The sequence below is a fragment of the Canis lupus genome, chromosome 25 (genome assembly GCF_011100685.1).
Source record: "Canis lupus familiaris isolate Mischka breed German Shepherd chromosome 25, alternate assembly UU_Cfam_GSD_1.0, whole genome shotgun sequence".
In the NCBI taxonomy this organism is placed as follows: Eukaryota; Metazoa; Chordata; class Mammalia; order Carnivora; family Canidae; genus Canis; species Canis lupus.
In genome coordinates, this window is record NC_049246.1 from 45,948,411 (window position 1) to 46,009,257 (window position 60,847).

The 60,847-nt window shown below is 48.9% G+C and overlaps 2 protein-coding genes and 1 long non-coding RNA gene across 6 annotated transcripts; 2 read left to right on the forward strand and 1 right to left on the reverse strand.

Moving 5' to 3' along the window:
* Window positions 1–23,952: 23,952 nt before the first annotated feature.
* Window positions 23,953–27,609, reverse strand: ARL4C (ADP ribosylation factor like GTPase 4C). The gene has a single exon (XM_038573093.1). It carries the CDS (start codon window positions 27,522–27,524, stop codon window positions 26,946–26,948), a length of 579 nt encoding a protein of 192 aa, XP_038429021.1. The 5' UTR covers window positions 27,525–27,609; the 3' UTR covers window positions 23,953–26,945.
* Window positions 27,523–28,657, forward strand: LOC119877514 (basic proline-rich protein-like). The gene is made up of 2 exons (XM_038573032.1): window positions 27,523–28,094; window positions 28,582–28,657. Exons 1-2 carry the CDS (start codon window positions 27,523–27,525, stop codon window positions 28,655–28,657), a joined length of 648 nt encoding a protein of 215 aa, XP_038428960.1.
* Window positions 28,658–40,445: 11,788 nt separating this feature from the next.
* On the forward strand, window positions 40,446–55,014 carry LOC100685261. 4 transcript variants are annotated; one of them, XR_005378851.1, is made up of 6 exons: window positions 40,446–40,583; window positions 41,159–41,378; window positions 49,228–49,394; window positions 50,114–51,477; window positions 52,188–52,363; window positions 54,891–55,014. It is a non-coding gene; the product is annotated as an uncharacterized LOC100685261 (long non-coding RNA). The 4 variants fall into 4 exon arrangements; XR_005378853.1 differs by having other exon boundaries at window positions 41,253–41,378; XR_005378852.1 differs by lacking the exon at window positions 49,228–49,394.
* The last annotated feature ends 5,833 nt before the right edge of the window (window positions 55,015–60,847 follow it).

Genomic DNA, 60,847 nt, shown 5'->3' on the forward strand with positions numbered 1-60,847 from the left:
AGCAGACCGTTCCTTGGTGTTGCTTTTATGCTGTTTTTCATCTGCCTGCGGACAAAGGGGTCTGTTCCAAAGGGACAGAATGGGAAACTTAATTAATGTGTCTAAAATTCAAACCCCAGATACAAGGATGTGTCAGCCTTAAGAAAACCAGCTCTTCAAATCCATTTCCACAAGAAAATTATTTGTATCAGGATGAGGATGAATTTATCTGTTGTGTTTGATGGAATTTGCCTGAGGAAAGATCTTACCCTACGAGATGTCAGTCCAACGCTGAATTGCAGGTTGAAGCCTGTTGGGTGATTACAGAATCGAGGCGTTATGGTCCTCACCCTACATAACAGGCATTTTAATTCTCTGTAATGGATCAATTGCCTTTATTCTCCTTCAGGGAGTTTTTACACCTACAACCTGGTCTGTTCCATTACCTGAAATCAGAATGTTTCTGCCCTTTGGCAAAGCTGGTTGCAAAGACTTACTACTTTTTCTTTCCTTCAGATTCAATGTCAACTGTTGCTTATTTCAATTTCTAAGTCAGCCAATATGTGTGTGTGTACATTTGCCTAGCTTTATTGATATATAATTTACGTATCATAAAATATTTAATATTTTGCATATACATGAGTACACAATTTAATAATACTTAGATTTATGGAACTGTGCAGCCATCAGCACAATTCTGTTTTAGAACATTTTCATCCCTCAGAAAATTTCCTCTTACCCCCTCCCAGTCAATTTCTACAATTTCCATGTTCACCCCTCCCTCCTGGTGAACTGCTCATCTGCCTCCCTCCCTGGAGATTTGTCTTTCCTAGACATTTTATAGAAGTGGGGAAAATGTACCCTGCAGTGTTGTTTTCTGCCTTTTTATTTCATTTAGCATGATGTTCTTGAGGCTGGTCAAGTTGTCACATGCGTCATTCTTTTTTATTGCTGAATGTACTGCATAGTGTGGACATATTACATTTGGTTGAGGAAAGCATATTTTAAATAGAAACTGGCACCAGGATAGATAGGTTGGAAGTCCAGAGAAAATCCAAGAAGCGTCACCTGCTCTGGAGGTCCTTATATTCCATTAGAGAAGGAAAACGAAGACATACGGAGCAATAAAAGAAAATTTGTAGCTATGAGGGGTGATGATGTTAACTAGACTTGTGGCAATCATTTCAAGATATATACAAATATCGAATCACAATATACACGAATATCAAATAGTATTCCTGGATTAGCCAGGCGCAACATAGACAATGTTACATGTCAGTTACACCTCACTAAAGAAAGAAAAAGACCTGGAAGAGAAAAGTCACATGAAAATGTAGTGTTTAAGAGAAAGACTGGCAGAGCAATGGAGGTGGGGTACAGCGGAGCAAGTTTGAGTCAGAGACATGAGTTGGAGGAGTCTAGAGCAGATTCCGATGAAGGACTAAGGAGAGGAATGGAGAGGGCCTGTCTGGCTCAGACTCACCATGGCCACTCTCCCCCAGGCTCTTTCTTGGCCCCCACACACATTGGGGGTTGCTCACAGGCCTGAAGATGTACCCGCCTCTCTCTCTCTTCGAGTCCCCACTGGTACTGAAGCCCTGGCACTGCTCTCAACACTCCTCCCCACTCCTCAAAGCAGCCGCCCTGCCGTTCACTACGTCATCGGCCTACTCGTGTCCTTACAGAGCACTTACCATTTAGCAGGAGCCAGAATGGTCTCCCTTTCCTGCTTCTTTTCTACCCCAAGCCTCAGGCTTCTGCCTTCTTTATTCTTTATTTAATCTCTGTGTCCAGTACAGTGGCTGACTTAACCCAAAAGCTGTTTGTTGAATGCATGCAACTTGCATATGAGACGTTGCACAAGAAATGCAACTAGAATTTGGACAATGATGAGGTTGGATCAATTGACGTTCTCAGGAAGCACAGTGCTATCATCGAAGGCAGGTCAGTATGGGGGGCTGGAGGGGGCTTTGGCAGCAATGTGAGGAACTCTGTGTAGACACACATCATCTCTGTGAATGTAGTGCATGGCCACTGGAAAGAGCCCGGTAGGAGACAGAGCCAGAAGAGAGAGAAGACAGGATGGAGAAAAAGGAAAAGCTGGTATATTTCCTATGACAGAAAAAATAGAAACCACCAAGAGGGTAGATGGACCCCAAGAGAGCTGCAAAGGAAGGAGGCAAGGGCCAAGAAGGAGAGAGGGAGCTAGTATGTCCACCCCGGTGTGAGGAACAGGAATAAGCCTGGTGCTCCCCCCTCCTTGGCAGCTTAAGCCCATCAGAGCCTCTGCATAGCTTCCAAGCTGCATGTACCTCTACCCTCAACTTACCGGCTCCAAACCTCCACAAATTACTTAAGAGCTAGCAGGAGCTTATAAGGCATTTTGTCCAATGTCTTTATTTTGCAGATGAGAAACTTTGGAGAGAGAGAAAGAGAAATGTGTATCCAGTTGGCAGCAGAGGTGGGTCTGCTACCTGACTCCATGACTTCTCAATACAGTCTCCATTTCTCCATATTTCTTAGACTTTGAATGAAAGCAAGCATATTCTGGATCTCCCAAACATCTGTCTAATGTGTGTAAGATTCATTCCTCTCAGGTTTCCTGGAAATCCCTGGGGAGAGAAAGCAGTGGACACAGAGTGACATGCAATTATTTCAATATTGGAACTTTGTTTTGAGGAATCAAGTAAGCTGAATGAAGAACCTAAGCTGGTCCGTAAACTATGATTAAACAGGACCTTTTCTGCATGATTGATACTGAATCCAACTTTGACAGCGAGCTAACATCCAGGAGAGCTAGTTATCTTGATTTTAATAAACCCCAGAGACGGGACTTCTGGTATGGACTACTTGACAGAGTCAACTAATGTGAAATGCCTCCAGCTGCAAATACCTAAAAAATGTTAGATAAAATATGACAAAGTTTATTTAAAATACATAACTGAATTAACAAACCAGGTGCAGAGACCCTCAGATGCTAGAAGCCAAGAGGGAACGAAAGATCAATACAGTGTGATTTGCAGCCACAGTTACGAGGGGTGGGAGTAGGAAGTTAATCCACCCAGAAACACACCCTCCTGCCCCGACCCTTTGTTCACACCTGGTGAAGACAGGAGAGGAGGTTTGGGGTAGAAGTTAGAATTCAGACCTTGCATAAAGCTGAGATTTTGAAACTTAGCCCCCTTAATGAAGAAGATGCAAAAAAAAAACTCTACCAACCAACGTGTCTCGGTCTGGGGCCCTGAAAAGGAAAAAAGTGGGTCTGAGTTGATATTGTCTCTGTAGTGCAGCAATCCCTAAGATGCACCTGTAGCATGTAAATTGATCCTGCATGGATAATGCCCCCAGAAAAGATTCAAGACCTGGATATAATGGAATTATCTGAAAACAACAACAACAACAAAAACCCACAAAAATTAGTATGTTCAAAGCTATGAAGGCACTTTTACAGAAGGAATGGGAAATTAGGAAGGATAATGCATGGTGAAAACAGAATGAGCTGACTGGTAAAAGAAACGCTAGAAACAGGAAGGGTATTCTAAATGGAGGGTAGAACAAAGAATAATTCAGTGAAGCTTCTGCTCCTAATCAGTGACTAAATGTTCCTTTTGTCTTTTAGTTTCATTAAAACTTTCGTTTAAAAACTTATCCAGGGGGCGCCTGGCTGGCTTGGTCAGTAGAGCATGAGACTCTTGATCTTGGGGTCATGAGTTCAAGCCCCCTATTGGGTAGAGAGCTTAGTTACAAAAAAAAAAAAGAAAGAGAAAGAAAGAAAGAAAGAAAGAAAGAAAGAAAGAAAGAAAGAAGAGAGAGAGAGAGAGAGAGAGAGAGAGAGAAAGAAAGAAAGAAAGAAAGAAAGAAAGAAAGAAAGAAAGAAAGAAAGAAAGAAAGAAAGAAAAACAGATAAATTAGTAATCATAGTAAGCATGAACAAAGAGAAACAAAGATTAAAAGCCATATTAGCTCAGATTAGAGAAAATAAATTCTAGAGCAGGTTGTTTGCTCCTTTCTCTCATTCAGAAGAACCCATAAAATACAGTCTGTTGGTGAACTGCACTCTTTTGAAGAAAGAACGCCCCGGCAAGAATCAGATCTGACACAGCTGAGTTTCCAACAGCCGCTCCGAAGCTCAGAGTAGTGGGCAATGAACTGTACGTGAAGTCAGGAACTGGCTCCGGTGTTTTTTAATTTTGTAACCATGGGCATGAGAGCACCTGAGTTTCTCATTTGTAAAACTAAGGGGAATACTTCCCTTCACCTCATCACATGATGCTGTGACCCCCGTAAAAGGACTAATGTGGGAAGACCATAATAAAGTTCTGCCCAAAAATCCAAGTTACGAGGTCTAGACTACAACCTAGCTGTTCAATGCTAGAAGGCAACAAGTCACTCTGGATATTTTTCAGTCTTACTTTTATTAACCTTAAAAACTATCCTGGCCCAATCAGGACACCTTAGAGCTAGTCTTGTTGTTTTGTTTTTGTTTTTAGAGAAGGAGAAAGAGAGCAGGGGCAGAGGGAGACGGAGAGAGAATCTCAAGCAGACTCCCTGCTGCATGCAGAGGCCCTAGGGCTTGATCCCATGTCCCTGAGATCATGACCTGAGCCAAAATCAAGAGTCGGAAGCCCAACCGACTGAGCCACCCAGGTGCCCTAAGGACACCTTAGGACCAGTTTGAAGTCAAGCCACTTTCCTCTCTTTGCATTGCAAATCCACACTAATTTGCAAGACAAGACTCTAGTTTGCTAGTTTTGGGTCATTCATTCATTCATCATTTACTAATCCACCTACAGAACATGCTGTTGAATCCACGAGGCAGGACGAGGAGGTTAAGTATTAAGTATGACAAGGCCCCGATCTTGGCACACATAGACCACTTCACTGCCGAACCATCGTGCCCCCGAGGGGCTGAGATGGGATGCGGGGACCGTCTCTCTCCCAAACCCCTGTTCCTCCCGCCACATCTAAGTGTTCCAGGCTCTGCAAAAGATCATCAAAGACTCAGGAAACTTGATTAGCTTGTTTATCCACAAGTGTGAGCCTTAGTACATCCTAAATTCCCTTAGACTTTCTTCTTTCCTTTAATTGGCTAAGTTCCTCTGGGAGTTCATCACGACAAGCCAGTTCTGCAAGCTTCTGCACACAGCCTGAAGCAGCCTGCACCTCCGCACCGACACTCCAAGTTTTATGAGAAATAAATCAATCCTGCCTTCAGGACTATATTGATGAGTACCGTCTGCCAGTGCCTGTCCATGCATAGGACCCCTCCTATTGCTGGGTTGGTCATTCTAGAAGGAATTGGGTGAGGGTGAGCCAATCTCATAGAGTGCAGATATGGGGTTAAGGCAGCTACCTCAAAACTCAGATCCTATCTCATTCCTACTCAAGTCTTCTCAGTCTGCAGAATTTGCTGGAACCACCACCAAACACCTCACGTAGGGACTGATGGTCCAGGAACCCTCTAGTTATGAAAGATGAAGGGAAAAAAAAACCTTAGCAATTTCAACTTCAAGAAAGGTCACTCTTATTGCCTAGAACCACTGTGTATATGAACATCCCTCCCTCCCCACCACACACAAACTTTTTTTTTCATTGCTTTTAGTTAGGTTTGCAGCTTGTTTAGAAATCCCCAATTCGGGTACCTGGTTGGCTCACTTTTTTAAGTGTTGGCCTTCAGCTCAGGTCATGATCCTGGAGTCCTGGGATTGAATCCCACATTGGGCTCCCTGTTCAGTGGGGAGTCTGCGCCTCCCTCTCCCTCTGCCCCTTCCCATGACTTATGCTCTCTCATCTCTCCCTCTCTCCATCAAAGAAATAAAATCTCTTTGAAAAAAATCCCAAATTCTGATCAGATTTTGAAGGAAAATGCACCTTTTAGAAAACTTAAGACTTCAGCTTTTTAAAAACTTTTAAAAAAATAAACAGACTTAAAGCTATTCATTACAGGCCATAAATTTTAATGGTGATTTTAAATTTATGATGGAAATAGCAGGAATGTAAGCTCCTCTACTTCGTATACAAGTGTGTGTGTGCGAGCCGAGCCAAGGCTGGAGTAGAATTGTCCTTGCTGGGCTCCACTAGAAATTGGAAATGAAGGTTTCCCATTTTAGAATTAAATTTTAAAATCAATACTGAGAGATCAGAGCAGACACAGAATCACGGAGAGGGACCAGGCAGGAGGAAGTCGCTGCCTTCCCAGGGGGTCTCATATTTCTGAGGGGCATATATTTGGGGGAGCACCTTGCTTCGATCTCTCACTCTGTGAACAGCACACGAGGGAATTCACTGGTCAGGCTGAGGGGAGTTTCCAATTCACTTGACAGCTGTGCTTCTTCTTACAAACAAGTTCATTGGCATCAAGGTTTCGATCGGTTCTGGGTCCCTGAAGAGATGGAGTTACGGAGCCCGTAGGGCTAAGGATCGGCCCCTCGACTTCAGTTCATGCACCGCAAGGGGCCCAATGCAAGCTCCCCTCTGGCTTCCCCAGGCTGCATGTGTGCATCCCAGAGCTTGGAAGCCATGCAGACAACCCCTGAGCTTCTACGAGTCATCTCCATTGGGTGGGCCATTGGCAGAGAAGCCTAGGATCCCATCTCTTCTCCAGAGTCAGTGATTAGGACATGTGTGATTTCAGCCATTTGCCTCCACCACTTTGCAGGGTGACCTGGCCTGAATGGGGCCCCCCAAGTTCATATGTGGAAGCCCTAACCCCCATGGGATGCTAATCGGGGATGGGACCTTTGGGAGGTAATTAGGTTCAGATGGGCTCACAAGGTTAAAGCCTTCATGATGGGTTTAGAACCCTGGTAAGTAGACACCAGACACCAGAAAGCTCACAATCTCTCTCTCTCCCTCCACCATGTGGGGACACATCTGCAAGCCAGGAAGAGGACTCCCCCCTCCCCACTCTCTCCAACCTTGTGGGCACCCTGATCAAGGACTTCCAGCCTCCAGAACTATGAGGAATACATTTCTTTGGCTTAACCCCACCCTAGTTTGTGGTGTTTTGTTCTGGTAGCCCAGCTGACCGGGACAGACTGATGACATCAGGGCCGCAGTATGCAGGAACTTTGGTCAGATGGGTATGACCTCACAGCAAGACCCTTGTCCACGGGCCTGTGGCTGAGTCCTTTTTTACACCTGTGTCTTTCACATAGACCGTGAAGCAGCCTTCAGTTAGCCCCTTCCCCCATGGTTGGGCTTCCAGGCCAGGCTTTCACCACAGCCCCCTGTTCTGGTTTATATCTCTGCATAGCTGCCATTCCGATGGGTCCTTCTGGTAAAACCCTGAGACCCAAGCCTGGTTCTACCCAATAGGCGTCACCACCCTGGATGCCCAAGGCGGATGCAGAACTCTGTTGACAGATCACCTGATAACCCCACACTTGCCATTGACCCAGACAGAGTGGAAGGGAGGCAGGTTGCCCCAGTGAAAGGAGAAAGGGACAGAGTTTGTATCATCATGGAGAGAACTGAAGCCTAAAAAGAGATGGGGAGGTCAGCCAGGTGCAGCAATGGACTGACTGGGGGTTTCTTCTGGCCAGCGGCTCCCACAGCTCCTCTTGCAGGGAGTCTTCCAGGATACCCGAATCTAACAGTGCCAGCCTTTGAGCTCCACCAGCCCCTCTGTCCACTTCCAGAAGCTTCTCATAGGATACTGTCTTGTAATGTCTTTGTTTTTCTGTCTGTAGCCTCCTCCAGGCCGTCGGGCATTGGTGTCTGTGCCTGATTCATCCTTCTATCTCAAATACCAAGTACAAGGTCGGGCAGACAGTGGATGCTCATTACAGTTCTGTTTAATTGAATGGAATCTGTTTCTAGGCATCCCAGCCCGGTGAGAACCTTCCCTTCCTTCCTGAAGAGTTTCTCCCACCCCATTCCCCACATGACACTTTCTTCTAACAGGTTCCTACTCCCCTCCCCCTGGGAGGATCTCAGAGAGAGGCATTCAGTTCATCATTCTTTTGACTGATGGTACCAGTTGTTTGCCTGGGAAGATGCTCCTGGGCTCACCTCTATGCTCCACTTTTTAGCTTCTTTAAGTTTCCCTGTGTAAGTGAGGTGTTCTCCATTTGGATCGACTCTCTAAAGTTTATTGTTCAAAAGCGTCGCTTTTCGGGTCCCCAGATGATTAGCCAAGCACAAACTCACATTAGCCACTATCCTCTAGCAAGGATCCTTCTAACGTATTATTAAAAATCTGTTCCTTGATGAGTGGCATCTTGCTTTGTCTTTCCCCTTCTCATAATTGTTGGCTGCACCCCGAACACTTGCCAAAGGCACAGGTGGGAGCCTTCCTGCCCACGGGAGGTGTATTATTTACGTGCTTCCTCACCGTGCCATTGAGAGCTGATGGTATCAGGGCAACGATATCTCTGCGGTTTCTATGAGAGTGTACACAGAAGGCAGACGTGAGGCATCGAACTCGTCAAACCAGATTCAGGTGGATTCAGCCCTCAGGTAATCCCGTACAGCTCCCCTCTGCCACTGTCTGCAAAGCATTCCACGAGTCTGGCTTAAAAAATGCCTGAAAGTGCAAAGCCCATGCTTTCAGAACAAAATCAGGGCACCCAGTGCCACAGACATTTTTAAGCTCTTTTGCGGTAGAATTGATGCATAAGTCATGACAATAAAAATAAATGCAAGCCTTGTCCGTAGAGCACAGTTGGGCATGGGGTGCTAACTACTTTAAGTGGTTGTATTCGTTTCCCACCGCTGCTGTAGCTATAACACTCTAACAACTAGAGTGGCTTCAACAACACAAGTCTATTAGTTTACTTTCTGTAGGTCAGACATCCTCACTCAGCTGGAATCAAGGAGTTGACAGGGCAGCCTTCCTTCCTGAAGGCTCCAGGAGGGGACCTATTTTCTTGCCTTTTCCAGCTCTCAGAGGTCACCTGCATTCTTTGGTTCATGGCCCCTTCCTCGATCTTCAGGCCAGGAACACTGCCCCCCTCTCTATCTGTCTTCTGGGGTCATATTTTCCTAATGTCCCCATTCTGCCTCCCTCTTCCACTTGCAAGCCCCCTTCTGAGTTTGTTGGATCGCTTGGATAATCCAAGATGACTTCCAAGATTAGTAACTTTAATTCTACCCTTTTCCATATAACATAACATAGTCACAGGCTCTGGGAACTAGGGAGGCGGCATCTTCAGGGGTGACTACTCGCCGACCAGCAGTGATCTGGAGCCAGGAGGTGGGTGCTGGTGCAGCATGATGGTAAAGAAGGTGCTTGGATCTACATTCTGACCTCACCACTTGCTTGTACGATCTTGAGCAAGTGACTGCCCCCCTCTCTCTGTATTAGTTTGGGCTTCCGGGGTTGTAGGTGTAAGTAGATTTGGAAGTGATCCCAGAAGAACCATGAGGGAGTGGGATCATTGGTGGGGGAGAAAGTTGGGGAAGGATGTGCCATGAGCAGATTGTCACTCTGAGAAGAAAGGTTGGGTGATAAACACTCCTCAGACCATCCCACTAACAGGCAAGGAAGCCCGTCATTTCTCAACACTGACCCTCCAAGAGCAGACCCTAGTGCCCTATCCCGCTGGCATGCAGGCTGAGCCTGCTCTCATGGCCAGAGGACACCTTGAAGAGGGAGAAACAGGGAGCTGTTCCCTACCAGCAGGTGGTTCCTGTTGGGCTAGGAGGACCAGGAAGCAAGGGGGCATTGGCACCAATTGTCACATTCCTTGAGTCTCAGCGTCTTTGGCTGCAAATGGAGGATGATTACAGTTGTACCTTCATCCGGGTTGAAGGGGTAAATTGGATGATATGTAGAAATTTATAGAGGGCCTAATACCCAAGAATGTAAGTCATGCTTATTCCTCTGCCTCTTTGGCTGTGTGGCCCAAGAGAAGTCACTATATCTTGTGCTCTGACTCAGTTTCCTCACCTGTGAGCTGGAAGCGTTTGCTCATCTGTACCAGTGAGTGTTAGCCACAGTCAGGAGACTAAAGGAATAAAGCAGACCCTGTCCTTGTGCATGTGGCCTTTCCAAGCCTGCTCAGAGAGAGTCTGAGCCCACAAGGAACAGGAAGCTGCAGCTGAGGTGAGTGCTGAGCCCTACAGCATGAGGGCACTTGAGGCTGGGTCAAGAGGGTCGGGAGGGTCCGGAGGGTCAGAAGGGTCAAGATCAGAGGGAAAGCTAAAGAAAAAGAGCTGTCTGGGCAGTAGCAACAATATGCATGCATTTCCTGAGCCCCACCAGGGAGTGAAGGGGCCTGGCTGGAGGGCCAGCAGGGCCTCCTCCCATAGATCCCATTACTTTGGCTATCTGCATCCCAGGAGTTTAGGGAACCCCAACTCTGCCTGTGCCCCCTTTCATCCCTCCATCCCGCCCTCCCAATGGGAAGTTTGCTTCTGCTCCTCCCCACCCCCACCCCCATGCCTCCTCCTGGTGGCTTTGCTCCACCAAAACACTGTGCAGTAGCAATAGAAGATAAAAGCATGTTATGGGTGCTGAGCACACCAGAGAAATGAGGGCCAACCCCTGACCTCTAGCAGCTCCAGGGGAGACGGGCACAGAAGCAACTATGTCTCCATGATGGTCCGTGTTGTTGGTGGAATGAGGTGGGCCAAGTGCACACAAGAGCTTTTGATGATGCTGGGAAGGGCAAGGACCAGGAAGACCCAGGAGTCGACACCTAGCCACTGATGCCCTTCCATGATTCTGAACTTCCTCTGAGTGCAAGGAAACAGAGTGAGAGCCTACTCTTTGCCCAGCCATGAGCTAAGTATGGAGGTCACAAGGACAAGAGAGATTCTGTTCATGAGGAACCACAGGCTGGAGGGGGAGGCAGACAGAAGAAACCTCTGAGAGATGTGGCTCAGGCTCTGATGGAGCTTGAGCAGTGCTCTGGGCACCTGTGGGGGCTGTGCTGACGATCTGTCTACATCCTCCCCTAGAAGGGGTTCCTTCAGGGAAGAACACTGCCCATCCATCATCACTGCAGCCGATTCCTCGGCCCAAGGTAGATGTCAAAGAAATTTGTATTAAAATGGCATTTGCCCAAGACAGTTAAAAATGAACAATTGGTAAAGAATATGTATCTTTTCATGTGAATTTTGATTCCCAGATTCTAAGTACCTTCAGACTTATTGGAATATGGATTCTGCAAGTTGTACTCAAAACAAATCAGCTTTAGATTTGAGCCATCGATGGTTGGCTGTAGTAAAGTAATGATAGAGAGTAGTTAAAACAGGTTTGTCAGGTCATAAATATTTTACTTGCTAGGCTCAGCAAGCTGCGGGTAGACACTTGCCCTAATAAGTAAGTATTGATTATATTCTAGCCTGGAATCAGGACACATAATTGATGGCTTAAAGATTTGAAGAATCCCGTGCTACACACAAAAACAGAAATCATTCAGGTAACCAGATTAGGGGGTACAACTCATTTTATTTCAAAACTTGAGTATAAGCAGGGTTACCCTGTAAGTTAAAATCAAAGGCAGTGTCCTGGCCAATTTGCCCAAGTTGGAGAACTGACATAATGGAGCAGTAGAGAGGTGGTGAATTATAGATTGGGAAGGATCCTTGAACTAATCCACTCTAGTTTCACCCTAACATATGCATCATTCTCTAATACCCAACTTACGATCATCCATTTGCGAACACTTCCACTCTTGGGGTGTTCATTTCTGTTTGGAGCAGCAGAAAGCAAACCCTGAGCATGCACATAACAGGATTGCACAGTTCAGTCTCGTGACCTTGGCACATCTCCCTCTCCCTCCCTACAACCATCCCACGAGGGAAGTCCTTGCTGGGAGCACCATAGTGACCTAGCCTATGGACATCCTTCTGCTGGTCCCGCATGGGGTATCAGTCCAGGAGCTCCATGACCAACAGTTACATTGTGGGGCAAGATGACAATATTGGTGTGGATTTCACAAGAATGTAGTTTTGAGGAGGAACCCTGGTGCAGAGTCTATACAGCACCATGATTGTCTGAGCTTTACCAAGCTGCCAGACTCATAGGTTGAGAGGAATCTCTTGTTGTACATGCCTTGACACACACAGGGAATTGCACAGACCAAAGGAGATGGCCCTGAGTTCGGCCAGGTACCAACTACCTGTGGTCTCCTAGGTAATTGAAAACTGTGCTTCTGCCTGGTACTTAAAGCATTTTTGTTCTCTTTAGGTTGGTGGGACCAGAGGCCTTAAGAAGCTTTCTTTTAAGGATACTTGACTTCTCTGAAGGGCAGTGTAGCTTCATCTCAGTGACCACAGGTGACTGAGATGGGGAGAGGTAGGGATGCTGATTTTATGGTAACAGAGGCCACTGGTCATGGTGATTTTCTAGACAGAACTCAGGAAAAGCTGCCATATTCAGGGGCCAAGTTCAAAGGAACAGATCAATCATTTTGAGATGAGACCATCTTGATTGGGATAGATCCTGAATTCAGTGACAGATGTCCTTACAAGGGAAAAGACAGGTTGAAAGACACATAGACGAGAAGGCCAGGCAACAGCAGAGGAAGAGACTCGAGTGATGGAAGGAATGCACGGCTTGTTGGAAGCCACCAGAAGCTCAGAGAGAGGAGTGGGACAGTTTCTCCCACAGACCTTCCAGAAGGAACCAACTTTAAGAACACCTTGATTTCAGAGTTCTGATCTCTTTTGCTGTGGGAGAATAAACACCTGTGGTTTTAAGCTCCCCAGCTTGTGGTAATTTGTTACGGTAGCCGAAGGAAGCTGATCCACCTCCCAGGACACGCGTTTACTGCCCACTAACATCCAGCACTCTCTTTAATCTTAAGGTCATTTTGCAGCTGGGGTATAATTATATAGACCTGCCAGGGAAATCTGGTATTCACCTGGTGCTGACTTTTTGAGAGGCATTTCCCTTGACGCCAAAAGGCTAAGAGCACCTGGGAGGATCCTGGGTGCCAACAGGCAGGTGCGCTCTGTTACGGAAAGTACGAAATCAAAGTGATTGAACAAGACCCCTGAGAATAAACTAAAAACCAGAGGGCATTTTCCGTGTGTACCTTCATTGCCACCAACTCTCCCAATAACCAGCTGCTTGCTGTATGCTGTGGGTTCTTGTGGCAGTGGGGGCGGGGGTATATTATCAAGCTTGGCTATTCAGTAAGTGAACTCTGAAATCTTAGTGGTGTAAGACAGGTTCATGTCTGGCTCATGTCACGGGTGCTACTGGAGGGGGCAGCTAGATTCTTCTGGAAGAGTTGACTTAGCTTTCTGGGCTAGTCCCATCAGCACCTCAGGTATCTTGGACTCATTGTCGTCGGCCTTGTAGGGACACAGACAGCCTCATTTTCCCTCAGGTCACATTGGCAGCATCAGTGCCATGGCACCATCCTAATCCAAGTGCACCAAGAGTGCAGGGGGCATGGAGACTCTGCCTCAGTGGGACTGAAGGAGCCAGGAGGGAGTTCGCAGTAGGCAGTAGGCACAAGCTGTCAGGGGCTCTTGAGATGTTGCAGGGCCCACGGCCATGCAGCCAGCAGCTATGCAAAGCCTGTTCCACTATCTTAAGTTTCTATAAATTATCCAGGACCTCTTGGACCCCAAGAAGGTCATGGCTACTGATAGCTGTCCTAGAAATGTGACAGATTGAGCTTCAGCCCACACATCATGTCTGGTGAGCATCTGGGCCATGTGAGCGAACAGCTGGCGTCACTGTGTCCGTTCTGGCACCCTGTGCCGGCCGAGGCCAATGACAATATTCACTTCATGCAGATAAGAGCATCTTTCAGGTTCTCTCCGGGCACAAACAGGCACTGTCTTCTGTTGCTCACCATCTCCGCTGGATCCAGCAGCCACAAGCGGCAGAGGGTCTCCTGTGTTACATTCCACTTCCCTTCGATTGGAGATCGTGGCTTTATTCCTTGCTACTCAGAGTGTGTCTGTGGATCAGCAGCAGCAGCACCAGGAGAGAGCTTGCTGAGCTGCAGAAGTTGGAGTTCCACCTAGAGACCTAACGAGTGAGATCGCGTTTCAGCAAGCCCCCGGATGTGTCCCGCGTACACCGTCGTGCGAGAAGCAGTCATCTATAGAATGTGTTGATTCCAGAGCAATTTGACGGCAGATTCATAGCTAACTTGAAGGAGGTGGATCAACTCTTACAGGGGTACCAGGCAGACAAGAGTTAAGACAAAATCTTCAGGTTAAGATCTTCAAGAAGATCAAGACACAAAGGCCTGTGTGTGTGGCGGAGAATTCAGAAACCAAGGGTCAGCATCCCTCTTGCAGGGACATTGAGTCCCTGATGGAATGATAATGCGAGGCCCTCCTAGGGCTACAAGAGGGTCATCGTCACTGTCATAGTCACCAATGCGGAGGGTATTCTCTTTCCTGTGGCCAAGAGCCTGCAATTAGGACAAGAGCCCTAAGTTACTGTGAAACTAATGTGTCGCAAAGTAGTAAAGAGCAATATTGAAACACTGACATGGAATCAATTCCAGTTCCTGGTGGTGTGAAAACCTAAGGCCTTAAAAAGGAAGGAAGAGAGGTTAGACCTGGTTGGTCAATAGATCTGGCTGGTTCTTTCTTCCCAGACCTGCTGAACCCTCGAGTTTCTACCAAAGGGAACCTCAAATGTGAGTGTAGCCCTGGAGAGCCCAGCTGCGGTGGTGACGGCGGATAACACAAGCTCAAACAGAGTCCTCCTTAATAACTTAATTAAATCTGCTCGGGACATCATTTTCCTTGACTGTTCAAATGTAGTGGTCGAAGCATCGCACTCTGCTGGGTACGAAAATATAAACTGATAGAATTTCTCATTTCATCGAGCTGAATAGAAATAAATGTGTTAATAAGGATCCTTATTGAATATGATACCAGCCACTTGTTAGATAAGCTTTACATCTGGGTTTTTATTTTCCCAATTAAAAAAATTGAGATTTAAGTCATGCAATATGAAATTCATGGTTTTAAAGTAGGGAATCCGGTGATTTTTAGTACACTCACAGTGTTGTATGTATGACTCTCACCACTGTCCAATTCCAGAATATTTCCATCACCCAGAAAGAAACCCCACAGCCATTGGCAGTCACTTCCCTGCCAACCATGGATCTAGTAGTGTCAGGGAGCTAACAAGTTCCTGAAATGGAATGATCTGGTGTTCACCTGTTGAGCCTCAGAGGAGTTAAGAAACTGCCTCCGGGTCACACAGCAGTGAAATGCCTGCACCACAGCCTGAATCTCCACGTCTGATTCTGTAACTGTCCCCTGCTCGGCAGTTACACCAGGCTCTCTCTCCTGACGTTTTCCTGAATGCACACCATATGTTTCGTTTTAAGGAAAAATAACCCGCGATGGTGACATGTGGATCTCCGAGTTTGTCCTAGCCATGAGATGGGTCTTGTTTCAAGACTCCCAGGTTAGCTGGCTTATTTTTCTGAGTCCAGACACATATGCCAACATCAGGATAGCATTTCAGCACTTATGTGTGCCTTGAAACTCAGATTTAAAACGTTGTGTAATATTGACAAGATGGGAGCTCCCGTGAACACCGAAGGGTGAGTGGAGAGCGGGCACAAGGCCAGATGAAGAGGGTGGGCACAGGTGACTGCCACCAACACGACCGTTTCTTGGTGGATTTCCCATAGTTCATGGTTTCCTCGGTGTCTCGCACCTGTTGAAACTCAAAAATCCAGGCCCATGTTACCTCAGTGCGCTCAAACTGATCATTACGGATTGACTATTTTTTTTAAGACTTTATTTAAAGTAATTTCCGTTCCCAAAGGGGGACTTGAACTCACAACCCTGAGATCGAGAGTCACGTGCTCCACCAACTGAGCCAGCCAGGGGCCCCCTTTTAATGGGTTGACTTGTATCCCCCCATGAATGTGACCTTATTTGCAAATAGAGTCTTTGCAGTTGATTGAGCTGAGATGGGCTCATTAGAATAGGCCTGGATCTACTATAATTGTGTTTTAATAAAAAGGGGAAATTTGAACACAGAGATACACACACAAAAAAGGGGAAAAAGCCTGAAGATTGGTGTCACACTGCCGCAGACTACAAGAATGATAAGATGGCCACACACCAGCAGAGGCTAGGCCAGAGGACTGGAACAGATTCTAGTCTCACAGCTACGGAAGGAACCAGCCCTGCTCACACCTCGATCTCAGACTTGGGGCCTTGGGAACTGAGACAATATATTTCTCTTGTTTAAGCCACTCTGTGTGTGGCCATTTGTTATGGCAGCCCCCCGAAACCAACACAACAGCGTGCAAACCAAATGGCCATGGATGAGTTTGCAATTAGAGCTACACCTGCCACGTTTATTGGTGTCTCCTGCCCATGACAGCCATCGGCAGCCACACCACCTATGGAAGGTGCCAGGGACGTGTGGCCACTGTCTTCCTGTCTTGTTTGCAGGCTTTCTCAGCTGATCTGAGCCCTTCAGGTGGGCACCATCCCTGCTCCTCTTCACGACTGCATCACCCGAATCCAACCCTGGCCCAGACACTATTCGGTCTCCTTAACTTTACTTATTATGGGGAGCCTGAGTGGCTCAGTCTGTTAAGTCTCTGCCTTTGGCTCGGATCATGATTCCAGTTCGAGCCCCAGGTCGGGCTCCCTGCTCAGTGTGCAGTCTGTTTCTCCCCCCTCCCCGCTCCCCCTCTTTGTGCTCTCTCTCTCCATCTCTGTCAAATAAACAAATAAAAATCTTAAAAAAAAAAAAGACTTTACTTCTTATGTCCTGATTTTCAGCCACCATAAAATGACTTTACAATCTGTTACAAGAGAACCTATTTCCTTTATTTACATTTTTATGGGGAGGAGGGTGTCTTCTATTGCTTCTAATTTTCTTATTACTTTTTTTCTGAAAACCAAGAGTCATTCATCCTTCAACAAATTATTATTTCTAAATTTAAAAAAAAATATTTATTTATTTATTTGAGAGAAGGAGAGAGAGCACTCAGTGGGAAGGGGCAGAGAGAGAAGCAAGCTCCCCACGGAGCAAGGAGCCTGATGCCAGGCTCGATCCCAGGACTCTGGGATCATGACCTGAGCTGAAGGCAGATGCTTAAACACCTGAGCCACCCAGGTGCCCCTTCAAATTATCATTTCTAAATACAAGGGACTGTTCTTGGCTTCAGGGCTTAGAAGTGAGACTTGGGAAGATGTTAACCTACGTGGCAAAAGGGATTTTATGCATGTGAGTAAGTGAAGGATCTTGAGATCAGAGGTTATGCTGGTTCATCTGGGTGGACCCAGGGTCATTGCAAGGTCATCACAAGAGAGGCAGGAGGGTCATACTCAGGGGGAGAGTTGAAGATGCCTTGCTGCCAGCTTTGACAATGAAAGCGATCATGTGTCCTGGAGTGCGGATGGCCTCTGGAAGCCGGGCGAGGCAAGGGATAGGTTTTCCCCTAGGCTCTCCAGAAGGAATGCAGCCTTTGCTGATCCCTTGATTTTAGGACTTCTGGATTTAGAACAGTAGGATAATATATCTGAGTTGCTTTGGTCATTTGTTACAGCAGCAACAGGAGGCTTATATGTAGGGGGAGATAGACAGTCAAGAAGTAATTGAGAAAAATCTGTATTATATATAGTATGTCAGTTGTGACAACAAAAGATGTCTCAGGACATCACCATTGTTTTTTGGAAGCCAAAATTGGCCCTGGTGGAGAGCCAGTGCTCTAGAGGGACCTGAGAATGTGGTTCAGGCGGAGCCTGCTGGGGCCCTAGCGTGACACCAAGCCAAGGCTGGGGAGCTCCTAAAGAATGCATGGCTCCGACACGTGGGTTCAGGGAACAGCAGCATGACATCATCGGGAACTCACTAGAAAAGCAGACTCTCAGGATCCCCCCACCCAGTCCCAATAAATCAGGACCTGTGATATAACAAGAACCCCAGATGGGTGACGAGCACATCCGGTGAGAGAGACACTGGCCTGGAGCACTCTCATGCCAACTTTCTGAGCTGCAGCAGTGGGGACGCTCCCACAGCTACAAGCTCATTGATTTCAATGATATTCTGGAACATTCTCCGCGTACCAGCTCCTAGTTCCAGGCTAAGAAGGGCTGCCTCGAGGTCGGGCGCACAGGTTCTGAAGTTGGCCGCCCCGACTGTTTCCAAGTCTGTGTAATGAGTGTAATGCTACAATAGTCTCGATCCCATAACATTTATTATGAGGTACAAGTAGGGTATCTCCCCAGGATCCTCGGCTCGGTGCTTGGCACTCCAGAAATGCTCAGTAATTGCCATCGTGATTATCCATCTAGCTCCCTGTCTGTCTGTCTGTGTGTTGAGGGTAGGCAATCAATACGGGCAGGATGAACAGACCTACCTCAGGGCCTTTCAGAGAGGATGACACGAAGTGAGTCTGTAAAGTGCTTAATTCGTAGTCTAGCATAAAGCAAACACTCCACGCATGGTTGCAATTAATATTATCTGAATCGATTCTTTTCAGAAAATGAGCACCGGGGAAGGGCTTCACAGGTAATGGTGTTCTCAGTGGCTTATTTGGACTTACCCCCAAGGTGGGCCCCATCCTCCCAGCCAGGAGGACCTGAGTGAGCCAGGGCCGGTCAAGGCGGGTCTCAATCTGCCTGTGATCTGTTGGCAGAGAGGAGGGGACAGCGGCCCCCTCGCACAACAACTGTCGGGGGGAACCCTTGATGTTTTGTACAATGAAGGGTTAGTGGTGGTGCCCGAGGGGGCTTATCAGTTGAGAACTTCTAGCTCCAAGGAACTGAAGTCTCAATGAAAGCACATTTTATTTTCTCACATAACTGCAAGTCCTGAGCTCAGGCTGTCCCAGGGTTGGTTATTTTGGCAGCTCAGTGATGTCATCAGAGACCCAGGTTCCTTTCTTATCTCCCTCCGGCCATCCTGAGTATGTGAGCTGGCTCTCGTCATGGCATCAGGATGGCTGCAGCCACTCCAGGCATCACGTCTTTATTCACTGGAATTCAGAGACAGTAAAGGGAAGCTACGTGATCCCTGTGGCCAATTTTAAAACATAGGGAGATTTTCCAAAGCCCATCCACTTACTCCCTCTTCAGTCCCATGAGCCTTCCTAAACAAATCACGGGCAAGAAGAATGGGTTTGTTTTACGGCTCAGACCAATCTCCCCTTAAGCAGAGGATAGAGTTGTGTTCCCTGAGCACGTAGTCACCAGGCAGAGAATGCTCCCAAGCAAAACTAGTTTTGTTTTGTTTTTTTTTCCAGCAAGAAAGGTGACAGAGGCGTGGATTTGTGTGGGTTACCCACAGTGTCTGCTTCAGAGGATTTTTACCTCGATCAGACTCTGCACCCCTTGATTCCATCCTCCCGGTGGCTTACTCAGACAGGGTCAAGAAGAGCAGAGTTAAGGCACAGAGCGAATTTCCAGGGCAGGTGGTCATTTTCAAAACCTCTGCAAGAAATTCCTAGCTCGGTGGCAGCAAACTGATTCCAAGAGAGATTACACAGCGCTTTTCGGCTCATCAGGGGCCAACCTTGGAGAGACAACCAGCGCGAGGTAAGAAGGGGATTCTGAGGCTCACGCCATCAGCACCTCGATGATCTCCAGCCCCGGATGCCTGAGCGGGGGTAGACGCTAAGGAGCTATGCCAGCCACGCCACGAAGTATTTGATGGGTGCCGAGGTTGGGGCGCCACACGTGGGGTCCGCAGCTTGACACTTGACACTTCAGCCCTGGTTTGCCACCTAGAATGTCAGTCATCTGAGGATAAGAATCACATTCCAAGTCTTCCTGGCACGTCTGCCTCGTGGAGTGTTCCCAGCATAACAGGCGTCACCGTTATTTGCATATATATGTATATATGCAAATACATATCTTTTGAAGTAGGCTCCACACCCAACGTGGGGCTTGAACTCATAACCCTGAGATCAAGAGTCGCGCGCCCTACCGACCGAGCCAGCCAGGAGCCCCCCCTTTGCAGGTATTTTTACCAGCATTTTTTACATGATGCGTCTGACAACCCAGCACACGGCAATTACACGGCCGTGCCAGGGTTCATCTGTGTAAGAGTGGACTCAAACATATATTTAGGAAATAAGCTGTTGCAGTTGTCATTACTTAGCAAGATGACTTTTAAATTATACATTGAAATCGTCCCAGCTGTTGTGAGACACGAGCACTTGAAATTAATTGCACGGGGAGTTAGTGTTTAAGGAGTGATAACAATCATGTGTGGCCATGAGAAGGCGAAGCCTGCAGAAGGATAGAGATAAGGAGGCTCGTTTTCCTCAAGAGTCACTTCATGGACTCTCGCACCAAAGTGGCGATGCCCAGGACCTCGCAAGGAGAGATGCTTTCCTCCGGGAAGCCTCCTTTGGTTTGCTCCCGAGGTGGAAGTTTTCTCCTCGGTGAACGTGAAGAGGGAACACGGGGGCAGTCGAGCTTGTCCCTCACAACAGGAGGAGCACCCTGTCCCTGCAAGCCGGGGCTGGCACAGCAGACAAAGGGCCCCAGTCCAGGCAAGCTGTGCCAACTCTGCGCACATCGAGACCTGCCTTGTGCAGGTGCTTTCCCAGCTAGTATCTCATTTTATCTCTGGAAATACCTGAGGGATGGGCAGGGCCGGAGTCCCCCAGCCTCGCTGCGGGACCCCCAGAGAGAGTGGGATGTCGAGACCACCTCCCAAAGCAGGGAGGCTGATACCCCATGTCCCCACCTCGGAGCACGTAAAAGCCCTGTGTGAACTGGGGATGCGTTGCCCCCCGCCGTCCAGTCTCTTGAAAAGAAATACTGGGAATAAAATTCTTCAAGGATGGAACAAGGTAGCAGAGGGCTTATGTTTTCCTAGGCCCTAGATGGTGCTCTTGAGGGAGGGAAGGCAAGGCTCTGGGCTTGAGGTCAGGTAGGTCAGTGGTGGTGGGCAGGAGTCTTGGGCCCCAGGGTGGAGACGGGGTCCTCCCTGGCAGGAGGGTGCAGAAGGGTGGTGCTGCAGGCAGGACACCAGCCTCCGTCCTCTGCTCCCTGGAGTCAGAGTCCCGGCTTCCTTTAACAGCTGGCCTTCCCGCTCTGGGACTTGGGACCCCCGGGAGCTTAGCCTCTGGGTCTTGGGGATCTGGGGCTCCCATCGGGGCTCAGAGGGCATTCTCTAATCTCTTCACCTAGGTCTCCTCATCTGGATACAACCAAGTGATTCATTTATTTGATTAATAGATTGATCTGTTGGGGCTCCTGGGAGAAAAAAGAGCAACAAGCAGATCAAGGCCTTAGTGTGGCCACGGAGCCCAGGACACCGTCAGAACTCAGTGAAGGCTGGCGATGGCCATTGTCACCAGGATGATGCAGGACTGCTGGGGAACAGAAATAGAAATACTTCACGTGACTATGTTGAAGAAATTTTAGTTGATAAATAGCAAAGAGATGCAGGTCCCCTCAAACCTACGTATAAATGCAACCGGGAAAATAATCTGGTCCCTATCTCTCTTCTGTGGCTTGCTGTCACGCTCTGAGGAGAATGCACCTGCTGTGATGCTCTCATTAGGAGAAGTTAATGCCCAGTGGCACAGGAGGTCGGGCCGTTCGAAGAAAGCCATTTCATGTTCTGAAACCCGCGCTGGGGTTAAACCACACAGCTCTTTTATTCTCACATCTTCTAATCTTGGCCAAGAAGCCACACGCCACTTTCTCAGAAGCCCTCAGTCTGCGATCCCCTCTAAATGGAAGCGGCCCCATTCTCCATCAGAGGTTGTGCAGAACAAATGTATAAAGTGCTGCACCGTCTTGTGCGAATTCCCTTCTTAAAAGGTCTCAGCGAAGCGGGGAGAGCTGGCAGGAGAGGCTGCGTAAGGATAAGTGACCGTGGACAAGGTGCCGGAGTCCGAGGACAGAACAGGAAAGCCCTCAGGTCGGCCGACACAGCAGACAGGCCCGAGGCCACAAGCCAAGAGGCCCACCATCCATCGTAAGAACTTAACCAATCCTAAAACTAAAACCAATCCTAGAACTAAAACCTTGGGGGTGACGTCAGCTTGGGGGAAATACAGCGGTTTACTTAGGATGAAAATTGGCCTCCTCTGCCGGTAAAGGTCAGAGCAATGGTGACTCTTCTGGAAAACATCAACTAGATGAACCCCATCGCCCGGGTACTGAGTGTCACCTGGCTCCTAGGGAATGTCTCCGTTAAGGTTGTACCATAAAATAAGGGCTTCAGTCTTTGCTGCTCCCAATTGCTAGTATTTTTAGGTATCTGGGGAGCGCTGGTCCCCAAATGGTTTTTCAAGACTTTTTCAGGTTTCAGGACTTAGAAATGGCATCTGTGCCCATTCTGATGTCATCTGGCTCCTAAACGTTAGCCGCTACAGCAACAGGAATGATAAAATCAAGCCTTGCTCATTTTTAAAATAAAACCCACCAGGTTCATAAATGTTTTATGACGTGTAGAAGTATCAACGGCCTTCTACAAAGTCACAGCAGTGATTCATCTCACGACGTGATCTTGAAGAAGATATTAATATTTTGTCCATGTTCATCTCAATGAAAACATTTCGTGAGAGATCATTGGTCATTTTGTAGAACGCCCATTTTAAAGTTCACAACTGAGGGCACCTGGGTGGCTCAGTAGTTGAGCATCTGCCTTCGGCTCAGATTGTGATCCCGGGGTCCCGGGATCGAGTCCTGCATTGGATTCCCTGCCAGGAGCCTGCTTCTCCCTCTGTGTCTCTGCATCTGTGTGTCTCTCATGAACAAATAAATAAAATCTTTTTTAAAAAAAAAGTCTGACTGAACCTCAATGACAAGAATTCAGTCATCCAGGCAATAGTTACTGAGCACCTGTTCTGTGCTCGATGTGTTTTGGGGCACTGGCCATCAAAGACCTATGCCTCCCTCTGGGGGAGCTCAGAGCCTGGAGGAATGGGGTGCAGGACCCATGGACCCAGTAGTCTGCGGAGCTCCATGTGACCCCTCACTCAGCCCCGCACAGCTCTGGAAGGAGACCACATGCCGGGATGGTCAGAGATTGTACAGCTGCTGGCTTGTGACCCCACTCTGGCCTGGGCCTGGGGTCCGCAGCTGAGGTTTCAGGACCCCAAGGGGGATGGGTAAAAGGGAGATTGCAGGGACCTAAGTTAAAGACCTGCGGGAAGGTTGAATTATGCCTCGCAGCCCACATTCCAAGGAAAACCTGCTGAGCCCTTGCTCTGGGCCAGGTCCTCGTGGACACTTCCCCCTACTATTGTGTACTCCTCCCCAGCAACTGTGATGATCCCATTTTACAGATGGGAAAATTGAGGCCAAGGATTTTTGAGGAAAATCATGGGGCCCTCTAAGCAGTTGAGTTGGAATTTGGAACCACATCTTTTTGTCTCCAGACCTGAGACCCAGCCAGCACTTACTATCTCCATGAGTGCGTGTGCACTGAACCTGCCGGGGAGCTCCTGATTCGGCCCCCATCACTTTTTCTTTGGAAAGTGGGCCTCTTCCCAACAGCACATACAAAGCGTGATGGCTTTACTGCACCTACCACGTCGGAGGACTCAAGTCTTGTATTCCTTTTGGTGGTTCAGCCCAAATCTGAGCAGAGGAAGCCAAGACCGGGAGCAGCACTGTGACTACTACTGTTGTTATATCGAGCACACTTCCAATTTTACACAATCTTGTAATATCTTTGAAGTGATTAAAAATCATTACTTTTTTTTTTTTTGCAGGTAGCTCTACACCTGAGTTCAAGTGTGGGGCTTGAACTCATGACCTTGAAAGGAAGAGTCATGTGCTGTAGGGACAGTCAGCCAGGCGCTCCACTCATGACCTTCTTAATGACTGAGAGGCTGAGGCCTGGCTGGGGCATTGAGGCCATCTTCCCGAAAGATCTCTGACTATTGTGGACAGGCTCGCTGTAAGGGGGACGGGCATCTGGCCCTCTCACTCCTACGCTCAGGGCAGAACTAGACACCTGAGCTAGAGAAGCAGAGGTAGATCCAGCCCCATTAGTGACCCGGAGCCCATCTCGTGAGCCATCCCTCCGCTCAGCAAAGAAGGCCTGGAAAGAGAAGCCACTCGAAAAACCATCCAGACAACTTCCCCACACACGTCTGATTGTATAAATAATTTATTTCTGTTCACAGCATCATATATGCATATAAAAGGGAACAGGAACAGAAGAATGTTCAGGACAGAATTACAGCAGTAGAAACGAAAACTGAAACCAGGAGACATAGTCCCAACACCGTGACAGAGAATCTGTGAAGAGAATCGGTCTGAAATAAAACCGGCCTCCCTGTGTCTAGGAGAAACAATTTCAAAAGCTCACATGGGGAGGCCAACTTCCTCTGTGTGAAACCCATCCATCCTCCAAAGGGCGGGAGGGATAACAAATCACTGATGCTACGTCGGAGGAGGGGACTCCCCCAAGACCACTCCAAGGTGACGTGATGCGCGCGTCCTCTGTTTGGTCAGAGACAAAAGGTCAAAACATGAGACAAATCAACTGAGACTCCTAACTATTAGTGGACACACCACAGGGCTTTATTTCACTGCACACTTACTAACAGCTGACTGCACCCTTAAGTATTGATGACGCAAAAACCAAAATCATTTCGCTTCGTTGGCAAAGCGTGACAGGATCTGAACAGTGACCTGGAACCTAAGTATGGTTAGCACGAGATGGTGACAGTATTTGGCATCTGCAATGTCACAAAATAAATATATTATTCTCTCAATAGTGTGGAACTACCAAAATGTCAAAGTGCGTAAGAAATTGTGACATGTGAAGAAAATAAAGGATGATGGATTTTTTTTTTAATAACTCTATACAGAATCTTCAGATGATGGGACCAGCCCATTTAGAAATCAGTGACTATGCTGTCGATATGTAAACCGAAATCCTGCTTTCACGCTGCTTCAGCTCTATTTTCTCTACTGAGTTCCTACAAAAAGACCAGCATTGGAGAGGTACCAAGGACACCGACAAAAAGATAAAAGGAAGACAGGCTAGGTTTCCTCTTTTAAAATATTTCATAGCAGAGTTGGGTTTCAAGCAGGAAGCCAGGACTTCTACCTCTGGTTCATAAATGAACTTTCTGGGTGCAATGGACAATAGGCATGGGTTTATAATTTGACTAACTCACATGCTCAAGCATGATCATGCCCAATCTCTACAGGCCTCCTTTGGAAAGAAATTTCTCACAGTGGGCGGGGAGGGGGGCGGATCTACATAATTCTACCTGTAAACATGAATTTTAAGAGGAAATAAAAACCGGTTAAGTTGAAGTTTCCCTTTCGATACTGTGTTTCGGGGTAAATGACATCTTCTGCAAACCAAGACTCAGTCCTGATTATAAAGGATTTTTAAATTACATTATTAAAAATATGTATTTATTCTTCTTTTGCTTTATCTATTTTCCAAAGCCTCTTTCAAGTAAACTGTGAAGTGCCTGAGTACAGGTGATCATTACATCACACGCTTTCTTTTATCTCAAGCACTCACTGTTTGCATTTGCTACGCAGGCCAGCTCCCACAAGAATGGATTAGGAAGGACCTCATCCTTGTGCTTTTCCTCAGCTCTCAAATCCATGCAACGCGGTCAGCTTTTGCAACAAGGTGGGGTTTTATTTTTATCTTTTTTTTTTTTTTATTTTTTGGTGCATGACATCAAATACTCTAACGAGACATTTTTAATGAAATACTTAAACCAGATAGGCCACAATGAACCAAATTAGAAATTTGAACATGTCGCCACTTGCAGCGTAAAGGGATCTAAAAGGGTAGAGCAAAGTCTTTTTTCTTTTTTTCCTAAGGTGAATATTTCTAAGGTGAGTATTCATTTGTAGAATTTTTTTTTTTTTTTAAAGCACGTCTGAAAACCAAAACCCATCGTCAGGCGGTTAGTATTACAAGAGACATCCCTTGCAAAAACCATCTTGCATTTTAGCACACATCTGCAGCTGGTGTGCTCACACAAACCAATCGGTAGGCTAAGAGATTTTAAGATTCCACACATATGGGTCTAGGTATTTATGCCGATTACACAGTACAGAGGGAGGTCCCTGTATCTACACACACACCCCATCGAGCATTTACGCCCAGAGCCTTACCCTTTAAACACCTTTAACTATCCTGCAAACAGTAAATACATCATTTGCCACCACCTCCAATAGTTTCCTTTTTTTTTTTTTTTTTTGTTTTTTATTGGTCTCTTTGTGTGATAATGACCTATACATGGACAGGGTCCAAACCATCTGGAAGATGTCTGATTCCAGGCTGAAAAGCAGTTCTAAACCGAACTGGTCTTCCGTAGCCACCATAAAGCACCAGGAAAGGGGCATCTTCGCGGCCATTCCCCAGCCGAGGCCAGCGCGGCGCCCCTCGCTCTCGGGCTGCCGTATTGTTCCAAGCAGTCCCCTGATGGCCCAAACCACCACCACCTCGTTTGGGTCCAGAGCAGGACAAATGAGATTTCAACAGGGGCCTGCCCTGTGACATAAAATCATCCAGCTTCCCGAGCCCACGAATGCAAGGGGCGGAGGTCCTCCCAGCGCCGCCTCCCGCAGCCAGCATGCCCCCAAACAGGTACTCCCGGGGTTCTGGGAACCGCAGACCTCCGGTAACTCACAGGTGGGAGCCCCCAGCGAGGGCGGGGCAGCCTGAACTTCTGGCCCTGCCGGAGGAAGAGATGGCTTTTGTCTCTGACATCTGAGCCTTCCACCTGGGCCGGGAGGGCGGACAGCAGGCCAGGCCCGTCCACTCCCCAGCGCCCCCCACCCATTAGTAGCTCTGGCATTCAGACAAAAGGTCCCCCGAGCTGGGGGTGGGGGCGGGTGGAGGGCAGGCTGGCAAGTCGGTGCACACACCCAAGTTTAAGTCCCTAGTCCTGCGTCTGGGTGCACAGAATCCGTTTCAAAAATTCGAAGCATAGCTTTGGTTCTCTGTCTTTGTTCGCGGGGCGCAGATTCCCGTTCGCCCGCCCATGCATCCATCCATCCATCCATCCATGCATCCATCCATGCATCCATCCATGCATCCATCCATCCATCCATCCGTCCCCGGCTCGCTCCCCGCTCGCTCCCCGGCGCCGCCGCCGGGCACATTACCGCTTCTTCTTCTGCTTGAGGGACTTCCTGCGCTTCAGGATCATCTCATAGAGCTTGTCCATGCCCTCGGTGAGGCCCTCGCCGATGATGGCGCACGCCGGCTGGACGTGGTAGGTGGTGGCCGGGATGAGCTCGTGCAGCGCCAGCTGCTTCTCGATCTCGGCCACCGGCAGCGACTTGGGGAGGTCCTGCTTGTTGGCGATGACCAGCAGCGGCGTGCCCTGGTTCTCGGCGAACTTGGTCACCTTGTGCAGCTCGGTCTTGGCCTCCTCCAGCCGGTCCACGTCCACCGAGTCCACCACGTAGATGATGCCGTCCGTGCAGCGGCTGTAGGACTTCCAGAGCGGCCGCAGCTTCTCCTGGCCGCCCACGTCCCAGAAGTGGCAGCTGATGCCCTTGGCCGTGCCGTTGCTCAGCTTGATCTTCTCCGTGTTGAAGCCGATGGTGGGCACCGTGTTCACGAACTCGTTGAACTTGAGCCGGTAGAGCACCGTGGTCTTGCCGGCCGAGTCCAAGCCCAGCATGACGATGTGCAGGGACTGGAAGGCCGAGATGTTGGAGGAGATGTTGCCCATGGCTCCTCGCTGCGGCGCCGGCCACTGCGGCTGCGACGGGAGGGCGCCGCCCCCCGGGCCACCTGGGCCGCCGCTGTCGCCCTCCGCCGCGGGCACCTGCGCCGCCTCGGCGCCCCCGGGCCGTCACACGCCGCGCATCGCGTCCCTCGGGCGGGCTTTTGTCTCCCGCGGAGCCGCCCCCGCCGCCGCGGCGCAGGGTGCAGGCGCCCGGCGCCCCCCCCCCGGCCCGGGCTCGCCCTGCGGCTGCCGCGGGCCGCGCCCCCGCCGCGCCCCGGCCCCCCGGCTCGGCCTCGGCTCCCGCTCCCGCTCCCGCTCCCGCTCCCGGGCGCGCCTCGGAGGCGCAGGCGGGACGCGGGCTTCCCCGGGAGTCGCTGCCGGCGCGGCCGCCTGGCTGTCCCCGCAGTCCCCGCTCTGTCGCCGCCGCCGCCGCCGCCGCCGCCAGCCTGCAGCGGCGGGAGGGCCCCTGGCCACGCCCCTGGCCACGCCCCCGGCCACGCCCCCTCCCCAGGCCACGCCCCCGGGCCGCCCGGCGCCTCCCCGCCGCGCGCGCCGCTTTCGCGCCTTCCGAGCGTTCGAACTCGCCCCGCGCCCCGCGCCCCGCCCCCCGCCCCCGCCCCCCGCGCCGCGCCCAGACAATGGCCCAGGGCCCGGCTCTTCCTCCCCGGGCCGCTGACGCATCTTCTAAAAACAGCCCCGCAGCCTCCGAGCCCGGGCTGCGCAGCGGGGTTCGGGGGCTTCCCGTTGGGCGGGCGCGGGTCCAGAGGGGGGCTGCAGCCCCGGGTGCGGGTGCGGCTGGGGCATCGGGTGCCCAGGAGAGAGGAGAGGAAAGGGCAGGCCCCCCGGCTGGGGGGGCAGCCTGCACCCCGTGCCCCACCGAGCCCCTTAGGGTGCCCTTTGCAGTGCCCTTTGCGGTGCCCGAGGCCCTGGCTCTCCATGGCCCCCTGATGGCTTTCCTGGATGTGTGTGTGTGTGGGGGGGTGCTCGGGGTCCCTGCAGCGCGTGCAGCTCAGGCCTCCGCCCAGGGAGCCCCGAACGAGCCCCCCCCCCACCTTTCTAGCCTGGTGGTGGCCACGGTACCCAGGAAGCGGTCCAGCATTTGCCTCCCAGGCCTCATGCTTTCCTACCCCGAATGACTTAGACAACTCCCCTTTCCCAGGCAGCCCCCCCCACCCTTGGCTGCCTGATTTTGTTCCCACCAACCATGCTGACACCCCACCCCCACCCCACCCCCAAGTCTTATCCTCGCAAGCACTGTCCGCCTCTCTGCTTGGAGACCTGACAACCACCTGCTCACAGGTGAGCCACCCCTTCCTCTGGGGCCCCAGACACACTTGGGGGCTGAACCAATACGTGTCCGTAGCCCGGAGTAGCTGGCTCGGTGGGTTACAGACACCAGTGCCCCCTCCCTGGCTTCCATTTCCCCTCACTCCAATTTAGTGACTTTATTCTGGTTTGGAAACACCTAACAAATGCACATCCTCTGGGCGCAGAGGAGACAGAGTGCATTATGGGTAAGGCCCAGACCCCGGGCAGAGCTGCTCTGGAGAGGCAGCCAGTGGCTGAATGGCCCAGAGCATCCTTCCAACTGCAGCTTATTAGGCAGAAAAGACAGGAATGAGGCCAAGAGGGACACAAAATGATAGCATTTGTGAATAAAAACCAAAGCCTTATTTTCTTTTTTAAGATTTTTTAAAAGTCCTCTCTACACCCAGAGTAGGGCTTGAACTTACAACCCAGACATCAAGAGTCCCATGCTCCCCCGACTGAGCCAGCCAGGTGCCCCAAAAACCAACATTTTCTAGAACTGTTTTCCTTTACCACCTTCCTTTCACAGGCTATGATAAAATACATGAGCTTGCTGGTACCAAAACGTGAGAAGACCACACTGGAAGAAGGTAGGACAAGCAGCCGCCATCACAGTCATGGGCCGTCCAGAGTGGATCCAGGGATTGGGCATGGAATGTCAGGCTACACATGAACTTGCAAGGTCAGATGAGGGAAACAAGGCCTCAGCACCTGGGACTTTGCCAAGGTGGAGCCTAGAGGTAGATACCTGCTCCAAGCCCAATGATACTCATGCCCGGGCCTAAGGGCCCGCCTCTTGTCCCTCACTCCACACTCCAACCACACGCTGTTTTAACAGGAAATGAAGTTGTAAGCTACCTGAATTCAGTTGCACAAGGCAGAAATCCAACTCACGTTGGGTTGAACAAAATGGAAATATATCCACTGACATAATTGAAAAGTTGATGATTAGGATGGTCTTCAGGTATGACTAGGTCCAGGACCTCAAAAGAAGTCCTAGACCAGGCCTCTCTCCATCTCTCCTCTGTTTTTTTCTGCATTGATTCTTTTTCCTACTGGCACCCCTGGACTCTCATGCTTACTTTAGATTCTAGAAGAAAAAGGTATATCTCTGTCCCAGTAACAGCAGCAAAAGGCTGGGGAACACATCCTATTGGCCTGTTCAGTTCACCCTGGAGTCGAGACGGGTGTCCAAGAGGTGGAGCACACTGATAGATGTGGCCCTGGGGCTCGAAGCAGGGAGGGGATGGTTCCTGAAGAATAATCAGGCATCTGTTCCCAAAAGAGCAAATGGTGGTGAGTAAGCAAAAGTAATAGACACCAGCGTAGTTATAAATTAATGATGTCCTTTGGTTATTGGGAACCCTGGGAAGATAGGATTTTGTGTTTTGGGGAGTGATTTTCTTGGCTGTCTTCAAGGTCTGTCCCATAGATAGTCACCTTCTCATGAGGTTGTTTCTTTTGTCTCCTAAATTGGAGTGAGGGGAAATGGAAGCCTCTGTGTCACAGGCAGGGCCAAGGCCGGGGAGGGGGCCAGCCCTAGACAAAGGCCTAGGACCTGGGCGTTTAGAAAGGGGTAGACCAGACTGGAAGCCTCTGGATCCGGCTCCTACAAATGATCTTAATGTCAGACCCCTTCCTGTCACTTGCATTTACCCCCAGTCAGGTCTTGCTTTTATTTTAAGGGTAGCAGGAAGGAAATATTTTTTTAAGTATTTTTTTTTAATTTTTATTTATTTATGATAGTCACAGAGAGAGAGAGAGAGAGGCAGAGACACAGGCAGAGGGAGAAGCAGGCTCCATGCACCGGGAGCCCGACGTGGGATTCGATCCCGGGTCTCCAGGATCACACCCTGGGCCAAAGGCAGGAGCTAAACCGCTGCGCCACCCAGGGATCCCCGCTGCGCCACCCAGGGATCCCAGGAAGGAAATATTTTAGTGAAACATTTGATGTGTCTTCTTGATGCCGCATTAATTACTGCCCATGGTGGGCTTGGCAGTAGCACCCACCACAAGCACCCCATGGTGGGAGTTAGCCGTAAAGGGCTGTCTGTTGTCCAGTAGAAAGAGCAGATTAATAGACATGAACAGAGCCTTCCAGAACAGAGCCATTAAACAGCAGCCCACCGTAACTGAATAGCAACCACTCTACATCCTAATTTCACTCACCAGGTGATAAGTTGATTTTACAGTTGATAATTTAACTTCTAGCACATAAAAATGTCATTCAGCTGGAGCAACTAGTAACTTTCCTTTAAATGTGGATTTAAGTTGAAAAACACTGGAATTATGTAGAGGAGAGTAATGTTTACTACCGTGTCAGAAATGCAAGGCCCGCGTTGCATCTCCTTCTACATGGACAGAGCATCATGACTAGTGGCCCTGGGCCCCATGGAGAGGCTGGCTAGGCACTCTGCACCTCCTTGCACATTCTAGCACATTCTAGCCACATACCAACCCCAACTCGCTGTCCTCAAGCTCCTCATCTCTACACTGTGTCTAACATGACACATGCAATAAATACTTAAATGAGAAACAAATAAATAATACATGTCAAGGGTTTGGCACAGTGCCTGGCGCATAGTAAGTGCTCAGCAAATGTCCCCTTTGCTAACTGCAAAGACGCTGGTTTTACAGTGTCTGTAGTCGTTTGAATGGTGACAACCACCCGAGGGATAAGTATCTCACTGGGTGGAAAATGCTGGCTGCAGTGTGCCACTCTCTTCACCCTACTGAATCAGAATAAGACCTTTCTCGAAAAGCAGTGTGCGCTTAGGTCTTGCCTCAGAAGGAGTTCACCCCTGGCAGCTCTGACGACTCAGCTCCTTTCCCTTCCTTGTGCATCAAGATGACTTTCCACCCAGAAAAGGACTCAAGTTAGTTCAAGTAAACAGAATACAGAATACAGTAGCCTAGCAGTCGTTTTGAAATTGTATCCTAAAACTTTTTTTCCCCCTTAAGGGTTCAAAAATAAAGTGTGCCATAGATTAAAATAACTTTCAAGTGGCCTGAGTGAATGGAACAAGCAATATATTGCATCATTATTACGTAAGGGTACTGGCATGACACGTGAGGGTGAGCGTCCTATCCGTAGTTGAATATGCACACGTCCACATATGATAAGTGTGATTACTTGGGTTTTCGGATTGGATCCCTGGGTTCAGGTCACCACCCACCCTGCTTAGCTGCTATAATCCAGGAGTGCCCTCTACCGAGCTTCTCATGTAATAGCCGAAGGCCTCTCCAAAGGCAAATTTGCCTAGTGCCTAGGAAACGTCCTAGCCAATGAATACACAAGTGACTCCCTAACCTGGTTCTCTATCTGGAGCTGTGGGACTTGATCCCTTAGGACCCCATGTATTAAACTGAGAAAGTGCTTCTGCTTGGCGCTCAGAGCTTGAGGACCTCTCAGGTGCGGGGTTGGGCCTTGTCTGAGACCAGTGTCGATCGGGAGGGGTGGTCTGCTGGGAGACCGGACTGGAACCGGGCGGAGCGGGAAGGGATATGGCCAGGAGAGCTGTCCAAAGAATCATAAAGTGATGGAAGAGCGAGGAGATCGGCAGCCAGGAACTCCAGCTGAGACTAGATAGTCAAAGAAATCAATTTTTACATCCAATTCGGGGCGCAGGTACAGGCAGCGGCAAATAGAGATGGGGCCCGGAGTCAAGCATCAAAGAGGTCAGTTGGGCAGGGAGAGGTGCGAGGCCTGAATGAGCCGAAGCCAGGTGGTCCAGGATTGAAGTGCTTTGCCTGGTGGCAGTGTCTCTGCACCAAGACCCCCGACCCACTGTCCCAGAAGTCCTGGGGAGCGGCAGCCCGGGAATGTCTCATCCCTAGAGATGCTGGCCTACAGGCTACGCGTGGAAAGGACTCCAAGACATTGGCTCCAAGGAGAGTTTTGTGGACCGGGCAGTTGTAACTTTTGGTGGAGACAAGTGTGAATCTGTGATGCCATAGCCTTTTTTGCTTCATTCAAGTGGTCCAAAGCCTGGAAATAAGAAGGATGCACTACTCTGTTGTCCATTCAAATTCATGATTTTATGAAAAGCAACCAACACACACACAAAAAAAAATAGCTCAAAATGCCTTATTTTTTTATTTCTGTGAAACAACAAGGCAGAAACAATGCAGGTTCTCATTTTTCCAATAACCACTACTATAAGCATTTTATTGTTCTTGCTGTTTTGGAAAAAAATAGCTAAAAATTTTTCTTTTTTTTGCATTTCAGCCTTCATGGTCAATGGTCAATCTCTGTTATGTGCCTGAGATAGGTATGAAAATTTAGAGGTCTTAATTGTTCCTATCAATATTATTTTCAGGTAAGATTCTAATATAAAGACTGTTTTAGGGGCACCTGGGTGGCTCAGTCAGTTGGGTGTCTGACTCTTGGTTTCAGCTCAGGTCGTGATCTCAGGTTCATGAGATCAAGCCCTGAGTAGGGCTACATGCTTAGCATGGAGTCTGCTTGAGAGTCTTTCTCCCTCCCCTGCTGTCCCTCCTCCTGCTTGCAGGTGAGTACATATTCTCTCTCTCAAGTAAATAAATAAAATCTTTAAAAGTAAAAAGATTGTTTAAATCTCTTCTTAATACTTAAATTTCATGGAGCACCTGGGTGGCTCAGTAGTTGAGCATCTGCCTTTGGCTCAGGTTGTGATCCTGGGGTCCTGGAATCCAGTCCTGCATCAGTCTCCCCTGCTTCTCCCTCTGCCTATGTCTCTGCCTCTCCGTGTCTCTCATGATAAAATAAATAAAATCTTTTTTAAAAAATACTTAAATTTCATATCTTTTTAAAAAAGTAGGCTCACACCCAACATAGGGCTTGAACTCATGACTATGAGATCAAGAGCTCTGTGCCTTACAGACTGAGCCACCCAGGCACCCCTAAATCTCATATCCTTTTTTGCAATACAGATTTTTTATTCTTAAGTGATCTCTACACCCAACATGGGGCTGAAACCCACAACCCCAGGATCAAGAGTCATACGCTCCAACCAGACCAGCCAGGCGCCCCCTAAATCTCATATCTTTTTTTTTTTTTAATTTTTATTTTATGATAGTCACACAGAGAGAGAGAGAGAGAGAGGCAGAGACATAGGCAGAGGGAGAAGCAGGCTCCATGCACCGGGAGCCCGACGTGGGATTCGATCCCGAGTCTCCAGGATCGCGCCCTGGGCCAAAGGGCCAAAGGCAGGCGCTAAACCACTGCGCCACCCAGGGATCCCTAAATCTCATATCTTAAGTGAACTTTTATCAAGGACGTTAAGATCCTATGCTTTAGAAGACGGGGCTCAGGGCTACTAGCAGTGACAGGGACTCCTCATACCAGTGCCAACATCCTTTCAATTGAAGGGGAAGAAAAATCTTGGTATGCAAAAGTTATTTGTGATTCCTTTAATTATTCAATCACTGTAATTAAATTTCTACTCTCATAGCTACAGTGAAGGAGAAAAAAATGGGTAACAATAAATACCAGGTGATCAGAGCCCTGCACCATGAACAGAGAAGTATTCGATGGAAACTTGGATTACATTCGTTCCCCCTTCTCTGTTCTCCCCAGGTGAACTGAGATGCCTATTATTTTCATTTAATTAAAACCTAGCTGGCCAGACCCAAGAGAGATGGGAACAATCATGCTTTTGTGCTTCGATCAAGCCCTGTCGGCTCTCCCAACTGCGGTGAAGGAGGACGGGGTGCATTGCCAGCTCTCCCTTTGTCTGCTCTGTGGTCACTCAGGATGACTCTTCCCTTTAATACAAGAAGTTGGCTTCTTCTGGAACTATCGTCTATGTGAATATGGCATGTGCGTCTGAATAGAGTTCTTTGGCTCGTTGCTGCTTTTGTTAGAGGCATAGCTACTTACGAATATCATTTCCTCCTCGTGAGTTATGCTGTACTTTATGTAATCCAATATTTCGTCCCATTAGTCATAGAATATCCCTTTTACTTTCCTTGATTTTGCCCTCTCCAGTCTCCAAGGCTATTTTCCCAAGGGCACCCGGAACCAAAGGCCTTTTGGTTCCCTTCTTACCTGGCCTTTCAACTGACCTTCTTGATCCCTCCGCCCTTCTTAAATTTTTTTTCCCTAAAAAAAAGCAACTGTCCTGGCTGATCCTCATCCAACTGTGCATCCCTCACCCTCTACGGCCCCACAGTGTTGCCCCTAAGATCCAGGACTGATTTGTGCTGGTGACTGTCTGGGACAGAGATGCTCACAGGGTCAGAGGTACATCACCCACCCATTACCCACCTTCCACATCCTTTGCTGCAAAACCATACTCCCTCCGCCTCTCTGATCGTGGCCACTAGACTTTGTCCATTGGTCATTAACCCACAGAAAATTGGTGGCTCCCTGTGTTTGGGGTTGAACATTCTTGCCCTCTCATGTCTCGGTAGTTGATCCCACCTACCTCTCAAAGTTTCTCCATCTCTGTCACTGCCCACAACCAGAAGAGCTCAACATAAACCATCAAACTCAGAGCTCTCTCTAAGTATCTCCACCAGGATCATGGAGCAAGTTTGGAAACCAGCACTAGATAACAGGTAAACTCGTCCTCCCATCTGCTCATGCCTACATCCAGTCAACTAGAGTACAGATCATTCTATTTCAGAGACGGTTCTTGGGCTTAAAACTAGGAGGACTTTTAAATCACATTTGTTGGTTTTCCCTCTGTTTGAGAGACTTGCCTTTATTCGTGTCTCTGATGAGTGATGTGTTTACTTTTATTATCGCATGTGGGAAGAGCAGTCTTCACCCAGGCATGTACCTCTATCTACTCTGTGTGCACCTTGGAAAGGAGGGTGGCTCATCTGATGGCCCAAACCTGACGCTTCATTGAGACCCACTTTACTAGTGATGATAAAGGGATTTGCATCCAGGAGTAGATTTGCTTGCTGTCTGTCCCCCTCTCCACCTGTCGCAAGGAGGGTAAGATCTGTGGTATTGGTCTTCTTGCACTCAGGGGTAGTGAAGGGCATGTCCTGCTTAAATCCTTAATGTGAGCTGCTTTCTTCAATCCAGTTTTTACCAGTGAGTTCCAGAAATAGGTAGGAAGTTGGTCATTCATGTTCGCCCAGAGTAATAAAGCAATACTGCTTGGTCCATATAGGGGAGGATCATAAGTGAAGGGATTTAGACCCCCAACCCAACCTTAGACCCCCAACATGACCCAGAAGGACATTCCAGTGAACTCTGGCATCCAAAGCAAGTGTGAGGAGACACAACCTCTACACAGCAATAGAGAAAAATCTAAGGAGAGAAGAGACTCAATGAAAGACACCAAAACAAGATGAAAGGACAGTGAGACCAAAGAATAAAGGCACTGGGAGGTGGGCTTAGTTCCTCCTTTTCCTCATCTTCTTTCTCCTTTCAAAAAAAGTTCGGTGTTTTCCTTCTACTTGAAGACATCACAATTTTTATGGAAGATCCAGCCCTTTAGTTGCTCATGGGAAAGCTAGTCCTTCTCTCTTGACAAACCAATGTTCGAGAGAACTAAGAGATGACTGAATAGATCATATTTGCGTATTTTTTAAAAGATTTATTTATTTATTTGAAAGAGAGAGCATGAGTAAGGGGAGAGGCAGAGGAAGAGAGGGGGAGAGGGGATCTCAAGCAGACTCCCCTGCTCAGCCTGAAGCCCAACGTGGGGCTCGATCTCATGACCCATGAGATCGTGACCTGAGCCAAAATTAGAGTTAGATATTCAACAGACTGAGCCACCCAGGCGCCCCTCATTTTTCAGTATTTTTGAATGAAGTGAACACACAGTGTAACGTTCAGAAGGTACGAAAGGGCTTTTGCTGAGAAGAAGCCTCTGCTCTTCCCACCTCAGCAGCTGTCCTGACAACCAGCCAGCCAGTCAGAAGCCCCTCTCCCTGTCCTGCGACTAGACCCCCAGCTGCTGGTGGAGGCCTGTTTGACCCGGATGCAGCCCTAGGTCCATTAACTGATTGATGATGGGCTGGAGAAGCAAGGCTGATGGAAAACAGAAACTCCAGCAGCTTCTCAGTCTGTGATGACTTGGGAGGAAGAGATAAAGACAAACAAAAACAAAGAAATGAGAACAAATTTGATTTCTGTGATAGAAGAAGCTGACCGAATTGTAGCTTATTTATCTAGTATCTCTTAACTTCATTTCCAGCCTGCTGCTCACGGACCATGTCTTTGTCATAATTGTGTCTAGTGCTAAGTGGGCAAAATAACAAAATAAAAACAAATCTTAGGCCTTCCCTTGCCAAATAAGTCATAAGTTCAAATATAAAAAGTAGGTCTAGACTTCAGGGCAGAGTGATGACTCAAGACACCAGGGTTGAAGTCACCTGTAGCCATAGGGACAAGGTGTTTTAGCTTGTTGACAGGAACCTTCACTGAAAGGTTGTCCTAGCCAGAAACTGGAATGCCCATCTGTAGGAAAATGACTAAATAAACTCCATGTAGTCATAAACTTCAGAGCTCTTAAAAAAAATGAGGGGTGCCTGGGCGGCTCGGTTGAGCGTCTGACTCTTGATTTCAGCTCCAGCCATGAGATGGTGCCTCTCATTGGGCTCCACCATCAGTGGGGAGTCTGCTGGAGATTCTCTCTCTCCTTCCCCATCTGCACCCCTGTGCCCCCATTAAAAAACAAATAAATATTTAAAAAATAAAAATGATGAGATGAATCTGTGCACATTGATATGATCAAGATCCCCCAGATACTGCCCACAACCAGTAAAAAACAGCATAGCACACAAATGCCTCCACCTCAATGAAAAGGTTTTTATATATGTATGTATATATAATAAATGTATGAATGTGTGTGTTAGATTGATACACATATATGATATATGATATGCTTAGGGATTTTCCAAAAAGATACGCAAGAACACAAGAAACTACTGGTAGTGGTTATCTCTGGACAATGGAACTGAGTATGTGGGTTGAAAAAGAAACTTCTGTTTCCCTGCATACCTACTAAACCATTTGAATTTGCTTTCCATGTGCATAAAAATATTATTTTCATCATAACAAAGAAAGTCCAAAAAACCCATTTAGCTAATGAATGCATGCACAAAAAGAGAAAATGCCTGCATACATATGCAGATTTTAAAAAGCCTTAAATTCTGAACTGCATTCTAGAAAGAATTAAAATAAATAGAACAAATGTCCAGAGAGTGAATTACCACATCAGCAAATGTCAAATATCCATAAATAAGTGATTCATGTTCAGCTGCAGGAGATCCATAAAAGCCGTCTCTAAGCATGACTGAGCGGTAGGTCTTGGGAAGGAGCCCTTCCAGGGAAGAATTTATGGAGGGCATCATTTTCCTCTAGAGCTGCTAGTCTGCTACCTCAAGGTCAGACAGGCAAGGTTAAATGTAACATTAACATTTAGAAGTGTTTTCCCACAGAGGTGCAAGTGTAGAAGGGATCCAGCTCCCCCCAAATCTTTAACCTTTCAGGAAGCCGCCATTCTGCCAATGTCCCGGGTTCTCTGCAGGTTTCCTTTTTCTTTCTTTTCTTTTTAAAGCTTTATTTTATTTATTTTATATATAGAGAGAGAGCACACCAGCACAAGTAGGAGGGAAGGGGCAAAGGGAGAGAATCTTTAAGCAGACTTCCTGCTGAGCACAGAGCCCCCTGCGGGGCTTGATCTCGCGACCCTGAGACCATGACCTGAGCCAAAGCCAAGAGCCAGACGCTTTACCCGCTGAGCTACCCAGGTGCCCCTCTTTGCAGGTTTTCAAATGATTTTTTTTCCTAGGCCAACTCTGAATATAAAACAGCGGGCTGAAACATGCCTAGGAGACTGGAGACATTTTGTGCTATTACTTAAAAAAAAATTAAAAAATTCTCCTTTCTACTGTGTGTGCATGCAAATTACCTTTCATAATGACATTTAATCTACATATCATTAACACCTTATCCCATGAAAGTGGCGGGGAAGTAGCTCCCCAGCAGAGTTTCTGTGCATAGTGCAGAATTGATTTTGCACAAGGGTTTCTCACACTTCTGTATCCCAATGGACCGATCCGCCAAGAGTAGCAAAGGGAGGTGAAGAGCAAGCAAGGAGGAAGAGTTTGGTCTTTCATGTTTTGTGTGTGGCTCATGAATATCTAGATGGAGTCTCCCGTGTGAAACAGGCCAACTGACATTTTTAAAGGATGCCTGGCATTTCCAGGTCAGTCCTTATCCCCCAAGACACAGGTGCCCCCTGTTTTGCTAACAGCGTGCAGTAGCCAAGGACATTCTTCTCTCCTCCAAGCCCCGATGCTCTTCTGAGAGTCACATTCTCCTGGAGAAATCATTCTTTCAGATCATTTTTAATGTTGACTTCCCAATGAAATCATATGAGGAACTGAAAGGAGTAAAACATTGTCACTCAGGGAACAATGGAGTCTGGCGGGGACCATCAACCCTGTCATTATAACTGGTATTGATCACGTCTGCTCATGTCAAATTGACCTTTGCCCTCTCCACAATAATTTCAGTAAACTCATTACTTTTTTTTTTTTTTTAGGGCACTATAAAGGCCCCAGAAAGAATTTAGTCAGCAAGTTTGATTTACCCAGGGTCTGAATATAGAGTTCTTTGTCTACTTTCCCCATTCTAGAAACTTCTGACATCATCAACAATGCTTAGAACCCAGGAATGATGTAACAAAGTCCAAGGACTCTCCAAGCCACCTTTGCCTCGTGTGTTCTTATAATTAAATCAGAGACATTGCCGCTTCTTCTGATTTTGGGAGGTTTTTTTTTTTCTTTTCTTTTCTCTTTTGTTGAAGCCATTCTCTTGGTAAACATCCTGTGCAATTAAAAATTCACTTTGGGGGCAACTGGTGGGCTCAGCCGGTAAAGCGTGCAACTCTTGATCTGAAGGTTGTGAGTTCGAACCCCATATTGGGTATAGAGATTACTTAAAAATAAAATCTTAAAAAATTTTTTTTACCTATTAAATCCTATGTTTAGACGGCTTGCAACAGATCTGGACTGAATGTATGATCTCTGAGAAGTCAGCATTGAAGTGAACGCCTACCTTTAAATGCACGTGCCTTTATATTTTTACTTCTCACGAAGAGCACTTGCTTGCTTGTCACATGTCAGTACGGACTGAGCATAAAATGCTTGCTTTATATTGGATGTGCGTCAGGGTGGCTACGGTGGCTACACCCATTAACATAAGCAGGTTGACCATCACTCCTTCATCCATAAATACCTCTTAGGACATAAGCATGCCCGGACCATTTGAGCATTGAGTAGGGGTGATGATGGGGGAAAAGATATTTACAATATGCCCAAGACATGATCCCTTTATGCAGGATATTTACTCTCTGGCTGGGGAGGTAAGTGATGATGTTTTTAGAAAATGTGTCTTCTCATTTTGCCTCTTATTGTTTTCCTACCTACTCATCAACCACTTATATTTCACCTTTTCTGTGTTTCAGAGATCCCATTTCCCATCTTTCTTTTCTTTTCCTCTCCTGTGCTAGTATGCTTAGTTAATCTGAGGAATTAATCTTGCCTCTGGTGGTATCTAGAGCCAAAGAATGGCTCACCTGCTGTTCAAGGCTGGGCAGCCTGCACTTTTCCAGAATCTTATCTTCCTCCTCCCATTGTTGCCACACATGTGCCTTACCTCACGTGTCACAGGAGGTCCCAAAGGTCCTAGTCTTATGAGCCTCCTCTCTTCCTTCTCACTGAGCCATGGCCTGTGTCATGGGGCACAGCTAAACATCTCACTCAATATCCAACTCAACAAAGGAAAGGCGGGCTTTCAGACAGGTAAATGAGAACACCACCCGATGGACACCCCGGGCTCACAGCCATTGCACATCCTTGCGGCCTTGTGAGGCTGTGAGACCATCAGTGGACCCGTGTGCTTGGGTCATGATATAATAGGCCACGTCTGCCATAGAGGAGAGAGTTCAAGTGAAAGGCAGGAAAGGAACAGCCCATCATTTCAAATGCAAGTACACTCTTTGGGGAAATAATTCAATATGCATTCGTTTAGGACATACTTTGTGAACATACATTTTGTGTCAGGTGATGGCATCATAAAACCTTGTCCCGATTTTCAGGAAGTCTATAGACTAGTGATAAATGCAGACAAATCACCCTGCAGGAATACCAGTGACATAAGTTTCTAAGAGGGCGGTGAGCCCAGAGCACAGGTCAGGTGGATGGTGGATGGTGTGGACAGGGTGGGGCAGGGAGTGAGGCGAATAGTCTCAGGGACAGCTTCTGGGCAGGTGGCATCCAGACAGGGGCCATCACTAACAGATACTCAGGTAGCTACGATATGCTGTTAGCTCCCTGGTGTCTGTGATTGTGTCCTCATATCTTTCTGAATGCACTAGGGTCCCCCAGTGGTTTGGGACAGTGTGGTCATGAGCCATTGGAAGAAGACAAAGGAGCTCACTTAAGGGCTCACACACCACATCTCGGGGACAGGCCACTGGGTGACAGCACAGGTGTGATCTACAAGCAGCTGAGGACAAAGCCCCGGAGAAGTCCAGGTGACAGACAATTCAGGAATTTCTTCTGGGAGCCCCAAGGATCCCTGTGCCCAGACTTCAGGTGGGGAATACAAAATTATACTTAAAATCTTAAAATCATAGCACCTGCTTGAAGGGCCTGCCCCGAAGACTTACTGCGTTGGAGGCTACGGGTGATCATAGCAACAAGAAATACAGCTTCCGTCAATTCAGCCAATAGTGTGTGCTCATAGCACCTCTCAGTTGCCGTGTGTCGTAACCACAAAGGCTTAGCACTTGATATTTCTTAGATTTATTTTGATAATACCATGTTAATGTTAAGCGGATGTATAAAGAGGCGAGTCTGGAGAACTACAAATAGAAGGAAATTCGCTCTCATCTAGTGGCTCACAAGAGGGCCTGCATGGAGGAGGAGGCAGTGAGGACCCATGGGGCAGACCCCAGACGACCCTCAGCCAGGCCTGCCGGCTGCGCATAGGGACACCTGTTCTTTCCTTTTGGCTCTACAGTTCTGAGTTTCCACTGGCCACACGAACATAGAGATTCCCAAATCCTCTTCAAATAGAGGCCCTGTTCAAGGCTCGTTGGCCCCAAAATCTCTCTTTCCCTCCTCTCTCTCTGTCTGTCTCTGTCTGCGTGTCCATCTGCATAGCCCTCCAGCTCTTGTCCTGCAGCCTTGCTCCTTCTGCTCCTGAAGGCGTCTCTGCTTCTCCCCACCACTCAACTCCATCTGCTAAATCTGTGCGCCCACCCCACTTGCTGAACCTGCCCTGGCCAAGGTCGCTTCCTAAATGCCACGCAAGCTGGGGTCGCCTTCAGTGCTTACTCCTTTGTCCCTGTGGCATCCAGCACTCCCGACCATGTTCTTTTTTTGCCAAGACCCCCTCCACCTTGGCTTTCCTGCCTCTCATTACAGCCCTGACTCCCAGCTTGTTTTAACTCCGAGGTTCCCCCACCGGGTCCTCGTCTTCCACTTGCCCCTGAACCGTGCGTGTTTTCTGGGTCCTCTGCTCGGTCCCCTTTCCCACCACCCCCCATGCATGGACAGTCTCACTGCTCCAGAGAAGGGACTAATCTTTCCCAGACACGGACGTCTACCTGCCCTGTGCTCAGCCCCTTCCTGGACATTTCCCCTGAGGTGTCTCCCATCATGGTCCCAGATGACCTCACCATGGCCCTCCTATCTCCCTCTTCTTATTCTTTCACCCGTCGGCTTGTCTCCCAGCCAGAACCCGAAGCTGCCACACATTTGGAGATGAGCTGAGGGCAAGCCCTACCGCACCAGGAGGGAATACAGGTCACCAGGAGTGACCTTGATGGTATCATCCTAGCTCACAGGTGGTGGGAGCCCTGTTGTGTCCTGGGTCAAGGACACCACTCAGGAACTGCGCATTGCCCTGTAGCACCAAGGGGGACAGGACGAGGTGCAGGTGGAGAGTCAGGTGTGCTGGTCACCATCAGATCTTGCACTTTTAAGCTGGCTGTGGTGCGGAGGCCCACTTTCCACCTACTTGTAACCCACAATGCCCTGGGATGACCTCTCCAATTTAGGAGTGCAGCTGAATGACTATTTTGAATATTACTGGGTGAGTATGAAAATTATGATATTGGAAATTCTTTGTTAACTAGAACATCACAGTTCCTAATGTTTGTCTCATTAAAGCAATTCTAAACTGCTTAACACGATGGCAAAGAAGGACTTTGTCAACCTATAAAGCCCAGGTTATAGAAGACCAAGCCCATGGGAAACTATCTGCAATGCTCTGTAATAATTGTCTAGGGGGGCACATGGGTGGCTCAATCGGTTAAGCGTCCAACTCTTGATTTCAGCTCAGGTCATGATCTTACGGTTGTGGGGAATCGAGCCTCGCATTGGGCTCAGTGCTGGGCGTAGAGCCTGCTTTAGAGTCTTCCTCTCTCTACCCCTCCTTTCCTCCCTCCCCCCACTACCAGGCATGCACTTTTTCTATAATAAATAAATCTTTAAAAAAATGTCTAGGAAAACCCAGCACATACAGGACCTGGGTGGGGCAGCCACTCTGAGTCAAAGGGAGGATGTGACCCTCAGCCTGGCCAGAAGGTCTGACAGCAGGAAATGTCAGAGTAGCCTTGGGATCATCGACTTCATTTACAGAACTGCAGACAGTTCAGCAGATGAGAATAAGGAGCCTCAGGTCCTATAAAGAATGACTTCCCAGGACCTTCCTGTGATGGACCACATCTCACCTGCCCAAGGATCACCAGGGATGCTTGGGGTGGTGTGGCCACCTGCAGGCCATCCTCCTTTTGTCTCCCAGGGCACGTAGGAAGCCAGAGCCAGGTTTGTGATGCTTGCTCATCCACTTTCCGCTGCTCTGGTTCCTCAGGAAGCAGGGTCAGAGCCAGCACCAGGAAGAAACACAAACTTCACTTGGAAGAGATCTGGAGCCTTCCCTCGGTTCTTGGACCATCTGTAAACAATCTTGGGACAAAACTGTCTGATACAATTGGGCAAACTTTAATGAGGGTCTTGAGACGAACAGAAAGCTCAGTCAGGAGCAAGAAGCCAGAAAGAAGGGACTGACAGGTGATCACCAGGTTCCTGGGCCTGCTGCTCCCCAGGCCTGACAGGTCTTCTGCAAGCCAGTGCATGCAGCCAGAAGCACAGTCCATGTGCAGGCAAGCAGATGGGCTTCGTGGACAATGGCACAGCTGGAAAGCTCAGGATGATCCAGAATCGAGGTCCCTGAGCATGTGTAACTCCATAAAAGTGATGGAGAAGCTGTGCAAACCAACGGAGAGCATCCTGCTATGTCAACCTGCTGTCACAGCACCGAGTCATTACTTAGGAAGGCTTCTCTAAAGCTTCGCCTGCTCAAAAATAGGTCCAGCTGGTATGCGAATAGAGACCCTCCAACGGACAATATCTGTGATATTGTTGAGTGACACTTCATCAACACAACACAGCAAAACTCTGTTCCTCAAAACTCCCAAGTATTTGTCACAACCAAACGGTCTATTCATTTACTGGGAAGACTTAGGCGTAGGGACATATTTTAGGTATATTTGATTTGGTCTCCTGCTTTTCTGAAAGGGATGTTTGACTTTGTTTTTAATACCATTGCCCCGGGAGTTGGCAAGCTCTGGGCTCCAGTCTGCCCGGTAAGATGATGTGGGATGAGGGCCAGCTTTTACCCTCCTATCTGTGAAGTGGACATGGAATAGCACCTGTCTCCTAAGTCACAGAGACCCATTGCTGCACCTGGAGAATAGGAAACATTAGTAACAGCTCTTGTGGTCTTACCTTCCATCACATCATCTTACGTCACTCATCCCATCGCCCTACCTGGTCATTTTGTACTCTGCTTGGGGGTCACTAAAATATCACTTCACAAGTGGCTGGATCAGTCTTCTGGTCTGTAATTATTTCAGCAAATGGTTACAGCAGATTTCATCTGAATATGGGTTCCATCAGCTTATAAGAGAATAAAAGGTCATAGTCTCCACTTTCAATGGGAGAATAAGCGCCATTTATGTGCTCTGTCTCCTTCGTGCTCCCCACATGTGGAGCAACCACATCAGGGAATTTGCATATTCCAATTCCTTCTCCGACAGACTCCTGATTTTGTCTACTGAAATCTGCAAAAAATCATGAAGTCCTGAGTGTGATCACATGACTATAAAATGATTATTTTGTTACAGCACTTACCTTCCCGAACAGTTGAAAGTCAGTCATCTACAATGAAAAAATAATGTTTTTTCTGCTCTTCATTTTTATGCCAATACCTGAATTGGGGTATGTGTATTGTAGGTGGTGTGTATGTGTGTGTGTGGTGTGTGTGTGTTTCTTGTGTGTGTGTGTGAGTGTATGTGAGATGCATGGTATGTGAGGTTTTTGTGTGTATGGTGTGAGTGTGTGTTTGTTTTGTGTATGTGTGATATGCATGGCGTGTGGGGGTTTTGTGTGTGATGTGTGGGTATGTGTGCATATATATGTGTGGTGTGTGATGCTTATGGTGTGTATGAGTGTGTGTGGTGAACGGTATATGTGGTGTGTGCGTATGTGTGTGTTTGTGTGTGTGAGAGATGTGCATGGTATGTGGATGTGTTTTTTGTCAGTGATGTGGTCTGTCTGTGTGTGCGTGTGTGTGTGTGTGTGTGGTGTGTGTAAAGGGGTGTGCTATTGGCTGAGGTCCGGCCAAAATCAGTGTGGGCTTCATAAAGCCCCCATTGGGGAGATTACAGGGCTGTTTCTGTCTCCCTCAGCAATGGCTCTGCCACAAGGGGAGGGTCAAGTGCGGGCCGTGTAGATCTTCCCTGGGGCCCTCACAGGCCCGGATTCTTACCTAAGAGGCAAAGGCAGCCATGGTCACTGTGCAAGAGAGTTAATGCTGCAAGTCTGACTGCTGTCCCTAGGAAGGAAGGCCAACTTGGGAGATGGCCCTTGGCTGGTGTCTGGGAGTTTTGGGGGTTCCCCAGCATCCCCAGGACTGACGAGCATGGCCGGCTGTACCCACACTGTGTGTAGACAGCATGGTTGAGGCTGAACACCTGCTCTTCTCCTGGGAGGCTGGAAGGTGCCCACGGGACCAGCCCCCAGTGAAGTCCCCGACGCTGAGTGTCTGATGAGCGTCCCTGGAAGACTTCACCCACGTTGTCACAGTTGTTGCTGGAGGAATTCGGGGTGACCCAGGACTCTTGGAAGCTTGCACCTGGCTCCCCCTGGACGTCACCCCGTGCTCCTTCTCCCTTTGCTCATCGCTCTGCATCTTTGTGCTGTAATAAACCACAGCCTCAGGCACGGCTGCCTGCTGAGTCCCGGCAGTCCCCCTAGAAGCCATTGACCTTGAGGGTGGTCCTGAAGACCGCCAATCCAACCTTCTTTTTGGGGGATGTGTGAGGATGAAGTGAAAGCCTTTGAAATTTTGAAGAACCCAAAGGCCCTTGAAAATCCCTTCAGTAAAATATGTTGTCATTCAAAGAGCTCCAACCTAGGCCATCTCGGGGTTTGAGCAGATACGGTGAGAAGAAATGACCCTGCTCCATTCTGCTTGGCCTTGTAACCAGTTTCAGTCGTAGCTGTCTTAAGAAAATTGGGTTCCTTTGTACTCAGAGAATCTTATTTTCTAAACAGGGACATAGGGAGGGCAGAAGGGAGAGTCTGGGGGATGAGACATGAGCTTCAGATCAGCCCAAGTATTTCCCAGCCCTGAACATTTGAGAAGTGACACAAGTTGGCTTTTTCCTCCCCCGTCTTAATGGACTAAGCCTTTGCAGGTCAGCATTCCAGATCAATGATGGAATCCCAGGGAACATTAATTCTATGATCAGCAAGCAGGGGGAAAGTGCACCCTGACATGTCCCTGGTGCACACTGTGCAGGTCACGGATTATCGATGGCCGGAAACTGCATTAGCTTGTAGCATGGTTCTGTAATTATGAAGGTGCAGGTGCACATGGGAGCACGCGCACACATGCACACACACCCAATCCCAGTGCAGAGTACTCTGGAGCACAGGCTCTGGAGACAGATACACCTGCATTGGAATCCTGACTTTCTTTCTACCCAATGGCTCTGCGATCGTGGGGGAGTTTTTCTAACTACGCTACACCTCGTTTTTGTCACCTGCAAAAAGTGCACAATCATTCCTACTTCCTGTAGGTGTTTTGAGGATTCAGTGAGGAAACGATCCAAGAAGCAGAGTAGACACACAAGACACAGGAGGAAGGTGGCTGCCAAGTGGCCTCGCAGGGGGCCAGCCAGCGCTTTCCAGTGGACTGCTCCTTCACACCTGCGGTGAAGGGGCTCTCTCTGTCCTGGATGGTACCTCAACTGTAGCATCGGCATAACTGTGACGTCCTCCTCACGTGGCTCTTGTGAGAAGCACATGAAGTCACCCACGTGGCATGCTGGGAGAGGCCTAGCCCAGCCCGAGTACTCAGTAAACGCTCCCCTGCCATTACTGGTACCTAAAATATCTCAGAGCTCGCTTCTCTAGCATCTTGCTTTACACGGTTCCTTGCATCCAATCTGTTTCCTTCATACCAAACAGATTGCAAATCTTTTGAAAAATAGAAATGAATTAAGAGCGTGTAGTAGTCTCCAGCAGCAGGAAGAGAAAAGAGAGCTCCCGCAGCTCTTCAGAAGGTCTAGAGGGGTGAGGTGATGCAGGCAGGAGGGCTCGAAACTAGAAATCGGGAGGGCACAAGCGCCAAGAGCAAGGGTGTGTGGACAGTGGAGAGAAGTACCATTCTGCAAGAAGGTAGGAGACGAAGTTCTTCTGTTATCGTCGGTACACCGTTGCTGTTCTAGAAGCATCTCACGTTCATTGTTCAAGTGGGCTCACCTACTAGACTGGTTGCCTAGAAGGTAAGGATTGCACATTATCTTCACCTAGAGTCCCTCCTCCCAGGTAAAGCCTGCATATTGAACGGGTGGCTGAAAATTGTTAACTCCGTATTCAGAGAACGGATGGGTGAACCATATCAGCTGCTTTCCTTTGTATCCACAAGCAGCCCCCGCGACAGAAGGGCTTGCATGGATCCATTGAGCAATTTCCAATTTTTTAAAAAGATTTTATTTATTTATTCATGAGAGAGAGAGAGAGAGAGAGAGAGAGAGCAGCAGCAGCAGCAGAGACACAGGCAGAGGGAGAAGCAGGCTCCATGCAGGGAGCCCGATGCGGGACTCGATCCTGGGTCTCCAGGATCACACCCTGGGCTGAAGGCGGGGCTAAACCGCTAAGCCACCGGGGCTGCCCAATTTCCAGTTTTAATAGAAATATTGCTTGCGAACAGATCTCCAGTAGCCTTTCTGCATTTGGCATCAACAGTGCCCCGGTGCACAAAAGAGGTCAGCTTGGGTAGAAATTTATCACGTCCATGAAGAATATAGCTTATCAGGGACAGCAATGTTAATAGAATCCATAACTGAGTCGCTCAAGCAATTATAATGTGAGAGAACAGAAGGTGGTGGCTATCCCTGCTACAGCTGAAATAAAGCCCACTCTGAGCTGGAAAAACCAGAGCTTCGGCGAGCCCTGCCATTGTTAATGATATATTCTAGATGCGCTTAAAACAAAGCCTCTGAGTCACGTTGGGTTTGACGGTGAATGTCAGCCAGCACCCAGATGGTCCGAAAGTGAATTGGCAATTCGTTTATTTGTTTTGTTACCCATGAGAAAGTATTTGCTGAATGCCAACAATGTGCCTGGCTCTAGTCTCAGAGGTGGGGCCGCCGTGGAGTCACTTCATCACTAAAATCATGGGAATGACGGCTGCTATAGTGGTTTATGGTCCAGGTCACAATTTGGGTGGAAGTAAGTATAATGGTGAATAGGTAAGGAGGTGTACACAGAAATTATATTTTAAATGTCCGTAAATGTAACGGATTTAAGGCCAAATTTCTTAAACTGGTCCACGAGCAATGTGCCTTGAGGTGTGAGGTGTGTAAAGTCTAAATAAATACGAAGCGCATTCATGGAACGTGAAAGCACTCCCTATTTGTTTAACTTGCAAATTTGAGGGGGAACCTGTGATTTTTTAATATAGGGAAGTTATACCGAGGGATGCAAAATTTTATATGTTTTTTTTAATAGTGAAACACCGAGCTTGAGAGAAATTCCCCTCTTGTAGCAGCACCTTTAGATCTCAGGTCTCTAAAGGATGTGTTTATTCTGTTCTGCTACTTTGGTAGGCTGATGGGAAAAAAAAAATCTGAAGAGTCCTGTTTCAGTGTGTTTTCTTTATTCCTCGATATTCTGGTTAAATTTCTCATTTGAAGTAATCTACCAATACCACTTCTTGCAATAGGATGAGTATGGTTTAGAAGGTAATGGTATTTGGTGTTACTGAAAACAAGACTTAACTTTTAATGAAAATGAGTCTTGGTAGCTCCACAATCTCACATGAAAACTTGACTGTCTTTTTTTTTTTTTTTTTTTACTGTTGTAGCTTGAATATAAAAGCTCCGAGGAAAGTTGTCCAAGTGGTGTGTTCTTTTTTTTCAAGAGCAAACACCTCATCAATAAGAGCTGGCATTAAAATACACTAAAGTAATTGATCTTGGGAATAATGAGGACAAAACATTGGATGATCCAACTTCTCCACCTACAGCTAAGGTCAGGCTCAGAGGAGGTCATGAATGTATTGACTCATAAGACGTAGCACTGGCCTGCAGAAGTCAGTTGGGAGCAAAATAATTGTAATAGTTCCAGAAATAATCAGATTAATTCAGGCATTGGGGTTAGGTAGGTCCCCAGCAATGCTTCTCATAGTTCTTTGTGAATAGAGACGGCCGGTTGCTTATTAAACATATGGATTCCTGGCATCCATCCCAAAGATTCTGATTCAATAGGTCTTCAGTTGCTTTGATGAACATGCTTGTCCTCACCAGCACCTCAAGGGATTCTGATACAAGTTATAATCTGACTATAGCTCGACAAAATATGGCCCTAGGTGGCCCATGGAGAGACTTCATCGTAGTCCCGTGAACCCCTGAGATGGAATGGCAACTTAGTTTTGTGGGTTCATATTCCTGGAAAGGGAACCCATATCTTTCTTCAGATTCCCAAAGGGGTCCTGACCATGAGCATTTCGGGGCTGGAAAGGAGGCCCTGAATCTGGACTCTGCGGTCAGCAAGACAAAGGAAGGAGATAGAAGAGAAGAGCTATGTAAACTGGCATGGCCGTTTAGTGCATGGATATGAGGAATTAAGCTTGGAGTTTAAAATAAATTAAAATATTGGATTTAAAAAAAAGGAGAGAAGACACTTTGTGGGTGTCTCAGGATGGGGGCGATCCATGCCTTAAGACCTTCCATCTATCTCTCTGTCAACAGATGCACTGTTGTTATGACAGCGGGGGAGGAAATGTGTGGCGGCTGCTGGAGCCGTTATAGGCAAGTAAAATGTGTTCTCAGACGTACAAATTATTTTAACCTCCCTGGAAGACTGACCAAGAGGCCAGGAATGCTGGACTGATAGTAATTATGGGGAAGAGATCCAGGTTTCTGCATTTCAGGTGTTTCTCCCACCCGCGGGCTCCCCCAAGTGCTATCCAAACAGACGTCAAGAGAGGTTGAAGGGGCCGAAGGTGGCAAAATGTAATCAGAACAAAAAAGTAAAAGAATCAAGAAATAAAAAGAGGAGGAAGGGAAGGGGAATGCATTTCCATTCCTGAAAAATGGATTTCTCATATAAAGAAATAGTTTCACCTCCGTGATCAGACACTGAATCGAGCCTCCTGTGAATGTTGCTGCGAGGCTGCTGTGCACTCTGCGGAGGGGGATCTGGTGAAGGACCATGGGTGAGAATAGAGGGACGGGCTCCCCACCCTGCAGGTGGTGTGAGCGTTGCAGTAGAGGGCCATCCTCCATGCCCAAGCCATTGTGCCAAGCCCCTCATTTGGGACTTTTGTTTCCTCTGCACTCTCTCTCTCTCCCTGTGGACTTGGCATTCTAGAGCGAGGCTGCCTGGCTCGAGGGGTGAATTTCTGTTGTCTTGCTTCCTCACCCTGAGAGAGGGACCACTGTGTCCACTGCCACCCTGGCCCCAGCCCCTGAATAAGGGCCCTGTACCCTCGCTGACTTGACATGACCTGTAAGTGACATGACTTTCACTTCCCCTTATGAGGCAGCCTCTACTCCCGGAGCCTAGAGAGGGTCTCTGCTTGTGCCCGGCAGAGACAGCGTGCATGGATCGGGGTGGGCTGGGGACATGATGCTGGTGTACAAGAATTCTGACATTATCCTCTCCAAGGTCAGGCTGCCGTGTGCTAACCAGCTGCAGTTTTGAGCATAGCGGGGGCCCTAAAGGGGCGAGATAAAGGCAAGAGAGTAAAGGAGCTTGCAGAGATCCAGCACCGCTGGCAATGGTCTCAGCCAGCTGAAGAGGGGTGGGTGAAGGGACTGTTTTCAGAAGCAGGAGGATGGGGAGCCCATTATGATGTGGGGTTCCAAAGGGTTCTGATTGGAGCTGCAGCCACAGGGCAACCAGCTCCTGCAGAGCCACGCCAGGTATGAAGAGCAGAGGAGCACCAACACTCCAACCTCTCCCTCCTGCCCTCCCAGGATCTTGGCCAGGGGCTCCCTTTGGCTGGATCCAATCAGAAGCCAGAGGACAAGGAAGCCCAGTGAGGCGGCCCCTAGAAGTCAGCCTTCTGGGCACAGAGCCTGGCAGAGGAGGGTGGATAAGAGACGCGCAGGTGAGAGGTTGGGCTGTATGAAAATGGATGAAAACCAGCACCGATACATAAAAAGGGTGTAGATGAGAGACAAGTGACCTGGTGGTGGCCACATATTTTTTTTTTTCCATGAATGAAACTCTTTCTGTCTGAAGCTCCTGCTACAAGAATTGGTGTGTTGGGAGGCTCCTCACTTCTGTTAAGTTTTATCAAACAAGCCAAAGGATGGTGTAATGGACTAGTGGGGAGGTAATTGAAGGTAATAGGACCTGTGGGGAGGTAATTGAAGTTTAATGAGGTTGTAAGGGTAGGGCTCAAATTGGGTAGGACTGGTGTCCATATAAGAGAAGGAAGAGACACCTGGGAGCGCTCTTTCTGTTCGTGTGCACACAGAAGGTCCATGCGAGGACACAGGGAGGAGGTGGCCGTTTGTAAGCCAGGAAGACAGGCCCTGCCATACATCAACCCCGCTGGCACCTTGATCTCAGGTTTCTTGTCTCCAGGGCTGTGAGAAATAAACCACAGTCACCTAATGTATGTCCAGGACGCCTAGCCTGCGGTGTTCTGTGTCGACAGCCCGAGAAGTCTGTAACACAGACGGAAACTCCCCAGTAGAGAATCCGGAATTGGTGTGGGACATAGTTGTCTTCACAGCAAACAGTAGAAAACGAAAGGCCTTTGTTGACAAATGCTCTGCCTAATTCTCTTGGTGTTCCAAATCTTTTTCTCAGCCTTTAAAAGGGGACCTGTGGATGACTTGGGGCTCGGCAAAGAAAAGGGAGTGTCTTTGATGACCTTGCATGAAAATTCCCCTAAAATAGGCAGCAGTCAGCAGTGAAGGAAGCCTTTGGAGCAGGGGCATCTGGAAGCAGCGAAAGTGGACACAGACAGAGAGGGAGCATGTCAGGTGAGGGAGGTGGCTTCTTTGACTCATATGATGTCTACACCAGCCTCGGCCTAGGTGGCTGCCAACCTCACTATGTCCCCATGGGAGGCATGACCACCAGGGGCAGCAGAGGCAGGTCTCCCAAGACATCATCTGGTCTGACAAGGCCCTGGCTGTCAGGGTCCAGCTGTGCTCACTGGGGAGGCGGACAAAGACAGCGAGAGATTGGTCTATCAGCAGAGCTCGATCTGGAGCGGTCCAGAGGTGGCATCAGGGTGTCCCTGATGGATGAGAGCACTCAGGTGGCCAGGAAGAAGCAGCCTGATAGCAACCTGGTACCTGGCATTCAGAACCTCCTCTCTGGGGCCTTCTCATTTGCAGCTTATATTTGAAACAGCATTCACTGTAGTGGCAGCTTCATAATATGTCAGATTTCTTCCAACCCACAGCCACGTGGATGCCTTATTTTCTTTTTACCTGAGGGTCAGTCTTTCCGGAGAAAATAACTATTTCCCTGAGTTGGGGAGAAAATAACTATTTCCCTGAGTTGCCCACAGGTAAAATAGATTAAACTATACATATGTCCCAGGGCCAGATACCCCAATACATCCCCTAAATATAGTGGGGGGGGGGGAAATGACAATTATTTTCACATGATGCAACAAGGAGGGGATACTATTAACTTTATTCATAAAAAAACCCTCTGATAAAATTCCCATGATAAGCTCTACTTGGTTTGGATTATATACCACTTCATTCTTTTTTGCTAGACTTTTATTTAGGACTTTTGTTTCTATTTTTGTGAATGTGATGAATATAGAATTTCCCTTTTTTGCATTGCCTGAGTAAGCATTTGGTGCTGGAGTTATGCTAGATTTATAAAATGTACTGACCTACATGAAAAAAAAAAAAAACTATAAGGCTTTACTGGGAGATGCAAAAGATGTTCGAAGGGAGAAAATCCAGAATAAGGGGCACCTGGGTGGCTCAGTGGTTGAGCGTCTGCCTTTGGCTCAGGTTGTGATCCCGAGGTCCCAAGATCGAGTCCTGCATCAGGCTTCCTGCAGGGAGCCTGCTTCTCCGTCTGCCTGTGTCTCTGCCCCTCTCTCTGTGTCTCTCATGAATAAATAAAATCCTAAAAGAAAAAAAGAAGAGAAACCCCAGAGTGAGATATCCCCTACTGGATGCACAGTGAACATTAAAAAATGTGACTTCTTCCCATACATTTTTAGGTTTAATACAGCCTTCATCATCACTTTTTAGAACTTGATGAAATAAATGTAAAGCTCATCTGGAAAGGAAAAAAAAACAGAAAAGAGTAATTTTCCTGTTAGGACTCTCCGTGTATTTTCTAAATAGTGTAATATACGGAGTTAGTTTTTCTTAGCAGATGTTTTTTTTTGTTTGACCTTGATTACCGATCTCACCTTGTACGAGGACATTCCCACTGTGGTCAGAGAATGTGACTCTGGGATTTCTGGTCGTGGGAATTCCATGATGTTCTCTTTGTAGCTCGCGTGTGGTCACTTCTTATACATGCTCCTCTGTATGGTCCTTGTAGGTAAAGAGCTTGAGATATAGTCACAAAGGCGACTTTATAACCGTAAAATTGTCCTTATGTTTCTAAAATCTTTGCTTTATGAGTTATGATTTATTGAGGCGCAGAGATCCATCATGCATGAGCAATGCACAGATTCCAGAAGGAGGGTAAAAGTCACATAGGAATTTAGCATGAGAGCCAACGGCCCGGGTCAGCGATGGAGGGATAGGAACAGTTGCTCATCTGTGCTTTACCTTACTCGTCACACCAAAATAAATTCCGGATGCATCAGAAATCGATGTGTAAACTATTAAACTCTACAATTATTAGAAGAAAGCATGGATTCTATCCTTGGAAACTTGATGTGAGGAAGGCCTTTCTAAGCGTGACACAAACTCGAAAGGCACAATGGAATCGACCAGAACATTTAACTTTATTTTTTTTTAAGATTCAAAAAAAAAAAAAGATTTTATTGATATATTTTCGAGAAAGAGAGTGTGTGCAGGCAGGAGGGGAAGCCGAAGAAGAGAATCTCCAGCAGACTCTGCACTGAGCGCAGAGCCTGACACGTGGCTCAGTCTTACGACCTGAGATGGTGACCTGAGCCGCAACCAAGAGTCCGATGCTTCACCAACCTGAGCCCCTCAGGTCCCCCTTAGTTTTATTTTTAAAGAATCCAGCAAACTATTTCAAAGGCAAAATTGAATGCCCAACCGAGGTTAGAATTGCAACATACATATGAGAGACAAGTAATAAGTTGTCTGCAAGACCACAAGGGCCACAAGACCACAAGGGGTGAGAAAGATCCAGAGCCCCGTTTACCCTGAATCTTTCAGAAATGTAAAATTGTATCTTTTGACCTTTTTTTTTAATAACGCTTTTTCCCCTGAATCCTCTTTTGCCTCTTTTGGAACATTTTTATTCCTGCTTCCTCTCCCTTCACGTTCGCCAAATATATCTCTTTGCCTTATTTTTATTTTTAACTTTCTTGGGTCATTTTATTTTTAGGTGTGTCTTAGAAGCAGAATATCTTCGGATTTGGAAAAAAAAATTAATCCAAGCTTGCCCTTCTGAGGAGCAATTTAATCCACGTGCGTTTACGTAACATGAAATAAATCTGATCCATGTATGGCATCTTTTTTTTTTTTTTTTTTTGCCCTTTTTAAAAGATTTTGTTTGGTGTTAGTTGTCATCTTCTTTTGCAATATAAGCGATGTCTGCCGATGTCTGTAATATCCCACAGTAGTTTAAAGGTTGGCATCCTCTCTGAGGCCCCAACAGTCACATATTGGACAATATACAACAGCAGTTTCAAACACCACTAACGGCACGTAACTTCTTCTGGTCTTTCCTGTTTTCTACTTATTTTTTCTCTTTTTCCTCCTTCACTTTCCAGGGTTTGCTTCCTGAGCCTGGGGTGGGGGGTGGGTGGTTCCTGAGTCAGGTGCCCACGTTGAGGAGCCTGGCAGGAACCAGGCAAATTCTGACAACAGAGGGAGGTCACGGTGTTGGAAGTGCTGCAGGCAAACCAGGCTCCTGCCTCTTCCCAGTTGGGGACAAAGTGCAGTGAACTTTCGCCTGGTCTGTCCTGCCCAGAAGTCCCCCCGCCACCCCCCGGCCAGGAAAACACTAGCGTGGATCTGGCCACAGACCATCCAGTTGGGTCGGGTCCTGCAACCGAGGGCACCGAGATGGGTCCTGGATCGCATCCTGAATCGGGAACATGCTGGGCCTCCGAGGCCCCGAGACAGGGTGGAAATCCACCCCCATTCCCCCTAACCCTGCCCTGAGAGCTTGTGGCCTCACCTGGGCCAGACAGGTGCCCTGATGGAGCATGGTGTGTGCTGCACCTGGGGGGTTCCTGGGAGAGCCTGCCCTCCCCGCCCCCAGAGCTGTGGGGTCTGCCGAGGCCTCCAGCACAAGCGAGGCCTAAGGAGGCAGTAGTCACGCTCCGGGCAAGGGAGGAACAGCATTGCCTGCAGGGGGAACAGTGTGGGCAGAGGCTCGGGCTAGAGATCCGTGGTCTGCCTGGTGGGTCGCCTGCCACCGTTCTTGGGCACAAACACTAGAAAGTGACCCTTGCTGCCTTAGTCAAAAAAGGAGCTTACCTGGAAGTTACTAGAAGGTCTCAGAGAATCAAAGGTGGCTGGACACTCGAGCTGAGTGAAGTTGGGGGTAAGGGCCAAGGGGCCTGGGGCTCAGACCATAGCCACATCCACACCGTGGGCATAGCCCTGGCAAGGAGATGCGATCGCCGTGCTTGGATGGGGGATGCTGTCCCCACCACTGGGCCCTGGAGGCTACCAGCTGCAGAAGACCTGTTGCTGCCTCCCGGGTTTCAATGCCACCTGTTCCAGAACTACGCTCTAGGCCACGCACCGGGCTCGGGACTGCGCTATCTAGAGGAAGGGGCGCTTTGCTAGTTTGCACCCTTTGTGGGCTGGAGGGAGCCTCGGGTGGGACAACTGGTTGACCAAGCCCAGGTCACATACTTACCCCCGAACTGCCAGGGATTGTGGGGGGGAACAAGGGTCCAGACTTGCGGGGTCCTGCAGTGAGATATGGGTGCCAACTCCCACCCACCCTCATGCTATGGGGTTCCCTAAACAAAGGGAAGGAGTTCTGCAGTGGGCCTCTGAAAACCGACAACTGTCGGGGGGGCCACGGGACGGGGGCAGCAGGTGGGAGACAGCTGGACCCGAAAGCAGGTTGTCCCCTCGCTTCATGAGCCAAGCAACGAGCCCCAGGATCACCACGGGGTCGGTGACGTCCAGCTGGACTGAGAGGCTGCGTTCAGGGGATCCCCACTCTCCTCAGGGTGGGAGGATGCGACCGCTGGTTCTAAGCCAGGAGGGCGGAACTCTAGTTCCACAGACTCACTGTCCTGGTCCCTCAGGGCCTGTCTGGCCACTGCCCCGCCGCCGCCACCTGGGAGGAGTCCGGGACCCAGCGCTGACAGCGGCGTGCGGGGCCTGCGGGCCCGGCAGAGTGGGGTTCGTGGGAAGAGCCGTCCCGTCCGTGCTCACAGGCTCTGCACCTGCAGGTGCGGAATCTGTCCCTTGTGTGTATTTCTGCTCAGAGGGCACATGGCAGCCCGGCCTCGGGGATGAAGGCAACCGCAGCCAGAATGTGACATCACACCAGCCAGACAAGGGACTGAAGGGCTGAAGGGCTAACCCTTCCACCCGGAGCCCCCCTGCCACAGGGGGGGCTGGGAGGGACCCTAACAGGGGTGCAGGCAGGTGCGTAGGGCCTTTGACCCCACCTCAGAGGCATAAAGGACTCCACCTTCGAGACCACACAGCCCGCCTCGGGGGCCAGCAGGATGGGGCATAGGGTGCCCTTAGGCATCCCGCAGCCCCACACTTGCAGGCGGTCGCTCGGCCACACTGCCGACTGCGTGGCTTGTCTCATATTTTAAAATCAATTCTGTATTTACCAAGTGAATAATGTAATCGTTTTGTGTGTGTGTTAAAAGCATTACTTTGTTCCATCTGAACTTTAAATATAAACCACAAGTTCGGAGGCATTTCTCATCGTCCTTAGATATTCGGGGGCTCACACACGCTGGGTGCCGGAGCCCATCTGGACTCTGAGGGGCCCCGGCTTGCGTGGGGAGACACTTAGCCTTCCCACAGCGTGCCGCGTCACCCAGTCCCTGACACCCGACAGTGCGACAGGTGTCTGGAGCGTCCCTGGAATTCGGGGTGCGAGGTGGGTGGGTTTCAGACGTCTGTTCCACCCCAGGGCAGAAGCCTCTTTAGGAGCTGTGTACATCCAAAGGGGTCTTTAAGGAGTAAGGTAAATAGGGAATTTCTTCAACTGACTAGAATTTTCGGGGTTTGCAGACTTGATGAGCTGGAATGGGGGAGGGAGAGACATTTGGAAAACTGCAGCCTTGGTGGCGAGTCCCCAGGACCTCCCCACTTAGAGCACAGGCCCCCAGCAGTTAAGCGTCTGCCTTTGGCTCAGGACGTGACCCCGGGGTCCTGGGATCGAGTTCCGCATCGGGCTCCCCGCAGGGAGCCTGCTTCTCCCTCTGCCTGTGCCTCTGCTTCTCTCTCTGTCTCTCATGAATAAATAAATTAAAGCTTAAAAAAAAAAAAAAAGAACACAGGCCCCTCTGTCCTCCTAAGGCATCCACTGTGTTCCTTCACTGGTGCTTTCCCGGGAGGAATGGGCTCGGCTTGAGCCCGCGCACCTCCCAGCCTGGCACCTGGCGAGCGGGCCTCGTTCTCCGCCCTGCTGGCCTTGCCCGGACTCCCACCCCCCAGGCTGTGTCCTTAGGGACCCGGGACGCCCAGGGGCGGGGGGCTCAGAGGAGCTGCGGGGAGGTCTGCGCCCAGGGTTCACGGCCAGCTGCCGGCTCTGACGTGCTGGCGGCCGTGGCTTCAGAGTTATTCAAGAAAACGATCCATCCTGAAGATGCCTGCGTGATTATGGAGGCTGGAAACGTGCGGACCCACGTATGAATGTCAAACACGGGTGCTGGGGGTTCTTTTGTGGGGCGGCGGGGATGGTAAGGCAGGCCTTTTCTTGTGGGGAAAAAAACAGAAGAGCAAGAGACAGAATGAGGAAAGGAGGAGAGAGAAGGAACGGAGGAGGGGCGGGAGGAGGGAGGAGGACAGGGAGGGAGGAGGGAGGGCCAGGGGGAGGGAGGAGGACAGGGAGGGAGGAAGCCCTCTGAAGCAGGAGACAAAGGCAGGCGCAGACTCCATCCCCAGCAGCAGAAGCGTGTCAATAAAGAGGTTCAGCGCGGCCCACCGGGTGATAAAATTGGATCCCCCCCGGGGGACACCCGTGCTTGGGCATCTAAGGCAGGAGCTGGGAGCATCTCAGTGGCCCAGCAGCCTCACCTCCTGGGCGGCTTCAGGGAGCCGCTCACCCCATTCCCAGCCCCGCGTTGCCAAGGCAACCAAGCAGGCACGTTCTGGAGGGCGAGGAGGGAGGAGGCAAGGCTGGCCCGAGCCACCCCAGGGGCTGCGGTGGGGGTGTGGGGGTTCGGGGTGGAGGGGACAGGGTGCGTTCCTTCCGGGGTGCTCTCTCAGGGCAGGTTTCCAAAGGAAGTCTCCAGAAGGGGAACATGCAGGCTGGCTGGACCCTCTGTCCACAGAGGCAGGGCTGCTGTGAGTCTGCTTTCGCTGCTTTCTCGGGGTGCCTGGATGTCATGTGCTGGTTCCATGCACAGCTCCGCAACAAATGGTGTTGGTTTTGCTTTTTCTTTCAAGATTTTATTTAAATTCAAGTTAGTTTGGGGGCACCTGGGTGGCTCAGTGGTTGAGCGTCTGCCTTGGGCTTGGGTGGTGATCCCAGGGTCCTGGGGTCCAGTCCTGTATGGGGCTCCCCGCGGGGAGCCTGCTTCTCCCTCTGCCTGTGTCTCTGCCTCTCTCTGTGTCTCTCAGGAATAAATAATTTTTTTTAAAAGCACCTACTTTCTTTAAAAAAAATAATTAATAAGCAAACAAATTCAAGTTCGTTAACGCATAGCGTAGTGTTAGTTTCAGGGGTGGAATTTAGTGACCTGTCACTTGCATCCAACGCCCGGTGCCCGTTACAAGTGTGCTCCTTAATTCCCATCACGGGGTTACCCCATCCTGGGGAACAAATGTTTTTTAAAGGGACTTTTTTGTGGCTTTGAAGTACTGCACCGCCGCGTGCTGGTGCTGGAGAAGAATCTGCAGGACCACAAATGCCATAGAGCAGACACATACAAGCTTCCCTGGCTGCCCTGTGCCACCCGGCCCCCTGCCCTGCAGCCGGCCACTCTGCTGTCCCTCCTCCGTGTCCACACGGGCCCGTAATCCCACGGGGGCCGGTGCCCCCAGGTCTGTCTCCCCGCACCCACCCTCTGTACCCTGCTGTGCAGACACACCTCCCCCGCCTCCCTCGGAGCCTCTGCCCGTCGGGTACCAGCAGGAGACTGGAGTCTACTTGCCATGGCTGATGGTGTCGCCTCCCCACTGAGATGCGCCTGCGACCTGGTGGCAGCTCCAGCCTGAGCAGGTCCGGGGACACCCGGGCTGTGTCGCATTCCCCGGAAGCCTAGGGTGGGGGCTGCTCCTCCGAACCCCTGAGTTCTGCTACCTCTCACTCATCCCCTTTGCTTCTGCAGCCTGAGGGGCCGTAGCTGTTGGGTCTGGGACCTCAGTTTCCCCTTTTGCCTCCTTAGTCATCCAGTAGTGCCTCTTTGGCTAATTCCCTATATTAAGTTCTCTGCGTCCAGCGACTATTTGGCTTGCATTTCCCTGGGGACACACGCTGCTCCGTGATGGGCGCACCCCGGTCATCCAAAGGACACCTGGTGCATTAATACCTCTAACCGGCCTCGCACAGCCTGGTGCCCACCTGCTCTTCCAGGCAAGGAGGCGCAACCCTCGGCCGGTGATGGGCACGTGGGATGTGTCAGGTCTTCACTACAAACATCCCTGCTGTGCGCAGCCGTGCACGCGCGGCTCTGCAGGAGGAGGTTCTAGAGCTTCCTTGTCTTTCCTCTGGTTCCTCTTCCATCCCTCGGAGACGCCGCTGCCCACCTGTGTCATCAGCATGTCATCGGAGCCACCGGTGACATTCATGTCCTCTGTCTCCTTGCTGGCTCAAAGGTCTCTATGACCTATTCCTGTTTGAAGCATTTTATGGTTTTATTTTTGTTTTTTGTTTTTTTTTACAGATTTTATTTATTCATTTGACAGAGAGAGAGAGAAAGAGAGACAGAGAGAGAGAGAGAGAGCACAAGCAGGGGGAGGGGCAGAGGGAGAAGTAGGGACCCCGATGTGGGGCTCCATCCTAGGACCCTCGGATCGTGACCTGAGCCGAAAGCAGATCCTTAACAGGCTGAGCCACCCAGGTACCCCCCCCCCCGCCAGTTACTGTTTAAAACTACTGCTTTGGGGATACCTGGCTGGTGCAGTCGGTTAAGCATCTGACTCTTGATTTTGGCTGAGGTTGTGATGTCAGGGTTGGGGGAT

What these genes read in the sequence shown, in the direction of transcription:
- LOC119877514 (XM_038573032.1), top strand. Translation starts at nt 27,523, where the DNA reads ATGGCTCCTCGCTGCGGCGCCGGCCACTGCGGCTGCGACGGGAGGGCG. An exon ending in CGCTTTCGCGCCTTCCGAGC is followed by an intron (nt 28,095 to 28,581) that starts GTTCGAACTCGC and finishes CCACCTTTCTAG; the next exon opens with CCTGGTGGTGGCCACGGTAC.
- ARL4C (XM_038573093.1), bottom strand. Translation starts at nt 27,524, where the DNA reads ATGGGCAACATCTCCTCCAACATCTCGGCCTTCCAGTCCCTGCACATC.